This window comes from Primulina eburnea, chromosome 15 (genome assembly GCF_022965805.1).
Source record: "Primulina eburnea isolate SZY01 chromosome 15, ASM2296580v1, whole genome shotgun sequence".
NCBI classification, from domain to species: Eukaryota; Viridiplantae; Streptophyta; class Magnoliopsida; order Lamiales; family Gesneriaceae; genus Primulina; species Primulina eburnea.
Genome location: NC_133115.1, coordinates 8,786,604 through 8,858,692, shown reverse-complemented (window position 1 = coordinate 8,858,692; position 72,089 = coordinate 8,786,604). Strand labels below are relative to the sequence as shown.

The window sequence follows — 72,089 nt, the reverse complement described above, 5'->3', positions numbered from 1 at the left end:
ATCTCGAAGAGAGTAGAACACAAAAACAAAATAATGGTCACCTGTAACCTCAATATCGATTCTCCTTTCTGCCTGTATCACTCGGGGCATCTGTTGTCTGAATGCTTCTATATTGACTGCCTTTGTCGAGAGGACTTTTGCCACCAAACATTGTGCCAGCCGTTCCTCCCCAATTCGGATATATGTTTCTTCCAGATTAACAACATCAGACGGATCGTTGTGGGATAGTTTCATCTCGTTAACCAAGCGTGAGATTTCATCGGGATCCATCGTAATTAAATGATAAATATCAACGCACGATTCCAAGGAAGAACCCTGCGATGCAATCCTGCACGCGGCAGGTAACCAACCCTACAAGAATTCTAAAACCCTTTAGGGAAAATCCACGGAGGTCGTGCAATTTTAAATACCTACTTTGTATATTTACAACTTCATTTTGTTTTAAAATTTGAAAATACCATCATGTGTTTAACTGTTTGACTAAAAAAATGGTCTCATTATCTGTACCACCTATATTATATTATTAAACTTGAACATATAATATTGTTAGCTAACTTTGTTGATGTGTGCTTACTAGTAATTTTTTACATCTTTCTATCTTATTTCAATTTTTCTTCAATTTATCTCTAATTTATCTAAAAGTTCAGACTAAACAAAAGGTCTCATTATCGATCTATACTATTTATACTATATTATTAAACTTGAGCACTTCATACTAATTAACTTTATTATGTCGATATGACATCAATTTTCATTTTTTTTACAGTTTTACCATTCATAATATTTGTTAACTAACTTTGATAAAGTGTGTTTATTAGTAATTTTTGTAAATATCTCTATCTTTTTTCGATTTTTTTTCAACTTATGTAAGGCCCGAGCAAGTGATTACCGTAATCTGAAATGATTTGAGTATAATTACTGTAATCTGAGAATTATCTGAAATGATTTATTGTTTAATCAAGGTAATTATAGACGGAACGGATCGGACTGGGAAAGATGAGACAAGACACGAAATATATGTGCGAGGGTGTGCATTCGCGCACATGCGCGACGTGTAAGCACGCACATGCGCGGAATGTCCAGAACCTCTCGCGCATATGCGCGAGACAGGGCGCGCATATGCGCGAGGAGGGTGAAATGCCGAGGGAGAACTCCAGAGAGTTCGGCGTATATGCGCGACGGAAATGGCGCACATGCGCGTGATGGACAGAAGGCTCGGCACATATGCGCGACGATTTGCGCGCATATGCGCGAGCACTCCAGTAGCAAATTTCGGATAAAGCCTCCTGCGCATATGCGCGGGGCTTGGGCGTGCATATGCGCCAGTCATGCAAAACGTAAGGATGCCACTTGGTCTCTCGTATGCAGCATGGGTGTATATATATACACATAAACGTTAATGATCAGAAAGGAAATGGAAGGGAAAGCTTTGGGGAAAGGCTTTGTTCGTGATTTTCGAAATTAATTTACGAGAAATCCGTCCGTTCGATTTTGAATCCGAATACGGTATCGTGTTCCTATCGACGTAGGCTACAACTTGACGTAAGTTTTGCTACGTTTTGACATGTTTTGAAATTAGACTATTGTCAAAATTGAATAGGATTCGTATTTGATGTTCTTGTCTTGTTAGACATCATAGAATCGAAGTCAGATTGAGAAACGGACAGATTATGTAATCGTTATGATTTTTGGAATCGATTTGACTGAGAAATCAGATATGTATTGTTATTGAGATTATGACTGGTATCGATATTGATTAGGAATTCTGGTATTATATCTATGATGTTCGGACTGACGGAGTTATCGAGACTGTATTGTTATACCGTAGAAACATCAGTTAATTGATATTGATCAAATTCAGTAGTGATTTTGATTATATCGTGATATTGTCGATATGGATTAGATTGTATCTTGATTTGATATCGATCAGCGTATAATTCGATTTGAGTATTGATCAGAACAGGTATTGAATTGAGTTGTATATTGATATTATATCTGTTCGGTATTGTTATTACCAGATTGAGAATGGACCGAGATATAGTCGGGACTTCTTCTTCTTCTTCTTCTTCTGAGCGAGAAGATAAAGGTATAAATTAATGTTGAGTTGGGATTGCACAACTCGAGTGAGGTTTGACTCGAGTTTCCCTAAATCACATACTTTACTTTATTGCATTGATATTTGCATTGAGTTGATTGATATACTTGTTCTCTTGAATTATAGATGACAGGTGTTAGCCGAGTAATCTTGTGACAGAAGTGCCTGATAGTGGTGGTATCGCCACGGGCACATTGCACAATGTCTCAAGATATGATGTTAGCGATGGAGCTACAGTCCATGACGGTTAGGTCAAGACACCGGATGTTTGGTTATATCGAGTAAATAGAATTGGAATTTCTTCTATTACGGAATTCGATATAGGAACATCATATTAGGTTATATCGTAATTCGATGTAGGAACACCATACTTGGTTATATCGTAAATTGATATAGGAACACCATATTTGGTTATATCGAGTAATAGGATCAGAGTTCCTTCTATTACGGAATTCGATATAGGAACACCACATTTGGAAACCGGGATCCCTAGGCTAGGATTGAGTCTAGTCTAAAACGTAGAGTCACGAGTTTGAGTGACAGTTATAATGATTTGTATTGATGGGTGTTAATTTATGTTCCTGAAGATGGTTCATGACCCTTTATGTTCCTGATATCGGTACATGCTTAGAATAGAATTTATTCTTGATATTGATTTATGTTCCTGATTAGGGTACATGTTTAGAATATTATTTATTCTTGTTATTGATTCATATCATGATTTTGATTTATGACATGATTGTCTGTTATATGCTATTATATTGTTTATATGATTGCATGTATACATGATTTATACTTTGAATATAATTCTCACCGGAGTTATCCGACTGTTGTCTTGTTTGTATGTGTGCATGGCAACAGGTGGGCTAGGATCAGGGTCAAGAAGAGAACGAGGCTGGACTAGATAGCGTGGAGATCCGGGCTTGGAAGCAACTTAGGATTCAACACTGACTTGTAGTTGAACCTAGTCGGATTATTGTAGATCATGCAATAGTTGCATGTGATGTTTAATATGTAATTTGAATTTAATTACATTATGTTTCCGTTGTGTAATTTAGAAAAAAAAATTTTAGACCCTGTTTATTATAAATGATTAAATAATTCCTAAAGACGATTAAGGAATGAATTAGCGTCCGGGTCCCCACAACAGGTGGTATCAGAGCTGTAGGTCCTTGAACTATAGGTTCCTTGGCACTGAGATAGAAATGGGTGAGCGGGTTAGATTGAGTTTTCTTTCCTTTCCTGTGATTGCTAGCATGTGATTTAGTATAATGTTGATTTACATTTTGTATGCTAGCATGAAAGCATGTTTTATTGCTTTTAAATGTATGTTACCTGAATATCTGAATTGATTTGGTAATATATCTGATTTGGAAATGAATCAGAACCAATTCTTGATCAGAGGTAAGCTGATCAAAAAGGGACTGAGATTGATTTATCCCCTGTGATTACTGACTCTTGTGATCATCAGATATTCCTCCTAGAAGGATTCCAGAAAGGGGTAGTACTTCGTCTGATCAGATAGATGTATCAGAAACTTAGATGGAAATAAAGTTGGGAGAGTTCCAGTTACTGCAATCGCCGATTCTGAGTGGTATCGAGACGTCTAAAGGTTGTGAAAACTGGTTTGATGACATAGAAATATTGTTCGATTTACTTGATTGTACAGATGAACAGAGAGTTAAACCGGTGCCCCATCAGTTACAAGAGACTGCCAGGAGTTGGTGGATTACAACCAAAGGAATATTAGAACTACGTGGTCCTGTGATCACATGGGAAGTCTTTAAAGTCGAATTTTATCGAAGATTCTTCTCAGGATCGTACCGAGAGGACAAGAAAGTAGAATTTGAGAATTTGAGCCAAGGTCAACTGAATGTTGAAGGGTATGTTGATAAATCTCTACTCTACTGCGTTTTGCTTCGCATGTAGCTGGGAATGATGAAGCTGTAACGGCTCAGTTCATCAGAGGATTGAACTCGGAGATAGTTGCATTGATGAATATGCAGCGGCCGTACCATTTTGCTGATGCCTTGAGTAGAGCAAAGAGAGCGGAGACGAGTTTGATTAGACAACTAGGAAGGTTGTGTGCAATGCAACCCCAGACATAACAATCCCCTCTCCGATTTGATCGCGGTAGCACGAGTGGAAAGCATGATTTGGTGAAGACTCGAATGAAACAGTTTAAGAAGTTAGGGAGCGGACCGAGTGGTTCCTCTAGCTCCAGTGGTTCTAGCCCGAGTTATACTGGAGTTTATTGCAGGAATTGCGGTGGAAGACATTCCACGGAGCAATGCCGGGGAGTAACTGGTAGGTGCAATATCTGTAAACAGCAAGGACATTTTGCTAAAGCTTGTCCACAGAGAGGTCCCCGAAGATTTCAGGGAGCAGAATCATCTGGTGGTAGGGATCGAGGAACAGAACCAGGACACCCTTGATGATACAGTGACATGTACTGATCTTTTATGATTGTATTGCATATGTATTGATGTATACTAATGCATTCCTTATGATTATCCTTGATTAAGTTGCATTGATATATGTTGTACTTGTTGAGGTCTGTATTTACTGTAGTATTGATTCCTTACCTTTTGGGGGAAGAAATTGATATCAGTGATACTCTGTGACATATTGTATACTACAGTGAGTTGAAAATGAGATTGAATTAGACTAAATTGTACTTGTATTGTCTGATGATGACTGCGTGATTGATATTGATATATCGAACAAGTACAGAGCTATTATAGAGTCTTGACAGGAAATGGTAAGATTCGGACCTGAAATGGCCAAATAATGAATAATATACGATAAAGATTCTTGATTTTGAATTCCTTGATATTTGTATTGTTATGATTTGATGATTATCGAAAGGAATGGAGTAATTCCTTATGTATTCAGTTGATGATTGAAGTGAGCCTATCAAGGATTGATTTACTAGTAGCAGGAAGTTTGCTATAGTCTTGCAGATGAGATTTCAGGTTGGTCCTGTATCAGGGAGAGTGATTTCAGCCTTGATTTGATTCCAGGTATTGGTTTCATTTTAGAATTTCTTATAGACTGATACTGATTAAATTGAAAGAATGGAGATATCAGTTGAAAGATTTATTGCCTGAAGAGTTAGAGTTACATCTGATTATATGTTTTTCCGTAGAATACTTCAGTTCCGTTTATGGGTTGATAAATCCTATGCTCGGAAATGTTCTGATGATTTTATGCTCAGTTTATCTATGACATTTTGATATATTCGTAGCATATGATTGATTGAACTGAACAGTTGAAATGATATTGAATGTTCTGGGAACTGAGATTGTTGTATACAGAATTCCTCGGATATGAATTGGGATTGTAACAGATTGTATTCAGAGTCTGTGATATCTGAAGATAGTATACTGACTGATTGTAGCACAGTGAGACCGTGATCAATAGCTGAGAACGACATTGAATATGGCAGAATTTTCGAAATGTCGGAAATTGCGTTCTATGCAGTTCTTAGATCTGTATTGCGTATTAAGATTCTGAATCTGATCCGATATTGTTATCATTCTGAGTCCGTGTTTGATACCGATTGTTATGAACCGTTGAGCTTATATACAGTTCAGTCGAGTCAGAACTGATTTTGAAAATTAAAACAGTTCAAAAGTTTGATCAGATTGTTCAGAACTTGATTTTGATAGTTAGAACCGAATACCAGGTAGGTATTTTTCTTTAATTTATATTAGTAACTGATTTGTTTGTGTCAGATATTCGAATTGGAAATGACAGGTATTGTCAGATACACACGGTAGTAGATTCAGTATTATTCTGGTTACAGGAAATGTATGATAATTCAAATAGACAGTTTTGATATAATCAGATGAAATCAGTTATGTCAGAATTTATATTAAAATGTCTAAATCGCTGACAGATGAAGACAGAAAGATAGAAACTTTTAGATTAATAATCTTGATTATTGATTTCTAAATAGAAATGGGAGTACATTTCTATGAATTGTGCGATGACACTACTGCAATCTGTCCAAGATAGTGAATGTAATTGAATAATTGTTCACATCTGTACATGTTATATTATACAAGAAGAGGCACAGACATGACCAGATGATGGGAATTATGTCAGAAATGGAGATTAGATTGTATTACATGCCAAAGTTAATTATGTCAGACTGTGATTCTCGTTTGATTTTATACTTTTGGCTGAGTGTATAACATGATTTTTTATCTATGATTTATAGATTGACGGATAGTCGGAATGAACTATCCTGATACTGGAGGATATCCAGGAAATGTAGTGCTGGATTATAGCACTAGTTGACATGATTCATTGTCACTTGTGAACTATTGTACGATAATAGCTACTAAACGAGTATCGAAATAGCTTGAGTTGAAGTATAGTACAGTGAAAACTGCTATTTTCCTTCTTATAGGAATGATATTGCAGTAATGCCTGAGATTGGAATTGATAGGATCAAAGATCTGATAGAGAAAAATGAAACTGATTCAGAAGAAATGAGGATAGCTCAGAATACATAAACTATTAAGCCAATGTCGGACGATGAATGCTAGTAATTGAAACCGAAGATTGAGTATATCTCTGACCAGGATATTGATTGTTATGAGTTGTTGATTGGTATATACGGATGTGGTATAGCCATTGTTCTGAAATTAATTTAATCACGAGTGATTTCGTTGATATGAGATTATTGTCATTTCGGTATGTCTCCTTCTTATATCTGATTTGAGATATGATATGATTATCTGTATTACACGAGTGAATTGTAAGGCCCGAGCAAGTGATTACCGTAATCTGAAATGATTTGAGTATAATTACTGTAATCTGAGAATTATCTGAAATGATTTAATGTTTAATCGAGGTAATTATAGACGGAACGGATCGGACTAGGAAAGATGAGACAAGACGCGAAATATATGTGCGAGGGTGTGCATTCGTGCACATGCGCGACGTGTAAGCGCGCACATGCGCGGAATGTCCAGAACCTCTCGCGCATATGCGCGAGACAGGGCGCACATATGCGCGAGGAGGGTGAAATGCCGAGGGAGAACTCCAGAGAGTTCGGCGCATTTGCGCGACGGAAATGACGCACATGCGCGTGATGGACAGAAGGCTCGGCGCATATGCGCGACGATTTGCGCGCATATGCGCGAGCACTCCAGTAGCAAATTTCGGATAAAGCCTCCTGCGCATATGCGCGGGGCTTGGGCGCGCATATGCGCCAGTCATGCAAAATGTAAGGATGCCACTTGGTCTCTCGTATGCAGCATGGGTGTATATATATACATATAAACGTTAATGATCAGAAAGGAAATGGAAGGGAAAGCTTTGGGGAAAGGCTTTGTTCGTGATTTTCGAAATTAATTTACGAGAAATCTGTCCGTTCGATTTTGAATCCGAATACAGTATCGTGTTCCTATCGACGTAGGCTACAACTTGACGTAAGTTTTGCTACGTTTTGACATGTTTTGAAATTAAACTATTGTCAGAATTGAATAGGATTCGTATATGATGTTCTTGTCATGTTAGACATCATAGAATCGAAGTCAGATTGAGAAACGAACTGTTTATGTAATCGTTATGATTTTTGGAATCGATTTGACTGAGAATTCATATCAGATATGTATTGTTATTGAGATTATGACTGGTATCGATATTGATTAGGAATTCTGGTATTATATCTGTGATGTTCGGACTGACGGAGTTATCGAGACTGTATTGTTATACCGTAGAAACATCAGTTAACTGATATTGATCAGATTCAGTAGTGATTTCGATTATATCGTGATATTGTCGATATGGATTAGATTGTATCTTGATTTGATATCGATCAGCGTATAATTCGATTTGAGTATTGATCAGAACTGGTATTGAATTGAGTTGTATATTGATATTATATCTGTTCGGCATTATTATTACCAGATTGAGAATGGACCGAGATAGAGTCGGGACTTCTTCTTCTTCTTCTTCTGAGCGAGAAGATAAAGGTATAAATTAATGTTGAGTTGGGATTGCACAACTCGAGTGAGGTTTGACTCGAGTTTCCCTAAATCACATACTTTACTTTATTGCATTGATATTTGCATTGAGTTGATTGATATACTTGTTTTCTTGAATTATAGATGACAGTTGTTAGACGAGTAATCTTGTGACAGAAGTGCCTGATAGTGGTGGTATCGCCACGGGCACATTGCACGATGTCTCAAGATAGGATGTTAGCGATGGGGCTACAGTCCATGACGGTTAGGTCAGGACACCGGATGTTTGGTTATATCGAGTAAATAGAATTGGGATTTCTTCTATTACGGAATTCGATATAGGAACACCATATTTGGTTATATCGTAATTCGATATAGGAACACCATACTTGGTTATATCGAGTAATAGGATCAGAGTTCCTTCTATTACGGAATTCGATATAGGAACACCACATTTGGAAACCGGGATCCCTAAGCTAGGATTGAGTCTAGTCTAAAACGTAGAGTCACGAGTTTGAGTGACAGTTGTATTGATTTGTATTGATGGGTGTTAATTTATGTTCCTGAAGATGGTTCATGACCCTTTATGTTCCTGATATCGGTACATGCTTAGAATAGAATTTATTCTTGATATTGATTTATGTTCCTGATTAGGGTACATGTTTAGAATATGATTTATTCTTGTTATTTATTCATATCATGATTTTGATTTATGACATGATTGTCTGTTATATGCTATTATATTGTTTATATGATTGCATGTATACATGATTTATACTGGGAATATAATTCTCACCGGAGTTATCCGGCTGTTGTCTTGTTTGTATGTGTGCATGGCAACAGGTGGGCCAAGATCAGGGTCAAGAAGAGAACGAGGCTGGACTAGATAGCGTGGAGATCCGGGCTTGGAAGCAACTTAGGATTCAACACTGACTTGTAGTTGAACCTAGTCGGATTATTGTAGATCATGCAATAGTTGCATGTGATGTTTAATATGTAATTTGAATTTAATTACATTATGTTTCCGCTGTGTAATTTAGAAAAAAAAAAATTTAGACCTTGTTTATTATAAATGATTAAATAATTCCTAAAGACGATTAAGGAATGAATTAGCGTCCGGGTCCCCACAACTTATCTCTAATTTATCTAAAAGTTCACACAATTTCAGCAAATCCTATATAACTACTATTCTAAAAGTATTATATCACAAAAAATTATATATAAACTTATATATTTGTCCTAATTTTAGCAGTTTTACAAATATATCATTTTAGCATCTTATAATTTATAATGTATGAAGGTTTTATTTTATATTTCCGTAGTTGGAAAATATTAACCTTCATCCACACTTTATATAAACTAGGAAAAGAAACCTGCGTTGCACGTGAGAACACACCTCTATTGTTGATAAATATTTGATATTAAATGAGTTAAGAATATATTAGTAGTTTGCAACTAATTAATTATTTTCATCTATTTTATTTAGCCAAGTAGTAAAAATCAATGTAATATAATTTATACAACATGTATTATAAAGTGAAAACGTTATTTGTTCAAAAATTGTTGTGTATTTCAAACATAAACGAATTTATAATTGTTGCAAAATATATTAGTAATCAATCTTAAAAATAAAACATAGAATTGATGTCATAACAAAATTATTAAAATAAATATGAGATAAATAAAAAAAATATAATCCATAGTGTCGATCACATTATTTTACCACTATTTATTTAATTTAAGAAAAATAAAAGTATAATGTAGATAATACATTTAAAGCTTAAATCAAATAATTGTTATATATATATATATATATATATATAAACTATTTATCTCGAATTACAAAATTTCTCTTTTTATTTGTTACAATATATCATCTCGTATTATGTTTTTTTATAAACCAAAAAAACTATTTTTTCCTCGATTGAAAGTATTAACACTATATATATAATTAATAATATAATAATTAGAGCCTTATTAGAATTCTTCTTATTTTGTGTTTGAAAAATCCTTTTCATCTAGAATTCTTATCTTTGTGTTAAAAAGAATCCTTCTTATCTAGTTCTACCGAAATAGAAACTCAATTAATAGAGACAATATATTTTATTTAAAAATACTTAATAAATTGTTATAATCATGTTAAAATAAGTTTATTTTTGTTCAGAACCTTTATCGCTTATTTAAAAATGTAATTAAAATTGGAGCCGGTGAAATTTTATTATTATACAAATCACATTAGTAGTCCTACTTCAATTAGTAGTTCATTTATTAAGTTTTAAGTAGATATATTATAACTATGACGTATCAGACGCAGGCTTTGAAATTGTTCTGAGCTTGAAATCACGAATAAGACAGTTAGAAGGGAGTCAGGAGGGTGTCCTAGCGTAGCCCTTCCGACGCTCAAGTCAGAGACTGGGGATAAAAGTGGATAGCAGCTAAGGATGTTGCTGAAAAACAATATAGTGAATCCATCAACTGAACACTCAAACATGGTATTTATAGGAGAATACTTGGGCTCTTGATGGACCTGTCTTCTATTTGGGCTAGGGATGAGCCGGGGGTAGTTGAGGATCAAGGGCCCAGGTATTCTCTTATAAATACCATGTTTGAGTGTTCAGTTGATGGATTCACTATATTATTTTTCAACGGCATCTTTAGATGATCTCCACTTTTATCCTCAGTATCTGACTTGAGCGTCGGAGGGACTACGACAGGACACCCTCTTGGCCCCCTTCTAACGATCTTATTCTTGATTTCAGGCTCAGAGAAATTTCAAAGCATGCGTTTGGACTAGCTACATTTGCTGGAATCGAACCCTAAATTTCTCATTAGTATCAATATATATAGATATATTAAAGTTTAATGATTTACAACATACATATATATATATATATATATATATATATATATATATATATATATATATATATATTTATATATATATATATACTAAAGTTTAGTGATTTACAATAACTAAATTTGATATCATATAATATTTTTGATAAATATAATTTTTTATTTATCTCGAACTGAAAAATTGTATCTTTTTATTTAATACAAATTATCATTGTGTTTTTATAAACTAAAAATACTTTCTTTATCTTTTTATTTAATACAAATTATCATTGTGTTTTTATAAACTAAAAATACTTTCTTTCTTCTCGAATTACAAAATATTCTCTTTTTATTTAATACAAAATATCATCAAACCAATTTTAGTACAGATTGTGAAAGAACAGATTGTATTGAAGTGAGAAACAATGTGTTGCCTTCCAAGTATACCTTGGGCCGAGAATTTGTATGACGCCTCCGTCAAGTGTAAACCATCCCAACCAATGAATAAAGAAGGAGCTTCGCAACTTTTCGCGAAGTTGCGAAGATCCCCTTGTCTGTGTGAAGAGACGTTTTATACGCATCTTTCGTCTTGAATTATTAATCAAATATGCCAACCCACATTTTATGAATGTTTTGCCAAGAACCCTGATAAATATAGTCTGCCACATATTGCCGACAATATCAAGGTTGCATTTGTACTTCATGCTTGAATCACCTTTTTTCTGTTGGATGTTGGGCTTTTCCATGGTGTAGTAATTGAAATTTGGACAATGTAGTATATGAGCTATTAAAAAAGCCATATATTAAATGGATGGTGAAAAAATAGAATGATGGTTTTGTGGAAAATAAAGCTAAATTCATATTGATATATTTTACTGAGTGTAAAATTAGTCAGTCAAGAGACTTTCTCTTGCATATGCGTATGCACATGGGGTTAAAAATGTGTCACATATTATTCACCTCTTCCTTCCACGTGATTCTTCTTGTTTCTCCAATATATAGTACACTTTGTAAAAGAGTGGATATATTTTAATCTTTTAATTTTTATTTTTTACAATATAAATAAATGAAATTTAAAAAATTACTAATAAAAATAAATAAATGAAATTTAAAAAATTACTAAAAAAAAAGTAAAATATAATTAGAAATGGTGAATGTTTTAAAACATTTTAAAAATAAATATTAATGTTTACTCCTTTAAAATCTCCAAGGGAACCTTTTTTATTTTCTCTAAGCCAACTCCCTGCATTCAAAATTTATGATATAAAACAAATAACAGCAAAAAATGGCTTAAAATTCAAGTTCAAAATCAAAATACTCTTGAAGGAAACCAAGTAAGATAATGTTTATAGATTGTATGAAAAAAATAATATAATACATGATTACAGCCCTAAATCCCCAAATCAAAGAATCCTTCCCAAATCAGTGTACTTGCCATTACCGATTTGAAAGATCTTTCAGCCCGATTTTAAAGAACTCATCGCATAAGAAGTAAGCAAGTTGTCCTTGATTTATTTGTTGCATTTTTTGACACAAATTTTCATGTAACCTTTTTTTTCCTGGAAATAGTACATTGGTAGATTCGCTAAAGTGGTAGGCTGTAATGGCTCGAAAAAGTAAATTTTCAATTGAATTCACCCCGAATTACGGTAATGTTTTATTTTTACATGTAATGACTTTGTGGATATATTTTTCGAGATTAATCACATTTACAGGATGTCAATCTTATGTTCGTTAGGCTGGATGCGAGAACCCACTCTTATTACAATTAAATTGTACTACAATGGTTCAATGGAAACCAATCGCAATAGGAAAATGTACAAAGGTGGGAATACTGAATTCTTTGATTTTGTGGACATGGATAAGATAGGCTTGATTGAACTATGGGGTTATGCTAAGGAAGTAGGATGTCTGGACAAAGATAGGTTCAGATTTTGGCACAAAATCGGCAAATCTTTGACCGATGGTAGATATTTGGAAAGTGATGCTGATGTGGTTGATTTTAGGAACCATGTCCCCAAAAACTATGAATTCGAAATTTATATTGAACATAATGAACGTGTTTCAATAAATCAGATAGATGCATCCTGTCTTTTGGAGAAACCGAATGAAGTTGAACCGAATACAATGGTGAAGATGATGTAGAATTTAACGATAGTGAATATGATTTCGAAGAAGAAGAAAATTATAAGGGAAAGGGGAAAAATTTAGTAATTGATGGTGCTATTTCAAATGATTTGTTTGAGAGAATGCAAGGTGATGAAGGAGATGATGATTGTGCAGAAATTGATGAGTTAGAGAGTGCATTTGATTCTGAAGAGGAAGCTTCACAGAAATTCCAAATGTATGAACATTCGGAAAATCCTGATTTGAAGCTTGGAATGATATTTGATTCAAAAAAAGAGGCAAAGTTTGCAATAGAAAGTCATTGTATTAGACGAGGGATGGTAGTTAACTTTGTGAAGAATGACAAAAGTAGGCTTCGAGGTGTGTGCAAAAATGAAGGATGTAAATGGGTTATTCATGTGTCACCAATGAGTAAGGACAGTTGCTGGCAGATAAAGACTTTTGAATCCGAGCACAAAAACTGCTATTGGAATGTTAAGAAAAAAAACATCAAGTCAAGCTAGTTAGGTGAAACTTTCGTGAATAAATTGAAATCAAATCCCAAGTTAGGTACCAAAGAGTTTAGGGAAGATGTTAAATCTACTTTGAATGTGGCCCTCACATATAAACAAGCTTATTTGGGTCGGAAAAAAGCGTTGAAGCTAGTTGATGGTAGCATAGCGGAACAATTTAGCCGAATAAGAAATTATTGTGCTGAACTGAAAAGGTCCGACAAAGATGCTTCTGTCATTCTGAAACTGATTGATGAAGATGATGGGCCAAGATTTCAGAGGATGTATGTATGCTTTTCGGCCTGTAAACAAGGCTTTAAAGAGTCTTGTAGACCTGTAGTTGGAGTAGATGGATGTTTTTTGAAAACCAAAAGCGGTGGAAAGTTGTTGACGGCAGTTGGCCTAGATCCAAATAACAATATTTTTCCTATTGCTTATGCATTGGTGGAAGGAGAGACAAAGGATAGTTGGATGTGGTTTCTGCAGTTGTTGGATAACGATATTGGCTTTGAGAATCAAGATGGTTGGACCTTCATGTCTGATAAGCAAAAAGCTTGATTCCTACATTTGAGAATTTGTTTCCAAATGCTGAAAATAGATTTTGTGTTAGGCATCTGTACACCAACATGAAATATGATGGATTCAGAGGTGTGGCGATAAAAAATGCTCTTTGGGCTGCGGCTAGGGCGACAAGAGTCGAAGAGTTCAAAAGGCATATGGAAGACTTGAAGAAGATTAATCATGATGCTTACATATGGTTGGCAAAAAAACCTGAACAACACTGGTCCAAGGCTTACTTTAGCACAATTCCAAAATGTGATATACTTCTTAACAACATGTGTGAGTGTTTCAACAGCATGATTTTAGATGCAAGAGAAAAACCAATCATCTCAATGTTTGAAACAATAAGAAATTTGTTGATGGCCAGGTTTCAAACCAACAGAGAGAAGGCCGAGAAATGGGATGGTGTGATGTGTCCGAAAATAAAAGCTATCTTGGCAAAGAATAGCAAGGAAGCAGCTGCTCTTACTCCTTTAATGGCTGATGAGACACATTTTCATATCACAGGCTTACACCAGCAGCACTCTGTTGACCTGTGTAGGATGAGTTGTAGTTGTAGGAAATGGGATATGACTGGAATTCCATGTCCACATGATGTTTGTGCTATTTGGTGTAGGCAAGAGAACCCGGAAGCTTATGTACACCGTTTTTACAGTGTTTTGAAATACAAGCAATGTTACTCGCGATCCATCATGCCCATTAATGGACCAGCCCTGTGGCCTGAATGCCACGTAGTCCCTCCATTACCACCAATGTATAAAGACAAAGTTGGTAGGCCAGCAAAGTTGAGAAGGTGACAACCTGATGAAGTTCCAGCTTCTAGACAATCAAAGCTGAAAGGTGTGAAACGAAACAACAAATGTCGGACATGTGGTGGGTTTGGACACAATCAAAGGAGTTGCAACATATCTAAAGCAAGTGGTGAAGCCGAGACACAAGAGAACAATGAAATGGACAGAGGTGAAACCGAAACACCACAAAATTTCAACGAAATGGATATAGGTGATGTTGTGGGGTTACTTTTGTTTTATTTTAGATACTTATTTCAAGTTTTAGCATTATAATATTTATCATTTAATAGGTGACTTACAACCTGCACCACAAACATGCAATGAAGCCGAGCTTGGTGCGACTACACAAAGCGACGCACTGTCAGATGAAAACGAAAGATTCATATCCAACAAAAGCGCAGAACGTGCTGAGACATCATTCAAATGAAGGAAAAAACTGCAGGTTACAAACTACATGTTTTGTATTTTTGTTCGTTTAACTTGACCGAAATTTTTTTACAAGTTTCGGTGTAAAATGATTATTTACAGGTAATACGACAACGAGCAACTGGAGTAACAATTAGTGGCAGCTCCAACAATATCTCATCTGTTAATGTAAGTGCAAGTGAACCTGTTACATTTTTTTTTTGTGAGTTAGATATGTGTCAATTTTTTTTAATCTTCTTACCAGGTCCATAAAGTACTCAACAAACAAACGCATGTCATTGTGAAAGGCGGAAGGAACTTCGTATCTATGTCTAATTTGAGAGCTTCAGTGGATGACCGAAGGAAAAAAACACCAACATAACCAATCGGAACTGGTGGTTGAAGAAGTAAAAGTTGATGAAAGTAGTTGGTTGTGGACATGAGCACTCAAAACAAAAAAATAACATGTTATTGTTTTGTTGTATTTTAATGGTTGTGGACATATTAGTTATTTCTTGTTGGATTTTAATGGTTGTGGAATTGGATGTTGCGGTTATGAAAATTGTCTTCTTTTTCCCTGGAATTACTGGCTATTGTATCTTCCTGCATCTCCGTTGTAATGGTATGCCATCATTAATGGAGTTAGTGGTTGTGGTGTCTTTTTTTCCGAGCATCTTCTTTGTAATGATATGTCACTACTAAACTGTGCCACACTACCAAATAATGGTTCTTTTCATCTTGAAGGTTCCATTGAAATATACTTCCACTTTTATACATTGGACACAAGCAATGCAATCGGACAGAAGATGAAAATGATCAATTGGACACAATTGTGCAATCAAACACAAGACGAATATTAAACTCTAGATACGAAGTGCAACATAATCCAGAGAACACAATTGTGCAATCACACACAGGTGGTTGCAATCATAATTCAAATCACATAATCCAGAGAACAGATTTAGTTTTACAACAAGTGCAGCATAATTGTTCCATTTAAAAGCAACATAATTGTTCCATTTAGAAGCAATGACTACTCTATTTATCTTCACCAAGGTGTAGAGACTCTATTATTTCTTTGAGCTCCGTAGATAACTCTTCCATTTTCAGTGCATTTTGGCGACTTTGTCGTTCAAATTCCATTTTAGCCGCTACTAAGTGGGCTACTCTTTCATACTCTTTTGGGTTTTTACTCGAACTTCCATCAGATGTCGAACTTGAACATTTGCCTCGCTACAATTATAAGAAGCAGCTCCAACAGATTGTTTCTTCATATAATCATCGTATGATTTCAATGCCGCTTCTCTAGTGCAATAGGATTTGTGAGAAGCTCCACTGTATTTATTCACTTGCACTTGAGCCTCCTCCCAATTGTCGTAAACACCGGGTTTTCGTCCAACATATACAACATATGTTTTTCCCTACAATAAACAAGAATTTTAAAATTTCGAAAAAATATTCATAGGATAACGCATGATAAGTTACAAAATACACACTAAAATAGTAATCATGCTACTAATAATCTGCTGAAAAATTTCAAAAAAAATCGAAAATTAAATATACATATGTAGGATAATTAAATAAAAATACACCAAATAAAATAAATCCAAGTATTTTAATTATGATACCATGTTGTGCCTGACAAATTCGAAAAATAGTGCTAACCCACCTACGAAAATTCTACTCCAAAATGTTGAGATAGAGTACATACATATATATTCCATTAACGATTAAAGATCAATAAATATCCACTTCAAAATGACATAAAAGATCACAAAATAATACTGGTACGAACACAATAATCGAGAACCTACAGCAAAAACATGGAAAATAATGAAAAGCCATCACCATTGCAGATGTTGCAGAATTTTCTTCCAGTTGGCCGTGGCTTTCGAATTATGATTCTTTGTTTTGGGGATTTAGGGCTGTCGTGGGGATGAATAATAAACTTATTTGGGGAGAAATCGACTGCCATAAAAAGAAAAAATTCACGTGAGAGGCACATGCTGTGGGTCAACGTTAATATTAACGTTTGCATAATGGCAAGGACCAATTTGGGCAGATTTTAAATACATGAAGGATTAAATAAGAAGGACGAAAATGGGTATTATCCCACATATGGGGGAGCGGAAGAATTTTAATGGATTTGACAAGTTCACAATTTCTGAACAATTGATTCTTTAAGGAGTTATTCTTGACAACCCTTTACAACACATGAGACTAGTAATTTTAAGTGTTTTGCAAATAATATAGCAATTTGGTATACGAGTGTGTCCCGAAAAAATGCTTACAAGATAGTATAGAACCAAGAAAATAGAAAGGACCACATTTTGACTGCTTCTACTCTTTTCAGGCTGGGCATTGCTGGCAAAAAACTCTTGCATAGCTTCCATGGCTATGTCAATCTGAAGTAATATATAGAGATAAAACATGTTTAAACACCATAATCATGACTTGTCCTACATAAAATAGAATATTCACTCTTGACATTCTGAAAAATAAACAGAAAAGAATACAATAAAGTTTCAAAAAGCAAATAACATGGAAGAAATCAATGAGTCTAAAGGTAAATTTTTTCAACTCCCATTTGTCAATATTAGTAATATAGTGTGGCTCAACAAAGATTAGTTCACTTCAGTAATAACCAGAGCCAATACGACCGGCATACTTCAGAAAGAATAATTTAGCAGAAATTTTTATATGGCATAATTTTTCTATATCATTATACCCTTAATGCTATACTTCTTCCGATTAATTCGCAACATGTATATATGTTATTCCAAAGGTTAAAGTAATCTAATTCCCACATTGAAAATAAAAAAAAAATACACAAATACGTGAGAAATAGATAACATCATTTATGTAGGAAGTTATTTCAAGGATGTAGGACAATTCAAATAGTGAGCTTTATCTTATTTGCCCAATTTTTTGTTCGAAAATGGATTTTGATTCTCTTCGACACCAACTGGAAATTGGTTTGAAAAATTGTGAAAAACAGAACTAAAGATAAATCCTTCAAGTCCGACATGCTTAAGCTTTGTCTTTTCACCCACATTTGTTGAAATGCAATCTCTTTCATTTCCACTCTTTCCCATTGATCGTGGCCGTCTTTTGGACAGAAAATTCAGATTTTTATGACATACAATATCAAAATAGTATGATTCTAACAAATAAGTTAATGAAATTATGAACCTTGACGAAGAACTTCTTTATATACAACTTTTTTTGTTCTTGTATCATCAATATTGTGATTGAATTTGGCTTTATCGAGACTTTTGTAGTAAACATTGAAGTGCCTCTAGATAATGCAATGTATAATTGGCCATGTGAAAACACATGTTGTGGTAGGTATATACCAACAATTGGTATAGTTTAACCTTGCGCCTTATTAATTATCATTGCAAAGCACAAAGGAATCGGAAACTGTTTTCTTTTTAATTGGAAAGGATATCCCTCATTTTCATCAGGAGACAAGGGTATTCTTGGAATAAAAACATGTTTTACAGCATGATGTCTAACGGTTATTTCTACATGGATGACATTGTCTTCAAATTTCTTACAAACCATTCGGGTTCCATTACACAGGCCTTCAGATGGATCTAAATTTCTCAATAGCATAATTGTACAATTTTTTTTTCAAAACCAAACTACGAAGAGGCATTCCATTTGAAGTCAAGGTATTTAAAAATTCTTGGGAATAAAAATTTTGAGTATAGTCAACAGCTTAATCAAAGCTTGCATATGTTTTACCTTCACCTGGGAAAAAATTGAATAATTTTCTCATTCAACTTGTCAACATATTCATTTTTTGAAGTAAGTATTGCTCGACTTGTCATATATGTTGATTTAGCATTTTCTGTTAGATTCGGGAATATGTGATTTATTAGCATTTCTTCATAAGACTCCTCATCATTTTTGTTATACTTGATAATCATATCATCGGGAATTTCGATATTGCCTTCAGTATCGGTAGGTTCAATCCCACTGTCTGCTTGTAGCAAAAAATCACTAAAAACAAGGTCATATTTTGATCTCATATTTTTAGTTAGAGTCAAATTTTGCATTTGTTTATACAAATAAGAATTTACTAAACTTGCATTAATTGTTTCTTGAATTGTGGCTTTTGGAACTACTAGCAAAACTTGCATGAAATCTCCTCCAAGAGCAACCACCTTTCCACCAAATGGTTTTTGGATTCCCATTATATCTTGTAAACTTTTATCAACTGTTTCAATTGATATCCGCTTCGCCATCGGTGCTTCATCCCATATAATTAATGTGTTACAAGTAACAGTTTTGCAAGTCCACTTTGTTTTGATATTGTACAATAGCTTTCTTCATGCAAATTAATTGGGATTTTAAATCGGGAATGAGCTGTTTGACCACCAGGTAATATTGAAGCTGCAACTCCCGAAGTTGTTGTAGCAAGGGCAATCATATTTCTTTGTCTAACATTTGCTAGCAAAGCACGATATAAATATGTTTTCCCAGTTCCACCAGGTCCATTGACAAAAAAAGGCCACTTCCAATGGAATCTAAGCACTCGAGAATGGTTGAGAATGCTTTTTGTTGCCCTGCATTTAATTTGGATTGAGCTAACAAGTCGTCAGGTGAGATTTCAATAGACATTTCCTCCAGAGTTTTTGTACAAATATTATCATTGTACTCATCTATTTCAATAGTTATTCTTGGCAAATGAAAAACATGAATACTTTTTCTCATACTTTCAAAAATAAAATTCAAGTTTTGCAATGTCTTTGATAACAAAAATTCCTTGTCGCCATCATTTTCTTTCCTAAAATCTTTGGACATCACATCAAAGTAAGTGTTCCATAATTTTCTTACATCGGATGGCTCACAATATACTAAGATTGTTGCAAAAAGTCTTCTCAAAGCATATGGAATTTGGAAGCTCATAGCCTCATTCAAGCAACCCCTTTCTCTATGCTGCTTCTCTGAATGTGAAACAAATCTTTCCATTAACCGTTAACAAATAGTTAAAAGTAGTAGGTCCTCTTACATGATTGAGCAATAATCTTAAATAATACATTCTTCCTTCTATAGGATTTGCACCATTTATATGTCCAATAACCTTTACTTTTTTCATTTCATACCAACACTTGTTTCTTTTGTCCCGTACATAATATTCTGGGAATTCGGCATACAAAAAAGATCTTTCTTTAGAATTTATTGAGCACATATGAAAAAATTCAGTTAGCATCGCCTTTGAGGTCAATTCGTGTTGCATGAAATTTTCCAAATTTTGATTCCTCCAAAATGTGATGCATTGTTTGTTAGGTAAGTGTAATGCCAAACTTATTACAACCGGGGATATCTCGTTTAAATCAAATTCAAATATTCTCCATAGTGCTTCTTGTGCTGAGACTCATCTTGCATCTTGAAAGTTCTTAATCTCATCCACAATAGTATCACTATTGCTGGAGGCAATATGCACAACAACTTTATCACGTCCTTTATATATGTATTTGTAAAGATATTTGACAGCCGTCAATTCAGAGCATACTTCGACATTAACATGACAATCATATCTTAACAGAAAGTAAGAATTGTGAGAAAATCAGAAAAGTGTGTGTTTCATATCAATTGTTTAGAACAAAAACCGTTTTACTCCACCATTTCTTCCCACGTGCCTTTTGTCCATTAATTTTCATGATGTATCACATCCTAGATTAAAAATGTGAGAAATTGTCAAATTTGTCATGTAAGATACCATTTGTTTAATTTTCATCTTTGTAAGTTACCATTTGTTTAATTTTCATCATTTAAATTATGATCAAAGCCAAGAGTAACCCCCTACCCCCTGTATTTGGTCATATTCTATGTCATAACTTTGATGTGACAGTATAAAATGATAATTTGACACAACTATTGATATGTCTGTTGTCACATCATACCTAAAACCAACAAAAAATGTATAATAATAAAACCTATATTTGACAATTTAAATAACAAAATAGAAAACACGAAAACTCATCGTATCAAATCGGTACTTTCCTTTAAAAAGCATATAAAGTTTACAAAACAATGGACTTTTTGGCATATCAAAAATAAGAGGGACCAATGGAAACGATTTCGATCCCATTCCATAAAGACAAGAAATATAATCTGTTGGAAACTTAATTCCGGTGTTTCACAAAAGATAAACCAACTGAACTAAGCAACTGAATCCAGCTAACTGATCGACGCAACTGAAATATAACTGCAAGCTGCTCTTTCAGCTGAACATATCTTCATTCATTCTCGTCAACTGACTCTTTACCAGCTGATCCCTCAGCTGTACACGTCATCAGTTGAAAACGACAACCGAAAAATAGTACAACTACCTGCAACTAGTAGTGGAACGCCGCATTTCAGAATGAGCAGTGTACGAGTCAGACACAACTTTTGGGCTATAACCAATACCACATCTTTTGCCCTTGTTCATACTTACAGTTGGCTGTTCAACCAGTTTACTTAGCTCAGCTTGTTCTTGTACCATAACTTATTTGACAAAGTGAATATATTTCCCTTTATCCATATTCAGTTTTGGTCGAGTATCTTTGGGAGACATTTCATCTTGGTTACTAAACCCTAAACCAGTTTTATTAGTAACTTATTTCTGTGAGTTCTGTATATCAGTCAATGCAACAGATGATTTGTTCCAAGCCTGAATAAGCTCAGTTTACTTTGAATTTTCAAGCATTAAATTTTGAATCATTAATTGATCCTTGCTTCTTTCAGTATTGAGTTCAGCAATCTCCTTTTTCAAACTCAACATGTCAACTGATTCATCAGTTTTATTTTTATTGTCAATAGGATCATTTTGCTTTGCTCTGGCCTTTTCAAATAATAAGGCAAGCTTATGATACTCACTGACCATGTCATGCAATGTTGAAATAAGTTCTTCTCTTGTAAAATCAGTTGAGCTAAAGTAAAATACCTATTGACTGCTGGACTTGATCGAGCAAAACTTGCACAGTGAATAGTCCCAAAATTTATTTTATAATTGAAAGCTCGATTTAAATATCGCAAGTGCACGATAGTCAAGTTATAATAAACGTAAGTGAATACGAGTATCGATCCACAAAGACTGCGTTACACTCTTTTTATTTTCAGGTAAAATCTCTTTAGCAACGATAAATTGAGTTGATGATTGAACTAATGTAAATTAAACAATTCAAATAATTAAAATGCAAAGAAAATGTGTTCAAAAGAGCAATGATTAATTTGGATTAAAATAAAATGAGAAACGAATCTGTTGGGAATTTTCAGTTCACCTACCACTCGTGTTTAAATAATTACACTCGACTTTTACTCGTGCATTCGACGGAATTCCCTAGACTAATTAATATACTCTGTCGAGCTATATTAATACTAATCATAAACATGCAGTAATCAAGTATCCTCAATTATTTAACAGTTCAAGATTGCATTACGTTCTATGGAGTCCACTAGCTTTCATCCGGGTGAATTATCGCTATCGACACGTATCCAATTCCGTATATCTACTAAAATTGTAAATCCGTGGTCTATACTATTCGATCCTATTGTTAATTATTCTATCGAAATCATTAACAACATGAAATAATCAAAGGAAGTTAGCTAGGCTTCGATTGAAACAAAAAAGAACAATAGCATAAACAAATCACTAATAAAGCCGTCGATAAATAATGTCAAACAACGAGTACGGGGTAGGATCCCCTCAAATCCCAACAAATCTAAAGTTTAGCTACTAAAATTCATAATAAAAACCAACAACAATCTAAGAATTAAAAACTGAATAATGAAAATACTAAAGATGACGACGGATGACGGCCACAACGCGTGGAAATCTCGAGGTCTTCGAATCTCCTTTGCTCCTAGCCTTTTCTCCAAGAAAAAATGATGAAAATAATGATATCCACCTCCAAAACGGCGCCCTCTCGTGTATTAGGTCTATGGTGTAGGATAGAGTCCATAAAAAGTGAAACAAATCTTTTCAAATCTCGTGCCTCGCTAGGGCGGTCAAAAGTGTCCGCCCTAGCGAGAGGTTCTCGCAGAAAATTCCTCGGCCATGTCCCTGGGTTCGCTGGGGCGGTCAAAAGCGAGACTCTTTCGCAACAACTCCTCGGCTAGACCAACATGCTCGCTGGGGCGGTCAATTGTGACCGCCCTAGCGAGTCCTTCTCGATGTTTTGGCACATATTCTCCCACTTTTTGGTTCAATTCCTACAAAATAACCGCCAACTACACGAGATCAGTCATATGCTAAATAATGCTAGAAAAATGCTAAATTAAACTAAAAAAAACAAATATGATGCATGAATGCGACTCAAAACCAACACTAAAAACACGTAAAAACGAGTCCTATCAACCCCCTCATACTAACCTTTTGCTCGCCCTCGAGTAAAATAGGTTAAAGCACGAGATACTAAACAAACTCAACAACCACAAAATTACTCAAAAAAGAAATAACTAACACGAGTAAATGTCAATGGTGAGTTAACACCGTTTATGTTCATGCCTCAGTTTACTTTCCCACTACCAATCAAGTCAAATCGCAACCGAATACTCATTCTCATCTACACATAAATCTCGACACTAATTTGAACGTGTTTGTGTGTCATGATGGGTCTAGTCATTCGTACTTCAAATGGATCAATTATCAAATCATGCGAGTTACTCAATTAACACTTCAATACCAGTCTCACTAGCATGCATCCCCGTGTCCATTTATCACTAGCCATAAATTGAACTTTATTCAACTTCTAAGTGCAGATAAGGGTGTCGAAAAGAAGGAAAATAAGCTCAAGTGGCTAAAAGTTGGGAGTACACCGATCATTTTCATTGTGCAATCGTCAAGACTTTTCGTCTGACTTTCCTCGTCTCCTTACATCTCCAACTTTTAGCCTAGGAATAGAATTTCATTCATTTTATTTCGGCTCCCCCTCACCTTACATCTCCTTATTTCTTCTCTTTTTTTTTTTTTTAAATGCACAATTTTCACACATGTACTCCCTAGGCTAAGAATATAATACTTTGGATTACAGCTGGTTAGGAGTATGACATTTTAATTCAGTGCATTGGAAATGAGGTAAATGTAAAGTTCAAGGCAAATTAAATTTTCTCATTCAAGGTCCCAATTAGCGACTTAATTTCACGGGTTTACATGCTAAATCAACTCATAACTGGTGCCTTTCAAGTTAACCACACAAAACTTTCAAATTTCACCATTATTCCTACAAAATTCTAGTCCCCACACATGTGTGCTCAAAAAGTTCAAATTTTGTACCAAAATTCATGCTTTAACAATCAAGAGTACCATTCACGAAGTGACCCAATCAATACTTTTGTAAACTATCAATTCAAATCATCATTGGCTCATAAACTATGTTTTCTCACCATAAACGACACCAAACAAAAGAAATGCAACGAAACTAAGCCAATTAACTAAACAACCAAAACAATCTACCCCCCCTCATACTAGAGTTGTGCAATGCCCTCAGTGCACAAAACGAAACAAACACTAAAAACCAAAAAAACTAATGAATGCAAATGCAATGACAGAATAAATAAAAAGAAAGGGGAAACAGTAAACTCCCCTGGTCAGAAATCATCCTCCTCGTCATGCTCAGGCGGTGCAACTCCCTCGTCAGCTGCTGGGGGTATAGGATAATGGTACTGAAACTGGAAGGGTGGCGGGTATGCGGGTGCAGGTGGCCGTCCGGACGTGTCGATGCCCAAATGAGTGGAGATCCCCTGCACCAAGTACTCGATGTTCTGAATATGAGCTTGATTAACGGCCTGATACTCAGTCTGATAAGTGGCCCAAGCGCCCAATTCATTGATGCGATCTCGAATGGCACGGCGGCGTGGCTGCGGAGGTGGTGGTGCATGTCCTAAGGCCGGAGGTGGTTGAGCTGCTCTCCCATAATCGAAAAATACCTCCTCGGGCAGCTCAGCCTGTCTTTTCTCCCTCTTGGATCGATAAAGAGCCTCATCAATGGCTCTCATCGGCGGTAGCCACTCATCATCATCGGCAAATATCACCCCCGCTCGGGCACATAGCTCAGTCACGATCGTCGGAAAGTAAAACGCCAAATTGCTGCTGTTTATACACATGTTGAGCTGTCCAAAGATGAGCCTGCCCACATCAATCACCATCCCAGTATATATGGCATACAGAACAACCGCCCGCTCTCGCTGCACATCACTCGTATGACCGACCGGCATCAATCTCTTAGATAAAAACGCATACCACAATGCCGCGTCCACTTTCAAAAAATTTTCAAGAAAAATCGTATACGTCCCCGGTTGTTTCCACGTGGTGCCCGGATAACAGAGTGTGCGAATAATCAAATCATAATCTGGGTTAAGCACCCACGCCCGAAACGCCGAATCATCAACCGAATGTAAACCCAACATGTCATTGATCGTATGGGAATCATACGGGACTAGATGTCCCCTCACAAATGCCTTATGCTCATTCCCCTCCGGAGCGTTGGCATAGAATTCACGCACAACCGGAACCACTGCTGCGTTCGGTTGTGCCACAAAGGCAGTCCACCCTCTTCCTGCTACTAGGAACTCCGGAAATTGACCGATAATACACGGGCTAAATCCTCGCTCAGGGATTGGTTTCCTATGTAGTCTAGCATTTTCATATCTCTCCCTAGCATTATCATTCACAAACATAGACGGAGTAGACCGAGAATTAGAGGCACCACGAGTTACCTTAGATCTTTTGGGTGCCATGTGGGGAGTGGAGTGCACAAAATATCCAACCGCCGGAAAATTGTTGAAGGTCGCCGGAGAAACTCACCGGAATTTGTGGAAGATGACCGGAGCAGAAAATCTTGTAATCTAAGTGCTTCCTTGTGGAAAGTATGGACCAAGATGGAGTCTTTGCCCCTTTCCTCTCAAATAATCGGCGCCCCCTCCATCTAAGAAAGGAGAAGGGGAAAGGTTTTTATATCTGCGCGACTCGCTAGGGCGGTCAAAAGTGTCCGCCCTAGCGAGAGGTTTTCGGTGACAGACTATTTGAAAAATATGAGGGCTCGCTGGGGCGGTCAAAAGTGTCCGCCCTAGCGAGTGGTTCTCGCCGAAAACTTATTTGAAAAATATGAGTGCTCGCTGGGGCGGTCACTTTCGACCGCCCTAGCGAGTGGTTCTCGCCAGTAAAACCAATTTAAAAAAAATTCGCTCGCTGGGGCGGTCAAAAGTGACCGCCCTAGCGAGGCGTTTTCGGTGGCTATGTTTTTGAAAAAAGACGAGGGCTCGCTGGGGCGGTCGGTTTTGACCGCCCTAGCGAGACACTCTCGAAAAAAAGAAATAAATAAAAAAATAAAAACAATGAATGCCATGCCATGCAACTACCTAAATGCAAATGATGCGATTAAGGAATAAAGGAAAAAGATAAACTCAACATAGGGAGTAGAAGTAGTTCTCAATTTACAGTCTAGAACTCGACTTTTCACCCATGTCCTCAATGACTGTCATGGTGCCGAGTGACCCCAATTTGTGGCTCAATTGTGCCACCGATATAGTGCTTCAATCGTTGAGCGTTCACAGTGAACGTCCCTTCCTTGCCATCATGCAACACCACTGCACCTGATGGGAACACCTTGGCTATAGTGAAAGGTCCTGACCACCTTGACTTTAGCTTGCCCGGAAAGAGTCGTAAGCGAGAATTGTATAACAACACCGCTTCACCCACTTTGAATTCCCTTCTTATGATGCGTTTATCATGAGCTCGTTTGGTGCGTTCCTTGTAAGATAGTGCCAGATCATAAGCGTGTCCTCGAAACTCATCCAACTGATTCAACTGCAGACATCGTTTCTCACCTGCAAGAGCAAAATCAAAGTTTAGTGCTTTGGTCGCCCAATATGCTCTATGCTCTAATTCTACTGGTAGATGACATGCTTTACCAAAAAGTAACCTATATGGTGTAGTGCCTATAGGTGTTTTAAAAGCAGTACGATAAGCCCACAAAGCATCATCTAACCGAATGGACCAGTCCTTCCTATTCACATTGACCGTCTTCTCTAGAATCCTCTTAATCTCTCGATTGGACACTTCAACTTGTCCACTAGTTTGGGGATGGTATGGAGTGGAAACCTTGTGGGTGACACCATATTTGCCCAACAGTTTATCAAAAATTTTGTTGCAAAAATAGGTGCCACCATCACTTATGATTGCACATGGTGCACCAAATCGATTAAAAATATGTTTCTTCAAAAATTTTAACACCACTTGTGCATCATTAGTGGCACAAGCCTCCGCCTCCACCCATTTCGATACATACTCCACGGCCACCAAAATAAATTTCTTTGTAAAAGATGCAGGAAAAGGACCCATAAAATCAATCCCCCACACATCAAATATCTCACACTCAACAATATTATTTAAGCGCATCTCATGACGGTTGGAAATATTACCTGTGCGTTGGCATCTATCACAATTGAGAATATACAAACGAGCATCCTTAAAAAGAGTTGGCCAATAGAAGCCACATTCAAGTACCTTAGATACCGTCCGTATGGGTCCAAAGTGACCACCTACCTCACGGTCATGACAATGGTTCAGAATTTGATTGGTTTCCTCCTCTGCCACACATCTTCGTATCATGGAATCTGCACATATCTTAAACAAAAATGGTTCCTCCCAAAAATAATATTTCACGTCTGAAAAGATTTTCTTTCTTTGGTGAAACAATAGATTAGGTGGAGGTGTGCCAGTGACAAGAAAATTTGCAAAATTGGCATACCAAGGGCACGCATTTACCTCAAGCAATTGTTCATCAGGAAACCAGTCATCTATATCGACATCAACCCCCTTAATTCTAACATGCTCAAGCCTAGACAGATGATCAGCAACTACATTTTCCACACCCTTTTTATCTCGAATCTCGAGATCAAATTCTTGCAATAATAAAATCCACCTAATTAACCTAGGTTTCGCATCTTTCTTAGCAAGCAAGTATTTGAGGGCAGAATGGTCTGTATACACAATTACTTTAGACAGAACAAGGTATGAATGAAATTTGTCGAACGCAAATACTATAGCAAGTAACTCCTTTTCAGTAGTAGCGTAATTCAATTGAGCATCATTTAGAGTCTTACTTGCATAGTAGATGCTGTCACCAAGCTTTTCTTGAGTATCTCGAACGCATGCAGACAAGTAGAATCAAAATTAAATTCAGCATCTTTCATCAACAGGGAGGATAAAGGTTTAGCAATTTTGGAAAAATCTTTAATGAAACGCCTATAAAAACCAGCATGCCCTAGGAAACTTCTAACTCCTTTTATTGATGAAGGTGGGGGTAAGTTTTTGATTACTTCCACCTCGGCTTTGTCAACCTCAATTCCATTCTCCGATACCTTGTGTCCTAACACAATCCCCTCTTGAACCATAAAATGACACTTCTCCCAATTCAACACCAAATTGCTCTCCTCGCATCTAACTAACACCAAGTTCAAATTTTCTAAAAATTCATTAAATGAGGAGCCAAAAATAGAGAAGTCATCCATAAAGATTTCAAGGAAATTTTCAGTCATGTCATGAAAGATAGCGGTCATGCATCTTTGAAATGTTGCAGGTGCATTGCACAAACCAAAGGGCATACGCCAAAACGCAAAAGTACCATAAGGGCAAGTGAAAGTAGTTTTCTCTTGGTCCTCAAGTGCAATTGTGATTTGATTGTACCCCGAATATCCATCTAAAAAGCAATAAAATTCATGACCTGCTAGTCGTTCAATCATTTGATCGATAAATGGCAAAGGGAAGTGATCTTTACGGGTTGCATCATTCAACTTTCTATAATCTATGCACACACGCCAACCCGTATTAGTTCGAGTGGGAATCAACTCATTTTTTTCATTAGTAATAACAGTAATCCCACCCTTTTTAGGCACACATTGTACAAGACTTACCCACGCACTATCAGAGATAGGATAGATAATACCTGCATCCAAAAGTTTGATTGTTTCAGCTTTTACTACCTCTTGCATCTTTGGATTGAGTCTCCTTTGTGGTTGTGCTAGAGGTGAGTATTTATCTTCCATGAGAATTTTGTGCATGCAGATCGAAGGACTTATCCCTTTTATGTCTGAAACCTTCCAAGAGAATGCTCCTTTATGCTCCTTAAGGACTCCCAAGAGCTTACTCTCCATATCATCTGTCAAAGAAGAGGAAATAATAACAGGCAATTTATTATCTTCTCCTAAATATACGTGCTTGAGATGTGGAGGTAGTGGTTTGAGCTCCAAAGTAGGTGGCTCCTCTAGGTTAACTTTTGAGGCATTAAATATTTTCTCTCTCCCAATTCCTCTAGTCTAAGCCTAACTTGCTTTCTCCAAGGTGGAATGGCATTCAAGTGAGCTACCATCTCCATCTCTTCCTCGTCTAGCTCGTCCTCCTGCTTTTCAGTAGTGAGAGTGACCTCTAATGGTTCCTTCAATCCGTCCTGCACAAAATCACAAATGAGAGAATCTAAGACATCAATGCGAAAACAACTATCATTGTGCATTGTGTGTTTGAGAGTATTAAAGACATCAAAAACAATTTCTTCTTCTCCAACTCTCAGTCTCAATTTCCCTTCTTCAACATCAATCAGTGCTTTCCCTATAGCCAGAAACGGTCTCCCTAGAATCAAAGGCATCTCTACATCTTCCTCCATGTCAAGTATCACAAAATCTGCAGGAAAATTAAACTTATCCACTTTCACCAAAACATCTTCGATAATCCCACGTGGATATTTGACAGATCTGTCAGCCAGCTGCAACGACATCCTAGTTGGCTTGGGTTCACCTAATCTCAGTCTCCTAAACACAGACAAAGGCATCAGATTAATACTTGCACCAAGATCACATAGAGCTTTATGAAAATTAATGTCACCAATAATGCAAGGTATAGAGAAACTCCTTGGATCTTTTTGCTTAGGAGGCATCTTGTTTTGAACTAAAGCGGAGCAATTTTCAGTCAAATTCACAGTCATGTGATCTTCTAGCCTCCGCTTATTTGCTAAGATATCTTTCAAGAATTTTGCATAATTTGGCATATTCAATAAAGCATCAGCAAAAGGAATGTTAATATGCAATTTTTTAAACATCTCAAGAAATTTACCAAATTGTGCATCTAATTTAGCTTTCTTCATTGCTGCAGGAAAAGGTGGGGGGATAACAATTTTATTTTGTGCAATAGGTGTAGGTGTAGAGTTAGAAGACTTACCTCCTCGAGTTTCCACCTCATCCTCACCGTGCTTGGTCTTTTCCTCATTAGACTCGAGTGCTTTCCCACTACGCAATTCCACAGCCTTCACATGTTCTCTTGGGTTAACTTCTGTGTTGCTTGGCAAAGCTCCTTGCTCCCTATTAGCAATCAACTTAGCCAATTGTCCAATTTGATTCTCTAATCCCTTTATGGATGCATCTTGGTTCTGAAATCTCGTCTCGGTGGCAGAAATAAATTTAGTCATCATTTGCTCTAAATTGGATTTCTCCTCCCGAGGCGGTTCTGGCTTGAATCCTTGGTGCATCCCATATGGTGGAACTCTTTGTTGGCGATTTTGGTTGTTTTGACCTCCCCATGAAAAGTTTGGGTGATTCTTCCATCCCAAATTATATGTATTCGAATAAGGGTCATTTCTAGGACGGTTCTGGAATCCCACTTGTTTTACCGGTGCTCCCTCAGGCACATAGAATGGATTGCCATCTTGGCAATCCTGCACGTCATGCTCACCCCCACACTTGTCACAAAAAATTTCTTGCAGACGCATAGCCGACCCACTCATGCTCATCCCATCAATCTTTTTATTCAACGCCTCTAACTGTGCTGAAACCGCAGACAAATCATTAACTTGATGAACTCCAGCACCTCGTCTCTGCCTATCAGACTGAGGATGATAGCTACTCGCAGCCATCTCCTCCAATAACTCATACCCTTCCTCAGCCGTTTTCCTCAGTAAATTACCACATGCCGCAGCATCTATCATGGTACGGTTAGGAGTAATCAGACCGTAGTAGAAAGTTTGAACAACTAACCCAAGCGGCAGCTCATGGTGTGGACATCTCCTCAACAAGTCCTTGTAGCGCTCCCATGCCTCGTAAAGTGACTCGTTCTCATATTGAGCAAAAGTAGTAATGTCGGCTCTAAGCTTCATAGTCTTCGACGGAGGAAAGTACTTGATCAGGAATGCCTTTGCCATATCCTCCCATGTAGTGATAGACCCTACAGGCAAACAGTTTAACCACGACTTAGCTTTATCTCTCAGTGAAAATGAAAATAAGCGCAAACGAACAGCATCATCAGACACGCCATTAAACTTAAAAGTATCACAAATTTCAAGAAAGTCAGCTATATGAGAATTAGGGTCGTCAAGTGCACTTCCCCCAAATTGAACAGTGTTCTGAATCATCTGGATGATAGCTGGCTTGATCTCAAACTGATTAGCTCGGATGACTGGTCTTACGATGCTTGGACGTGCTCCATCAAGAGACGGCTGTGCATAATCCAACATTGGTATGCGACGTGGTATCTCAACTTGTCTATTGTCACGATGTTCCTCTCCACGTTCTTGCTCGTGTCTTTCCATCTGTTCTTTGAGTCTTTGTTGTTGTCTTCGACGTCTAGCTGTGCGTTCAATCTCGGGGTCAAAAGGATCAAGCTTTATCTCGAGTGATCTTCGCATGCAACACAAGTCAAATCTGCAACACAATGCGAGTATCAAATAGCAATAAAATCAATAATACTAAAGAATTTAAATGAAAATAAAAAATCGTGAATCAACAGTCCCCGGCAACGGTGTAATGCCCGAGGATTTGATTATCGTAATTTGCTATGAGATTAGTGAATTAAATAGATATAACTGTAAACGGACCACTACGAGACCAGATTGGATAAAGAATATAAATTTCACCAATTTCGGGCAGAACTAGTGGCGCCCGAGCGGTAGAAAGTGACCGCCCGAGCGCCAATGCTCAAGGGGAGTACGTTCGGGCAGAAGGTGTGGCGCCCGGGCGGTAATTAATGACCGCCCGAGCGCCAGAATCTCGCATGGCGGGCAAAACCTTCCGCGCCCGGGCGGTAGATTTTTACCGCCCGAACGCCGAGCTCGCGCCCGGGCGGTAAGTTTCGACCGCCCGAGCGCCAGCGAAGATTGGCAAGAGCAAGCCACGTTTCATGGCATGCAAGTGGGATAATATATAAACGTTTTTCCCTCAAAATATGATAAGAATCAGAAGGGAAAAAGCTCCGTGAAGCTTTTGGAATCCTTACGTGGGTTTCTTGCAATCCGTTCGTTAGATTTGAAATCCGACTTCGGTACCGTGTTCCTATCGTTGTAGGCTACGCGTGGACGTAAGTTTTACTATGTTTTGGCATGGCTTGAAATTATGATGTTGTAGGAATCAGATATGATTCATATATGTTGTTTCTGACATATTAGACATCGTATAATTACAACCGGATTTAAGAACGGACACCGGATAGAATTGTTATGAATTTTAGAGTTGAATTGACTGGGTTTTGATACCAAATTTATACCATTATCAGTTATGAATTGGGGGAATTGATGTAATTGTTTAATATAGAGATTGTGCAGTTGAAATGATACTGAGATCAAGTAGTGACTTGGATAGGTGTTGATTAGATAAGAGATTGATAGATTTTGTATCAACATTTCCATTTCAGATTCGTATTGTCAACCGTGACAGCAACTGTGCGACGGAAGGTATAGTACATGTTTTGTTTGGGGAATCACGACTCAAATGAGATCACATTTGAGTTTCCCAACCAAAATCACATACTTGTTTTATTGTTCATACCTTGATATGATTATGATTGTTATAGATTTGTTTATAGAACTTGTATTCAAATCTTGCTATGCTTTGTTTACAGATCGTGTAGCATTGCATTATGCTTGTTTACAGATTGTGTATTCATGCATTAAGATAGGGCAGTCTGGAGATCAGGCAGACTACTAGATGTTCGGCGATATCTCAGCTTAGGGGAAGATCACCGCCCCTATTGTAGACGCGGATACAGATCAGGCCGAAGTCTAGGAATAAGACGTACAGCACCTCGATTGGTAGGGTAGGTGACAGCCAGTGACGTCTTATTCACAACGGGATCCCTAGAGTTCTAGTCGAGTCGAGTCTGGACATGATTAGATTCACATTGTATGATTTTATATGAATGACATTCATATCAGCATGTTTCATGTTTGATTGTTTATATGCATGTTACATGTTTATACTGGGATTTGTTCTCACCGGTTTTCCGGCTGTTGTTATGTCTGTATGTGTGCATAACAACAGGTGGGGCAGGATCTGGGTCGAGACAGAGATGATCAGGATAGCGTGGTGATCTCGGGCGCAGCAGAGGACTAGTGGTTCTTTTGTTAGACTTGTACTACCGTTTGTTTATAGATGGTATTGAACACTAGTTGTAAGAACAAGACTTGTACTTCATGTTTATATTGTATGTTAAGCTAAGAATTATGTTTGTTTAGTTACATTTGATTTAATGTAAAAAGCAAAAAATTTGACCCACGTTTTTAATAACGATCCATTTAATCCCAAGAAAAAGAATTAGAGCCCGGGTCCCCACAACAGGTGGTATCAGAGCAGAGAGTTCCTTTAGACTGAGATAGGATAGAATGAGCGGGGTAGATCGAGTCTTCTTCCTTGCTTATGATGTGCTAGCATGATTATTGCTTTCCTATTACATGTTGTTTGTGTTTGATTTCTTTCAGCATGTGATAAACTGAATCAGAACTGATTCTAGATCAGAGGTAACTGACTAGAGGATGGCTGAGACAGTTGTATATATTGTATACTAATCCTTTGGATTATTAGATATGCCACCTAGAAGAGCAGCCGTACCTCTACGACCAGCAGCGCCAGAACAGGGGAGCACATCCGGAGATCCTATGGATGTTACAGCGACCCCTATGGAGATGTTGCTGAAGCGATTCCAATCCTTTCGACCTCCCACCTTAAAAGGTACCGAGAATGCCATCGAGTGCGAAAGTTGGCTTGAGGATATTGAAATGCTATTCGACTCTTTGGAGTACAGTGACGAGAAGAGAATAAAGCTCATTGGCCATCAATTGCAAGATATAGCCAAGAATTGGTGGTTGAACATTAGGAGAGCTTTAGAGCAGCGGGGTACCGAGATTACTTGGAAGGAATTCAAGACGGAGTTCTATCTGCGTTTCTTTCCCATATCCTACCGTAAAGATAAAGGCGCTGAATTTGCCAACCTGAGGCAAGGGCCACTGAACATTGAGGAATACGTTGCTAAATTTTCTTCCTTGCTTCGTTTTGCACCTCATGTTTCAGGAAATGATGAGGCCATGGCAGATCAGTTTATAAATGGCCTGAATCCAGATATCTTTACGTTGTTCAATACTGGGAGACCCGATAATTTCTCGGATGCATTGAATCGAGCCAAAGGTGCAGAAGCAGGATTGTTGAGGCAGCGGAATGCTCCTTATGTTGCACCGAGTCCGAGACTGCCACTACCTCCATCCCAAGTTCCTCCTCCTCGATTCGAAAGCGGTGGTAGTAGTAGTGGACGCAAAGAACAGCTGAAGGCGAAGGGGAAACAATTTAAGCGACCTGGGAGCAGTTCGTCCAGCTCCAGCGGATCTAGACAGACTGGTTTTGATCAAAGTTCAAGGACTTCAGGTGTCTACTGTAATTCTTGTGGAGGTAGGCATGCGACTGAACAGTGCCAGGGAGTTACAGGCCGATGCAACATTTGTAGGCAACCGGGGCATTTTGCCAAAGTCTGTCCACAGAGAGGCGTACAGCAAGGCCAGAGTGGAATAGCATCCGGTTTCGTACCTCAGTTTGAGCGGCAGGCATCATCGGTCCACTCTTTTCAACCTCCACCAGCACAGACCCAACCCAGAGCTCGAGGTAGTCAGACGGTGAGTCAACCTCCGAGGCAACAGGCCCAAGTGTTTGCATTGACCGAAGAGCAAGCACAAGATGCACCAGATGATGTTATAGCAGGCAACTGCTCTCTTTATGGTTATCCTGCTTATATCTTGATAGATACAGGTGCATCGCATACATTCATTTCAGAGCGATTTGCATTGTTGCATTCTTTGCCTGTTGAGTCTTTGCTAGATGTTGTGTCTATTAATTCTCCGTTGGGAAGTGGATTGATATCTGTAACTACGGTGAAACATTGCATTCTACAGTTTGAGGGGCATGAGATTGACCTAGATTGTATAGTGTTGGGTCTAGCTGATTTTGATTGTATAGTCGGTATTGATATGCTAACGAAGTACAGAGCCATTGTAGATTGTTTCCATAAGATTGTCAGATTCAGACCCGAGATGACAGACGAGTGGAAATTCTACGGGAAGGGTTCCAGATCTCGGATTCCCTTGATTTCGGCTCTTACTATGAACAGATTATTACAGAAAGGAGCGGATGGTTTCTTTATTTATGCTGTAGATATGCAGAAGTCGAGCCCGGCGTTGGCAGATATACCAGTAGTGCGGGAATTTCCAGATATTTTTCCAGATGAGATCCCAGGATTACCTCCGGTTCGTGAGGTAGAATTTAGTATTGATCTTACACCAGGTACCGTCCCTATTTCGAGAGCTCCGTATAGGATGGCACCCATCGAACTAAAAGAATTGAAAGCACAATTAGAAGATCTTCTAGCCAAGGGATATATCAGACCTAGTGTATCTCCTTGGGGCGCTCCGGTGCTGTTTGTGCGGAAGAAAGATGGTTCGATGCGATTGTGTATAGACTACCGGCAACTGAATAAGGCAACGATCAAGAATAAATATCCTTTTCCTAGGATTGATGATTTATTTGATCAGTTGCAGGGATCTTCTGTGTATTCTAAGATTGATTTGCGATCCGGGTATCATCAGCTCAGAGTTCGAGATATAGACATACCAAAGACAGCATTTCGAACTAGGTATGGACATTACGAATTTATTGTCATGCCTTTTGGTTTAACCAATGCTCCTGCGGTATTTATGGGCTTGATGAACCAAGTGTTTCAGAGATATTTGGATGAATTTGTCATTGTTTTCATCGATGATATTTTGGTGTATTCGAAGAATAGAAATGAGCATGCAGAGCATCTCAGAATTGTTTTGCAGACGTTGAGAAACGAGCGACTGTATGCAAAATTGTCAAAGTGTGAGTTTTGGTTGAATCGAGTTGTCTTTTTGGGACACATTATATCTGGAGATGGTATTTCTGTAGATCCGAGTAAAGTTGAAGCTGTGATCAGTTGGTCGAGGCCGACTTCTGTACCAGAAATACGCAGTTTCATGGGCCTAGCCGGATACTATAGAAGATTTATCAAGGATTTCTCCAGTATTGCAAAGCCAATAACTCAATTGACGCAAAAGAATGCACCATTTGTTTGGTCAGAGGAGTGCGAGTCTAGCTTCCTAGAACTGAAGAAAAGGCTGACTAGTGCTCCAGTACTGACGATACCTTCAGGTACGAGATCATGTGTTGTACGTGAATAACCGTCTAGTTGTGCCAGATGTTGCAGAGTTGAGACAGCAGATTCTGACAGAGGCACATTGTAGTCGGTTTAGCATTCATCCGGGTGGCAGGAAGATGTACAACGACTTGAAGACACAGTTCTGGTGGAAGCAAATGAAGTCGGACATTGCCGAATTTGTGTCTAAGTGTTTGAACTGCCAACGGGTGAAAGCCGAGAGGAAGAAGCCTGGTGGGTTACTTCAGAGTTTATCTATTCCAGAATGGAAATGGGACCACATTTCCATGGATTTCGTGACGAAGTTACCTCGATCATCCAGAGGCTGCGATGCGATTTGGGTCATTATTGACAGACTGACCAAATCTGCATGTTTCATCCCATACAGAATGACGTATAGACAGGATCAGATGGAGGAGATTTATATTCGAGAGGTAGTCAGATTGCATGGAGTGCCGAAGTCTATCGTATCAGATCGTGATCCACGATTCACTTCACACTTCTGGCACAGTTTCAGCAGGCCTTAGGTACGACATTACACCTGAGTACTGCTTATCATCCTCAGACAGACGGACAGTCAGAACGGACTATCCAGACATTAGAGGATATGTTGAGAGCCGTTGTGCTAGATTTTGGCATTAGTTGGCAAGATTCCCTACCTCTTTGCGAATTCTCTTACAATAATAGCTATCAGACGAGAATCGAGATGGCACCATTTGAAGCTTTGTATGGCAAGAAGTGCAGATCTCCGCTATACTGGGATGACGTTTCAGACGTACCAGAACTTGGGCCAGATACGATTCATGACATGACAGAGAAGGTAAAACTCATTCAGAAGAGGATGAAGACAGCACAAGATCAACAAGCAAAGTATGCCAATATCAGACGTAGACCGTTAGTATTTGAGGCGGGAGATAGAGTATATTTGAAGATTTCTCCATTCAGAGGCGTTGTTCGATTTGGCAAACGCGGGAAACTATCTCCTCGATATATTGGTCCTTACGAGATTCTTGAGAAAATTGGCGATCGAGCTTATCGACTTGCACTTCCTCCTTCTCTATCCGGGATACATGACGTGTTTCAGGTATCGATGTTACGAAGATATATGCCAGACATTTCTCATGTCATTCAACCTGACGAAGCGGAACTTGATCAGACTTTGAGCTACGTGGAACAACCGATACAGATCCTTGATCGGAAAGAAAAGATGCTCAGAACGAAGAATATTCCACTTGTGAAAGTTCAATGGAGTCGTCATGGCATCGAAGAAGCGACATGGGAGACAGAAGCAAATATGCGACAAAAATACCCCGAGATATTCCAATGATGTAAGTATTAATCTAACTTTGATGTCATTACTTTGATGCTTACAATGATAGAATGATGTATGAGTTCGAAGACAAACTCTTATCTAAGAGGGGGAGAAATGTAATGCCCGAGGATTTGATTATCGTAATTTGCTATGAGATTAGTGAATTAAATAGATATAACTGTAAACGGACCACTATGAGACCAGATTGGATAAAGAATATAAATTTCACCAATTTCGGGCAGAACTAGTGGCGCCCGAGCGGTAGAAAGTGACCGCCCGAGCGCCAATGCTCAAGGGGAGTACGTTCGGGCAGAAGGTGTGGCGCTCGGGCGGTAATTAATGACCGCCCGAGCGCCAGAATCTCGCATGGCGGGCAGAACCTTCCGCGCCCGGGCGGTAAGTTTCGACCGCCCGAGCGCCAGCGAAGATTGGCAAGAGCAAGCCACGTTTCATGGCATGCAAGTGGGATAATATATAAACGTTTTTCCCTCAAAATATGATAAGAATCAGAAGGGAAAAAGCTCCGTGAAGCTTTTGGAATCCTTACGTGGGTTTATTGCAATCCGTTCGTTAGATTTGAAATCCGACTTCGGTACCGTGTTCCTATCGTTGTAGGCTACGCGTGGACGTAAGTTTTACTATGTTTTGGCATGGCTTGAAATTATGATGTTGTAGGAATCAGATATGATTCATATATGTTGTTTCTGACATATTAGACATCGTATAATTACAACCGGATTTAAGAACGGACACCGGATAGAATTGTTATGAATTTTAGAGTTGAATTGACTGGGTTTTGATACCAAATTTATACCATTATCAGTTATGAATTGGGGAATTGATGTAATTGTTTAATATAGAGATTGTGCAGTTGAAATGATACTGAGATCAAGTAGTGACTTGGATAGGTGTTGATTAGATAAGAGATTGATAGATTTTGTATCAACATTTCCATTTCAGATTCGTATTGTCAACCGTGACAGCAACTGTGCGACGAAGGTATAGTACATGTTTTGTTTGGGGAATCACGACTCAAATGAGATCACATTTGAGTTTCCCAACCAAAATCACATACTTGTTTATTGTTCATACCTTGATATGATTATGATTGTTATAGATTTGTTTATAGAACTTGTATTCAAATCTTGCTATGCTTTGTTTACAGATCGTGTAGCATTGCATTATGCTTGTTTACAGATTGTGTATTCATGCATTAAGATAGGGCAGTCTGGAGATCAGGCAGACTACTAGATGTTCGGCGATATCTCAGCTTAGGGGAAGATCACCGCCCCTATTGTAGACGCGGATACAGATCAGGCCGAAGTCTAGGAATAAGACGTACAGCACCTCGATTGGTAGGGTAGGTGACAGCCAGTGACGTCTTATTCACAACGGGATCCCTAGAGTTCTAGTCGAGTCGAGTCTGGACATGATTAGATTCACATTGTATGATTTTATATGAATGACATTCATATCAGCATGTTTCATGTTTGATTGTTTATATGCATGTTACATGTTTATACTGGGATTTGTTCTCACCGGTTTTCCGGCTGTTGTTATGTCTGTATGTGTGCATAACAACAGGTGGGGCAGGATCTGGGTCGAGACAGAGATGATCAGGATAGCGTGGTGATCTCGGGCGCAGCAGAGGACTAGTGGTTCTTTTGTTAGACTTGTACTACCGTTTGTTTATAGATGGTATTGAACACTAGTTGTAAGAACAAGACTTGTACTTCATGTTTATATTGTATGTTAAGCTAAGAATTATGTTTGTTTAGTTACATTTGATTTAATGTAAAAAGCAAAAAATTTGACCCACGTTTTTAATAACGATCCATTTAATCCCAAGAAAAAGAATTAGAGCCCGGGTCCCCACAAACGGCGCCAAAAACTTGATCGAGCAAAACTTGATCGATCCACAAGGACTGCGTTACACTCTTTTTATTTTCAGGTAAAATCTCTTTAGCAACGATAAATTGAGTTGATGATTGAACTAATGTAAATTAAACAATTCAAATAATTAAAATGCAAAGAAAATGTGTTCAAAAGAGCAATGATTAATTTGGATTAAAATCAAATGAGAAACGAATCTGTTGGGAATTTTCAGTTCACCTACCACTCGTGTTTAAATAATTACACTCGACTCTTACTCGTGCATTCGACGGAATTCCCTAGACTAATTAATATACTCTGTCGAGCTATATTAATACTAATCATAAACATGCAGTAATCAAGTATCCTCAATTATTTAACAGTTCAAGATTGCATTACGTTCTATGGAGTCCACTAGCTTTCATCCGGGTGAATTATCGCTATCGACACGTATCCAATTCCGTATATCTACTAAAATTGTAAATCCGTGGTCTATACTATTCGATTCTATTGTTAATTATTCTATCGAAATCATTAACAACATGAAATAATCAAAGGAAGTTAGCTAGGCTTCGATTGAAACAAAAAAGAACAATAGCATAAACAAATCACTAATAAAACCGTCGATAAATAATGTTAAACAACGAGTACGGGGTAGGATCCCCTCAAATCCCAACAAATCTAGAGTTTAGCTACTAAAATTCATAATAAAAACCAACAACAATCTAAGAATTAAAAACTGAATAATGAAAATACTAAAGATGACGATGGATGACGGCCACAACGCGTGGAAATCTCGAGGTCTTCGAATCTCCTTTGCTCCTAGCCTTTTCTCCAAGAAAAAATGATGAAAATAATGATATCCACCTCCAAAACGGCGCCCCTCTCGTGTATTAGGTCTATGGTGTAGGATAGAGTCCATAAAAAGTGAAACAAATCTTTTCAAATCTCGTGCCTCGCTAGGGCGGTCAAAAGTGTCCGCCCTAGCGAGAGGTTCTCGCAGAAAATTCCTCGGCCATGTCCCTGGGTTCGCTGGGGCAGTCACTTTTGACCGCCCTAGCGAGACTCTTTCGCAACAACTCCTCAGCTAGACCAACATGCTCGCTGGGGCGGTCAATTGTGACCGCCCTAGCGAGTCCTTCTCGATGTTTTGGCACATATTCTCCCACTTTTTGGTTCAATTCCTACAAAATAACCACCAACTACACGAGATCAGTCATATGCTAAATAATGCTAGAAAAATGCTAAATTAAACTAAAACAAACAAATATGATGCATGAATGCGACTCAAAACCAACACTAAAAACACGTAAAAACGAGTCCTATCAGGACTCCAGTTCTGTGTCACCAGCCATCAGACATTTCACTTCCTCTTCATTGTCACTAGAACTCCATGAAGTTTCTGGTTCTGACTTCTCGCTGTCAGTGTCTGCCCACTTTGATTTGCTCTCTTCAGCCAAGAGCACTTCATGCTTCTTCCTGGAGAACTTCTTATCATCTTTGGATCTCTTTTTGTGCTCATATGGTTTCTTTCTTCTTTCAGTTGAGCCTTGACTGTCTTTCTTTGGTATGGTACAGTCAGCAATAAAGTGACCTGGTTTTCCACAGTTGTAGCAAGCGTTTGACTCTTCTTTGGAATTGCTTCTTTGATATTTATTTTGAAAGTTTCCTTGATTTTTCCTCATAAATCTTCCAAACTTTTTGATGAACAATGACATGGCATCATTGCTTAGTTGATCAGAAGATTTTTCAACTGAACCAGTTGGTTCTGTTCTAACAGCAGCTAAGGCAGTCGTGGCTGCTGGAGTAGAAAATTCTCCTTCTCGAGTTTGCAGCTCAAACTCGTAGGCTTTCAAATCAGCAAATAGATCATGAAACTCAACTTTGTTCAGATCCTTGGATTCCCTCATTTCCATGGTCTTCACGTCCCACTCCTTGGGAAGACCTCCGATTATCTTCAATGCAACTTCTTTGTTTGTGTACACTTTTCCAAGTGCATTTAATTCATTGATGATGCAGCTGGTTCTTTCATCATAATCATGCATCTTTTCACCAACTCTCATTTTGATATTGTCAAACTTCTGAACAGCAATAAAAAGTTTGTTTTCTTTGGTTTGTTCGTTCCCTTCGCAAAGCTGGATCAGCTTCTCCCAAATCTCTTTGGTTGTCTTGCACATTTTGATTTTGCTGAAAGTTACTTTATCCAACGTCTTGTATAGTATGTCCTTTGCCACATTATCCAAGTTGGCTTTTCTTTTATCCTTTGTAGTCCATTCTTCTCTGGGCTTTTCTATACGATGAGATGCCCCATCAGTAATGGCAACAGCTGTGTTGGATTTCAAAATCTTCATGGGTCCGTCAGTTATAATGTACCACATATCATCATCTTGTGCAGCTAGGTGAGCCTGCATCCTGATCTTCCAATCATCGTAGTCTTCTCTAGAGAATATAGGAATCTTGTTGAATGAAGACATAATGAACAATTTGAGTATAGATATTCTGAGACGAGATACAACTGCTCTGATACCACTTGAAAGGATCGGTTAAACGAATAAAGAGTGTTTAGAAAAGGGGGTTGAATAAACACTCTTTATTCGTTTAACCGATCCTTTCATAATCATCTGATCTTGATACGCTCATCTCAGAATATTTCTACATATATACTGCAGGAGGTTCAGCGCATCAAATACAACATGTGGGTGGCCAAGATTCGCGTCGCACGATTATTCTCTATGTCAATTGCTGGCTTGTCAGTGAAACACCTCTGCCTTGTGGATGCTGAGGTCAATGTCCTTGGCATTGCTGAAGCTCTACGAGAACTCATACTAGTCAAGTGACCGACCAAGTGTTACCAGAATCTACTCCATTTAGAGACATCAACATATTTATGAAAAATTTACAAAAGCTTGACAGCTATACATGTATGGAGCAATGATTCATAAGTACCTGAGGATAGCTCCGTCTCCATGTTAGATAGTGATAAGGGTGTGACTATTAGATAACTAAATCGATTTACTAAATCGAATTATTCGAAGTTTTTTTTCGAAAAATCGAACCGAACCAAAAAAATTCGGTCATTGTGATCGGTAACATAATCAACCAAACTCTTTTATCTTTTTTTAAAAAAAAACATAATAGAAAAATTGAATTAAATAAATCTTAATTTTATTTAAAATATATATTTTTATTTATAATTCTATTGTCCTAATAAAATTTTATAATAAATTTGTAATAGTTATATCTTTATAATATTATTATAAAATTTAATGATATAATTTTTTTATGGACGTTCGGCATTTTTGGTTAACCGAAGTTTTATATTAAAAATTGAAACTGAACCGAACAAACGATAGTATATAAAACTAAAACCGAACTTCCGAATAAATAAAATCGATTTTTCAAATTAATTCAATTTGGTTGGTTATTTTGGTTGAAATCGATATCTCACTAACCCTAGACTATATCGATGTATGTTCTTTACTTGTTGATGTATGCTCTTTTGATTTAGAAATAACTTTATTGTTTTTCTTCATTTTCTGAATTACCTATCTAGAAAAATTCAATTATCCCAAAAATTCCCAACAAAGAAGATTTTCCAAACCTCATAATTATTCAAAAACTCTGTTATTCTTGCTAAAAAAAATCGTAACACAAGCACAAGAATAATTATAATAATTCTCAAATATTTTAATTAATTGATTATTTTTCTCAAAATTATGGAACAGATTTATAAGGAAAAAATTTAAACTCGGAAATTTATATACATCGTAAGTTAATATTATCGCAATTCAGATAATCAAATCTAAATATTCGACAAAATTTTAGTGTTGTCAAATTTTACCTCAAATCACATAAGTTCAGGATTTACGAAACTTACCAATATACGAGAATAACATGGCGCTGAAAAGAACTAGTTTTTTTTTTCGACAAACAAAATAGGTGGGCTCAAGCCTCTGCTTCTATATATAGAAAATAATAATGATTCTGAAATGTGTTAGTAGTGAACACGGCCATATATAGTTGTGTTCAAACTGTAAAGCAGAAATCAAGTTCTTGTCGGCAAGTCATATGGTCAAAAGCAAAAGTTGGCAGACACAATCATTTTGTCAAAAAAAGATCGGCAAGACATTTGTCAAATTTGGCTGCAAATTTGGCCGAAGGGTTTTGCATTCAGATATGAGAAATCATCTATAAATAGGTGATTTCTCTCAACATTAAAATGCATCTCATTCACAAGTTTCTTCTTTGTGTTTTGTTATCTCTCCTATTAGATCTATAATATTTGTGAGGTATTTGTTCTCCTATACTAAGAGAGTGTGTGCTCTCTTTGGAAACACATTGATTGGTTGTACACCGTAAAATATTATAGTGGAATTCTTATCATCTTACTCGTGATTTTTACCCTAATAATTTTAGGGGTTTTCAACGTAAATCTCGGTGTCCAGTTTATTCTTTATTTTCATTTTTATTATCTCAAATTTCCGCACGTGAGACCAACAAGTGGTATCAGAGTCTTGGTTTAAAATTTCTTAAAATTCTGAGTATGCTCTGTGGTAGTAACCCAGACTGATCTTCCACATCAGAAAAGATTTTTTTTGAGATTTTTTATTTAAGGCGGGATTATTTTGTCCAGTCTACTGAATTGTTGTAGTCATAATGACGGGCAAGTACGAGATATCAAAGTTCAATAGAAGCATTTGTATGCTGTGAAAAATAAAGATACAAGCAGTTTTAAGAAAGGAGAATTGTTTGGCGGCTATTAGAGATAGACCGATGGAAATTATGGATGATGGAAAGTGGAATGAGATGAATGATAATGTCGTTGCCAATTTACAGTTGGCTATAGCAGACAAAGTATTGTCAAGTATATCTGAGATAAAAACAGCAAAAGTTATCTTGGATACTCTGACAAAGATGTACAAGTTCAAATCGTTAAACAACGTGATTTTCCTAAACAGAAGGCTTTATACTCTTCGGATAGTAGAATCCTCGTCGATGACCGACCATATCAACACACTAAATACTCTATTTGCCCAATTCACTTTCATGGGGCATAAAATAGGGAAAATTGAACGTACAGAGCTTCTACTTCAAAGTCTACCAGATTCATATGATCAACTTATCATCAACATTACCAACAATATTCTTACAGGCTTTCTAAAATTCCACGATGTCTTAACTGCGTTTCTCGGAGAAGAAAGCCGGCGCAAGAATAAGAAAGATAGGTTGGTAACATCGAAGCAGGCAAAAGCTTTACTGATGATAAGAGGAAATGGCACTTCAAGAAAGAGTGTACGAGTATCGAGGTAGATGGCACTTCAAAGACAATTCAAAGACGAGGTAGATCAAAAACAAAAAGTAAGAAGAAAAATATTTACTCTTTTAAATATGACGGTAAATGGCACTTTAAGAAAGAGTGTACGAGTATCGAGAAAAGTTCTCAAGGAAATGTGGCCAGTACTTCAGGTGGTGGTGAAATATTATTCAGCGAAGCAGCAACTGTTGCAGAAGGCATGCACAAATTTTGTGACACATGGATTATGTATTCAGGAGCAACATGGCACATGACGTCTCGAAGAGAATGGTATGACATGTGAAGGGACTGATGAAAAATATTTTTTCCTTGAGGCAATTGGATGACATCGGGTGTAAAACCTGTATCGAGAACGAGATCATGAAAATTATGAAGGGTGCGCTTGTGATTATGAAGGCGGAAAAAGTTGCTGCAAATCTGTATGTACTTTTGGGAGAAACACACAAAGAGGCAGAACTAGCTATTGCATCAATTGGTTCAGGAGAAGAATTAACAATGTTATGAAATAGAAAGCTCGGGCATATGTCAGAACGAGGGTTGAAAATTCTCTCAGAACGGAAGCTGGTGTCGGGGTTTCAAAAGTGTCACTTAACCTTTTGTGAGCACTGTGTTACCAGTAAACAACACAGATTAAAGTTTGGCGCTTCTACTGCCAGGAGCAAAAGCATATTGGAACTGATTCATTCAGATTGTTACATGTATCCAATTAAGAAGAAATCAGATGTTTTCCAGATATTCAAAGATTTCAAAGCGTGGGTTGAACTTGATTCTGAAAATAAAATCAAGTGTATGAGAACTGACAATGAAGAAAAATATACCAGTGACCAATTTGATGCATATTGTCAACATGAATGCATCAAAAGGCAATTTACGACGGCTTACACAACTCAAAAGAATGGAGTGGCAAAGCAAATGAACTGAACCTTGTTGGATAGTGAAACGTCTGCTATTTGTTTTCTTAAAATGTGATAGAATTTTTTTTAAAAAAAAACCTCATTTAGCATCGGCCGAACCATAGAATATTTTTGACATCATTTTAAAGATAAACATCCAACTGCCATTTAAATCCAAAGGAAAATATTTTAAAGCATAAAATCGTCAAACATTTTACCAACCTAAAAACATTATTTGAAAAGTATAGCTCATGCTATAACCTCTCAAAAATCTCTCATATCATAAATAAAAGACGTAAAATTATCTTTAACGTTACTTAAAATCATAAATCATAACTAGTGCGGAAAACTAGTGTCGGTCATCGGGTTATGTGCACCTTCAGTCCAGCAAAATCAACCATCAAGACCTCCATTATCATATTCATAATCAATATCACCTGCATCAATCACACCTAGTGAGTCTAAAGACTCAACACGTCATATTCTTGATAACGAGTAATACGTAATACAGTTAACATATAACAGTGAAAAATACTTGTACTTAAAATATCGTTTTCATGAAGATGAATAAACATACATTTTCGTAAACATTTTCATGATGCATAAAACTTTTAAATAAAAACATTTTCATAATCTTATGCATAAACATTTTCATATAAACATAAACATATTCATATTCATGTCCATATTCATATCAACATATTCATGTCCTCATGTTCATATTCATATTAACATATTCATATTCATGTTCGTGTATGTTGAATTCAGATTTTTGATTGTATCTTGTATTCTTAAACGTATTGGGCGATGGATCCATCTACATGTAACCACAGTACTGGGCGGCGGGGGACACATGCAACACTCTCACCGGTCAACTGTGCCCTGGCCTTACGTATTAACATATTCGTGTCATTGGAAATACGATCGTCGGGGCTCCATCGGGGGCCTTTTCCCATAAATGAGCTCCCTCTGGGGTCTTCTCTCCTCACGACATCTCCAATCATATCATCGTATTCGTATCAACGGAAACACAATCGTCGGGCTCATACTGGGACCATAACCCTCACGATATTTCCAACATGTAGTAGTCACAATCCCTTCACGTCCTTCAACATGCTATCATCACTTAATAAAAACATGCATAATATCATTTTTATTTTGAAACCAAGCATGCAACATATCTTTTAAATGTCCATATTTAAATCATAAAAATTATAGACATTTAAAAATCATAACTTAACATATTAAAAATCATAAACATCCATGAACATTTTTAACATAAACATTTAAAATAAACATTTAAATCATAAACATTTAAAATAAACGTTTTAGCATATTAAATCATAAAACATTAAACATATTAACATCTTAAAAATCCATATATATTTAAAATTGACATATTAAAATATAAACATCCATAATCATTGAAAATAATCATATTAGCATATAAAAAAACATTTAGAGCACCGTCATGAAGTTTACTAATTTTTAGGTGTAAAATGACCGTTTTACCCCTAGACGTAAAATTTCCCGTTTTTGACATTTTGTCTTAACTCCATTGACTCTCATGTCTCAAATAATTATTTAAGCCTACATGAATTTTCTCGTATTTTTATTTAGCTTAAATCGAAGACTTTTAAATTAATCTTTAAATAAGACGTATTAATGCGTTTTAATCCCGAATTAAACCAAACCTTAATATAAAATTTCCAAATTAAAATCTTAGACTTATAATAATTATTTAAGCTTAAAACTAATTTTTCATAATTTTATGAAGCATAAAACTAGGTGTTTCAATTAACTCGTTAATTAGCGTTTCGTGCGGCGATTAAATCTCGAATAAATCCAAAACTCGTTATTTTGATCCCAAATTTTACACATATCTTTTTTATGATTTATTCTACCCTTCCAAGTCATGAGCCATACCAGTGGGCCCATGGATTCAATTTTTGTTCTTTAATTTTCGTTTTTGACACATAACCGAATCACCCGAGCCAACTCCTAATTTACTCGAGTCACGCCCGAGCCACCTTGAGCCAAAACCTAACCAACCCACCTAGGGACCCTCCTGAACAAGCCCAGCCCGAAACACCAGCCCTGTACCGCTCAAAAACCCCCTGGAACTCGCCCATGTTTCTGCACGTTTGTGTGTGTGTGACTCTTGCAAATCTAGGACTCCTAACCCAACTAGGACTCTCCCAGCCGGGCCACCACCGAGCCCACCTGTCCCTAACCTTCACTGGACCACGCCCAAATCAAGCCCAGACCAACCCAAGCCCCTGGATGCGAGCAGCAACCCACTGAAGCTTGACAGCAACCTCCCGCATACTTGGTGCCAAGAGCTTCTACCTCTCGTTTTTTTGTGTTTGGCTCGAGCCCCATCGAGCCACCCTGAACCAACTCATGACCAGCCCATCTAGGGACCCTCCTGCACCCTTAGAACCCATAGGACTCAGCCCCAAGCTTGAAAACCGAAGCCCCACTTCAGCACAAGCATGACCGAGAAACCCACCTAGACTAAGACTCCATGTTTTCTTGCTTAGCCACTTGACCACCGAACCAGGCCTTGAACCAACCCCTTGTGCACCTTCTTAGGCCTAAGGACCTAACCTAGCCCAGCCCAGACCCCCTGGCCGAGTCCACAAGCCCTGCACTAGCTGCTGAACCTGTGCTGTTCTCTCCTTGAAGCTCACGGATTGGAGTCCTAGCTTGCTAGGACTCCTTCCCAGCCTCTTGTCTCGAGTCCTAGCATGGCTAGGACTCTTCCCTTGACCCCTCACGGACCTTAGCCAAGCCCTGGTCCCAACCGAACCCAAGCCAAGCCAACAATCCCATAGAACCGAGCCCCTTGATCTCTCAACATCAAATTTTCTGTTCCAGCTTGTTCCTGTATGTGTGTGCAGCCTGTTTGTGCGTTTTTTAGGCCCTAAAACTCGTGTAAAACATGCTCTATATCATCTTAATTCATGGCAGCTCCTTAGGTGAATGAAATTCATGGTTCTTAGATCAACATGGATGTTTTAAAAACCCATAAAAGAGGCATAAACGAAAATCTTCAAAGGTGTTACTTGTTTTCATGTAATTTCAAACATAATTAAATAATATGCTGTGATGATGAGTGGTGATGCCCCCAAGAGAACCCGGGCCCGGGTATGGACCCTGACCCGGAAGGTTCTCGAACTCGGGCAAGATCAGAACGGGGAAAAGATATTGAAGTACAATTACCTTCAGTGACCTGGTGGGAAGGACGCCCGGGGAGTAATCAGCTAATATCCGGGGTAAAAACTTCCCGGCTCAAGAAACACCTCAGAGGCACTCGGGTGGAAAACACCCGAGAAAAAGACGCATTCTCTCCTTGATCACCACGTCTTCCTGACATCGCGGAGCCTATTTTACCACATTCCATGACCAGGTCAACTCTTAGTACGTGTCCCACTACTTGACAACGTGGCCCATGACCCCGAATCATGGACCACCATCCGAATTCGGCGGGTAAGTCATCTACCTGCCTCATCTATAAAGACCCCCCGTAAGTACTACAGAGGAGGTAACTCTTTTTGGAATACTCACAAGCACTCACAAATATTCTTACTCCCTCTAAGTTTTCCTTTGCGTACATTACTGACTTGAGCGTCGGAGTGGATACGCCGGAACAACTTCCGGCGCTTCCCTAACGTTCTGTGTTTTCAGGGTTATTACTCAAATCATCCCGGGCACTGTCCTCCAGGTGACAGGGAACTCAACCACCCCGGACCATCAGTAACTTGCAAGAACATCCGCACATATATCCAAACACTTGACTTGGCAAATCGCCCACCCGGCTATTACCCGATTTGCCCGGTTGACATCATTGGCGCCGTCTGTGGGAAACTGTAACTAAAGACGTAGATATGGTTACCACTCGTAAAACTACGGGGAACCACTCTGGTCCCCAAAATCCGGAAGGAGGTCAAGAAAATTCATTGCCCAGTCACCTCCCAGAGGAGTTGGCTCAGTTGATAGCTGCTGCGGTCCAAAAAGCTCTTGCCGAAAGGGGCCTACCTGAATCCAGTCACTCAAAGGAAAATGAGGCAATGGGAGAGTCTCCTCTTGAAAAAGAGAGAGACCGAGAAGAGAATTCCCAGGCGTTTTCCAAAGCTCCTACCTTTGCTATGATCCAGGAGCTAGAAGATTTAAAGAAGAAAGTGAAAGAGCTGGAAGCTAAAGCAGGGTCATCTCAGGTTTCAGCCCCGGATGCCTCCCAGGGATGCCCTTTCTCCCTGGAAATTGTGAGTGAGCCCCTCCCAGCCCATTTCAAAGCTACCAAAATACGGGAGTATGATGGAAACTCAGACCCTGACGAGCATCTCACCCGGTTTGAGAATGTGGCCATGTTACATTGCTACTCTAACAAAATCAAGTGCAAGGTGTTCCTCACCACTTTAGTAGACTCTGCCCAGAGGTGGTTCGAAAAGTTGAAACTCCGGAGCATACAATCTTTTGCAGGTTTCAGAGACACTTTCTTGCACCACTTTAGCAGCAGCAAGAGGTATAAGAAGACCGCCTTTAGCTTGTTCGAGATAAAGCAATCCGGTGATGAATCTCTTCGGGCGTACATTCTCCGGTTCAATAAAGCATCCCTGGAGGTGCCGGCTTGTGCTCCTGAAACCAAAACTACAGCGTTCACTCAGGGACTCAAGGAGGGAGATTTTTTCAGGTCTTTGGTGAAGAAGCAGCCCGGGAATTTTGAAGATCTGCTGTCCCGGGCAGAGAAGTATATAAATATGGAGGAAGCACAGCGGCAGAAAAGGGAATCTACCCGCAAAGAAAGGGGTGACCGGGTGGTAAAAACTGATGACCACACCCGAGGAAATAATCTTGGGCGTTTTTCTCGATACACCCCAATGAAGCCACACCGGGGTGAAGGAATCCATATTTGCGACAATGAGAAGAAAGCCAGGTCATACCAGTCGCCCCCAAACCTGTCCTATATCACGAAAATATGCTCCTATCACGGAGAATGTGCCCACAACACGAGCGAATGCCGGAAAATGAAGCGGGCCCCTTCCCAGTCGGGCCCTGGTGCTTCGGAGCAGGTAGCGAAGAAATCCCGGGGACCACCATGGGTGAACAGGGATGCAGGGTATGGGCCGGGGAACAAAGGCCCGATCAGACAGGAGAGGAAGGGTGATACCGGTCAAGTATCTCCAAGCAAGGAAAATAAGGACGGAGGAAGGTCACCGACCCTCGGGGTGATTAAAATGATTTCGGGAGGATCGACAGATGGAGACTCCAACCGAGCCAGGAAGGCACATTCCCGGCATGAGAGTTTCGGAGTGGAAAATACAGTAAGGAGTGAGGGACCGGTCATCAGTTTCGGCCCTCGGGATCTTCAGGGAGTCAGTCTCCCACACAACGATGCCCTAGTCATCCAAGCGAAGGTGGCAAATTATGACATTCGCCGGGTCTTCGTCGATTCAGGGAGCTCAGTGAACGTTATTTTCCTGGAGGCCCTGGATCAGATGAACCTGGAAGACTACCGTTTGCAGCCAGTAGAAACGGCGTTATTCGGATTTGCTGGTCACACTGTTTATCCCCGGGGGGAAATCACCTTGCCCCTCACCATAGGAGCTGAAGACCTTCGAAAGACGGTGATGACGGTTTTCACGGTGGTAAATGCCCCCACATCTTATAATATCATCTTGGGCAGGCCTGCTATGAATGCCTTGCGGGCCGTGGCCTCGGCTTACCACCAGAAGCTAAAATTCCCAGTGGGGAATAGAATCGGAGAAGTAAAGGGGGACCAGCCGTCCTCCCGCAAGTGCTACGCGGAAACCGTCAAAGTTGAAAATAAAAGAACCCGACGAAGTGGAGAGAATAGGAGACCAGGGAAGGAGGAGGTGCACTTTACCCAACAGGTATACATGGTGGAGGGAGAGGAGCAGGAGGAAGTAAGCATCTTACCCGGGCAGCCCTTGAAAACAACAAGGATAGCCCGGGATCTTGAGCCAGTAACCCGGGCTCAATTACTACAGTGCCTAACAAAGAATGCGGATATCTTCGCATGGTCCTCATCAGAATTGATAGGGATCTCCCCTCACGTGGCTGAGCACAGGTTAAATATCATCCCGGGCTCCCGGGCAATAAAGCAGAGGAAGAGGCACTTTGGTCTCGAAAAAGACAAAATAATTGCGGAACAGGTGGGAGAATTATTGGAAGCCGGGCAGATCAGAGAGGTCCAGTTCCCCACCTGGTTATCCAACGTGGTCTTGGTTCCAAAATCATCCGGTAAGTGGCGAATGTGCGTTGATTTCAGGGACTTGAATAAAGCGTGCCCAAAAGACTGCTACCCCTTGCCCCGGATTGATCAACTTGTAGTAGCCCGAATTCCAAATTGGGTAATTAACGGAGTAATGGTGATTAAGAAGGTTTAATGTGTAATTTTGACCGAGTCATGATCGGACGGACCGAAGATGGTTCGGAAGCACCGAAGAGGTCGGAAGGTCCGAAGTGAGTTCGGTGGATCCGATCATTAGGTGTCAAGAGTTGATCGACACGTGGGAGTTCGGACGTTCCGAAGTGTAGGTTCGGTGGATCCGATCATGAGGTGTCAAGAGCAGCTGGACACGTGCATGTTCGGACGGTCCGAAGTGTATGATCGGAGGATCCGATCATGAGCTGTCAAGAGCCAATGGACACGTAGCGTTCGGACGTTCCGAAGTGTTGTTCGGAGGATCCGAACATGGCCTATAAATAGTGGTCGGATTTCCTCATTTTGACTCGCCAATTCAGAGAATTCCATAGCATTTCAGTCGTTTCTGACAGGTTCTAGTCTTGTTCCGAGATTTGGGCACTAGCGGGGAGCTGCTGGTCTTGTAGCAGAGCTGTGCTCTAGTTGGGAGCTAGCGGCATCAGCGGGCTAGCGACGGACGAAGGTTTGGAATTTTATCAGTATTTATCTCAGGATTATCTAGTTAAGTCTGGTAGATAAGTTTAGTGATGGTTTTCACTTGATGAATAGGCTTGGATTAGACCTGTTGTCTGGTTGTTCCAGTGGATTAGGATTGCTGTGATAGAGGTACGAAAGTACTATCCGAGATATCCTGGTTGAGTATACATTCTTATATGTGTTGCATGATTATGTGGTGCATTGATATATGTCATATGATGCATGCTATTATGTCACGTTTATTACTGCACGTTGCATTTCATGTTGAGCCGTATCTTCTTCGAGATAGCCTTTACTGTTGAGCTGTATCTCTTTCGAGATAAGCTATATCTTGGGGCCGCTCAGCCCTGTCTTGTGGACGCATGGACACCGAGAGTACACAGTGGCCGACGGGTCGGGAGGGCTTCGGTGGTCCGGGACATTTTAGGTCCACGTCTGTCTTGTAGTGGATGCAGTGACCCAGAGGTGTACCGCGCGGCACTATCCACTTGGCGCCTCTAGACTGAGCATTGTTGAGATCCTTTTGTGACTCCTGTTTCTTGACTACCCCGGTATCATGATCATAGCATGTGCATTTCATATAGGTCTGTATACTCATACTTTTGTACTGGGCGTTCTTATCGCTCACGTCCTCGGTTTTGTTTATTCTTGGACACCCCATTCCCACGGGGCAGGCCTCAGGTTGGACAGCTCAGGAGGAGCAGGAGGAGGACGTTGAGTAGCTGGTTGGTTTAGTTTATCGGTATTGTTTTGATTCGATATGGTTGTATTGGATATTTTATTTGGAGTTATTCTAGACTTCGATTGGGTTGTATAACCATTATTTTGTTGGTATTTTCCGCTGTTATCTCTGATTATTGTTAATTAGGTTAATTGCATGCTTAGTTCTTGATTAGTAGGTGATTCTGGAACGGGTCACTACACAACTGGTGGATTCGACATCGGGGTATGAATTGCTGTGCTTCATGGATGCCTATCAGGGGTACCATCAGATCCCCTTGGCCCGGGAAGATCAGGAGAAGGTTAGCTTCATTACCTCGGGAGGAACCTTTTGCTATGTGGTCATGCCCTTTGGATTAAAAAATGCCGGGGCCACATATCAAAGATTGATGGACAGGATATTCACCAAGCAAGCCGGGCGAAATGTAGAGGTTTACGTGGACGATATCTTGGTGAAATCTCGGACACACAATGAGCTCATCCCAGACCTCGAAGAGACTTTCTCTACTCTCCGAGAGTATGGGGTGAGGTTAAACCCGGCCAAATGCACGTTTGGGGTTAAGAGCGGCAAGTTCCTCGGGTTCATGGTCACCGAGAGAGGAATCGAGGTCAATCCGGATAAAGTCAAGTCTATTACTGAAATGGCATCCCCAAAGTCAGTCAAGGATGTGCAGAGGCTCACAGGGAAAATCGCCGCCTTATCACGTTTCATTTCTCGATCTGCACACCGGAGCTACCCCTTTTTTCAAGCTCTAAGGAAAGCCAAAGAGTTTGGTTGGGATGAAAAATGTGAGAAGGCTTTCGAAGAATTGAAGAATCATCTCGCCGGACTTCCTGTCCTTGAGAAGCCTGGACCCGGGGAGAAACTTTGGGTGTACCTTTCGGCCACTGAGCATGCTGTTAGCTCTGTACTGATCCGAGAGGAAGGTACCGATCAAAGGCCGGTCTACTATGTGAGTCACGCGCTCAAGGGGCCCGAGACCAGATATACGGAGGTAGAGAAGGTGGCCCTAGCTCTGGTGATCACAGCACGGAAACTCCGCCCATACTTCTTGTCCCATCCTATCACTGTGCTGACTAACACCCCTCTCGGGAGAATCATGACTCAGCCCGAGATCTCGGGAAGGCTAGTAAAGTGGACTGTAGAATTGGGAGAATATGACATCGAGTACCAGCCCAGGAAGGCAATTAAGGCCCAGGCCTTGTCAGATTTTATCACCGAGATGATTGTTCCCGAGGCTGGCGGAATTTGGAGAATATTTGCAGACGGGGCCTCCTGTAAAGATGGCAGTGGAGTGGGAGTACTATTGATATCACCCACCGAGGAAAAAATACAGTTGGCAGTGAGGTTGGACTTCCGGGCCTCCAATAATGAAGCAGAATACGAGGCCGTTATCATCGGGATAAAAGCGGCCCGGGATGTTGGAGCTACCCGGGTCATTATTTATACGGATTCGCAGTTGGTAGCCCAACAAGTAAAAGGAGCATATGAGGCCCGGGAGGATAAGTTTATAAAATATCTGACTATCATCAGAGAATCATCGGCACATTTCACAGATTGGAGCATAGAACAGATTCCCCGAGAGAAAAATACTGAAGCCGATGCCCTGGCAAAAATGGCGGCTTCACTCGCTGATTATCGGGAGCCGGGTATATCTTACCACACTAGCCTGGTATCCTCAGTGGATACCGGGCCTCCTCCAGCTCAGGAAGATAGTTGGGCCGCCCCCATCTTGGATTACATCTCCCGATCCTATCTACCTGAGGATGCCCAGGAGGCCAGTCAAATCAAGAAGAGAGCGGCTCGTTTTGTTGTGATCAATGACATCCTATACCGGCGATCTTTCCAGGGTCCCCTTCTCAAGTGCATCTCCGGGGACGAGTCCATTTATGTTCTAAGGGAGATCCATGAGGGCTGCTGCGGAGATCATCTTGGAGCAACTTCCCTGGCTAGGAAGGCTTTGCTCGCTGGATTCTGGTGGCCTACAATGCATCAAGATGCCGCCCGGGTAGTCCGCTCATGTGAGGGATGTCAAAGGCATAGCAACATTAATCATCACCCAACTGCCCTGATGAAACCTATCCGGGCCTCTTGCCCTTTTGATCAGTGGGGCCTGGATATTGTGGGATCCTTCCCTGTGGCTCGAGCTCAAAAAAAATTCTTGCTCGTAGGGATTGACTACTTCTCTAAATGGGTGGAAGCAGAACCCCTGGCCAAAATCACGGAGGGAGAGGTTCTTAAGTTCCTGTGGAAAAATATTGTCTGCAGATTCGGGATCCCCCGGAAACTTATATCTGACAACGGAAGGCAGTTCCAGGGGAATAAAGTCAGAGCTTGGTGCGAGGAGATGAAGATTACTCAGGCTTTTACCTCAGTTGCTTACCCGCAAGCCAATGGGCAGACTGAGGTAACCAACCGCACTATTGTCCAGGCACTCAGAGCCCGATTATACGGTGTTGGAAAAGACTGGGTAGAAGAGTTGCCCAGTGTTCTTTGGGCATACCGGACTACACCTCGAACAGCTACCGGGGAAACACCATTCAGCTTGGTATATGGCTCTGAAGCAGTGCTCCCAGCCGAGATCGGGCAAACCTCAACCTGGGTACACACATATCCGGAAGACAATGATAATGCCCGAGCTAGTGAACTCGATCTCATTGAAGAAAGGAGAGAAAGAGCAGCAATCAAAATGGAGGCTTATCGACGTAGGGTGATGAAAGCCTATAACCAAAGGGTCCGACACCGAGAGTTCCAGATAGGAGACATGGTCCTCAAGAAATCAAACCCGGCTGGAGATGTCGGCAAGCTTAAGGCCCGATGGGAAGGTCCTTATAAGGTGGTACGCAGAGTTAGCTCAAGCACCTACTATCTCGAAGATGGGCAAGGCCGTTATCTCAAAAGGCCCTGGAATGCTTTCCATCTTAAGAAATATTTTCCTTAAAAAGTTTTTGTAAATCCCTTGTAAATACTTGGCAATAAAAAGCAAGCTTCAGAAAAGATTATTGTTAAAAGCCCTGTAGGTCCTGAACCCCGGCATACATTAAGGGCCCGGGTGGTACCATGCCCCGGTTTCCCTTCAGTTTATTATCAAGGGCACGGGTGGTTCCATGCCCCGTTTTCCCTTCAGTTTATTATTAAGGGCCCGGGTGGTTCCATGCCCCGTTTTCCCTTCAGTTTATTATTAAGGGCCCGGGTGGTACCATGCCCCGGTTTCCCTTCAGTTTATTATTAAGGGCCCGGGTGGTAGCATGGCCCGGTTTCCCTTCAGTTTATTATCAAGGGCACGGGTGGTTCCATGCCCCGTTTTCCCTTCAGTTTATTATCAAGGGCACGGGTGGTTCCATGCCCCGTTTTCCCTTCAGTTTATTATTAAGGGCCCGGGTGGTTCCATGCCCCGTTTTCCCTTCAGTTTATTATTAAGGGCCCGGGTGGTACCATGCCCCGGTTTCCCTTCAGTTTATTATTAAGGGCCCGGGTGGTAGCATGCCCCGGTTTCCCTTCAGTTTATTATCAAGGGCACGGGTGGTTCCATGCCCCGTTTTCCCTTCAGTTTATTATTAAGGGCCCGGGTGGTACCATGCCCCGTTTTCCCTTCAGTTTATTATTAAGGGCCCGGGTGGTAGCATGCCCCGGTTTCCCTTCAGTTTATTATCAAGGGCACGGGTGGTTCCATGCCCCGTTTTCCCTTCAGTTTATTATTAAGGGCCCGGGTGGTAGCATGCCCCGGTTTCCCTTCAGTTTATTATCAAGGGCACGGGTGGTTCCATGCCCCGTTTTCCCTTCAGTTTATTATTAAGGGCCCGGGTGGTACCATGCCCCGGTTTCCCTTCAGTTTATTATTAAGGGCCCGGGTGGTACCATGCCCCGGTTTCCCTTCAGTTTATTATTAAGGGCCCGGGTGGTACCATGCCCCGGTTTCCCTCTAGTTTATTATCAAGGGCACGGGTGGTTCCATGCCCCGTTATCCCTTCAGTTTATTATTAAGGGCCCGGGTGGTTCCACGCCCCGGTTTCCCTTCAGTTTTATTATTAAGGACCCGGGTGGTACCATGCCCCGGTTTCGCGTCAATGTATTATTAAGCTGGGAGGCCCGATTATCTTCCAACACTTGACGAATTCTTCTTATCTATAAAGCAAAGACTCAGGAGAAATTTCATTAAGGAAAAGTATTACAACTACCAGAGGAAAGAAGCGCAAAAAACTTTAAGGAGCAGTCTCTGGCTCCGAGTCCTCTTCCACCTCAGATTCCTCCTCAGCCGGGAGCTCCGCACCATCCTCGGGCAAGGAGCTAACAGCCCGGGCTAAATCCAGTATGCCTTTCTTTCCCAAAGGCAGAAGGCCGGCATCCCTCACTTGTGCTTTGCATTTATTAAAGCCCGCCTTGAAATAGGGAAAGGCTTTATTTACAACCAGTTGCTTAAATTCTGCAGTAGCGAGGAAAGCAGCTCGCCACTCCTCTTCTAAAGTGGCCCGAGCTTTGAGATCCGCTTCTCGGGCCGAAAGAGTAGCTTCCAGCTCATCCACCCTTTGAGTGGCCAGCACGAAATTATCCAGGGCAGCCCGTGCATCTAAATCCAACTTTTCAACCCTGGCCTCTGCCTTCTCCAATTGAGTTTTCAGCGAGACGATTTCTGCCCGAGCCTCCCCGAGCTGACCCTGCAAGCAGCCTATCGTGGTGCTCTGGCCAAGGAGGGCATCCGCATGGAGCTCTTGGAGTTGAACTATGCGGGCCTGGGCCTCATCATGGAGAGCTTTGGCGGAGGCTGCCCGGGCCTCAGTGCTTTTTTGATAAGCACCCATCTTCTCAAAGGCCGCTCTAGCCATTTGCCCGCTCTGGGAATAAACCAAAGAATGCATAAGAAAGAAAGTATACAGATGAAGCAAAGAAGCAGGAGTGATGGAAAGAAAACACTTACAGCTAGTAGGAGATTGAAACTCTCCATCATCAGATCCCCGGCCTTCGAAGCCAGAAGCATGGTCTCATCGGCAGGAGTTGCCATTCGCTTCAGCGTGTGGAAGCCTATCGACGAGCTTCCGGCCGAGAAAATGGTCTCGGGCATTGCAGGAGGGGAAACAGTTGCAGTAGGGGTCAAAGGGGACCTGATGGGAGACGTTGGCGGAGCAGGCCTGGGCCCTTGTGCCACTCGGGTGGCCACTCGGGGCTCAACACGGACCTGTTCTTGAGGAGCCTTCCTCTTTAAAGTGGCCCGGAGAGCCAAGCCCGAGGACTCCTCCTCGATTAAAATGACCCCTTGCTTCTTGGGCTCGGTGGCTTGGGCCGTCTGGACGCTAGGAGAGGTACCAGCCTGCCCGACCTCAGCAGTAGCTAGGTTCCCTTTTTCGACAGGCACCTGGGATGCCGGCTCCTCCTCGACCTGGTCTCCAGTAACCACCTGGGATGAAGACCCCCGCTGTTCGCATACCTTCTTGGCAGCAGCGGCAGCCTTCCGGGCAGCCTTCCTAGCCGCTTTTTCCTCAGCCAACTTTTGGGCAAAGGCTTCTTTCATCTCAGCGTCTGCAGGAAACAAAACAGCTTGTTAGATTATGTGATCTACCAAGGGAAAGGAAGCACAATAAGGGTTAACGAAAGGAACCTACCGGGGCGGAAGGCATCGAACTCTTCGATGATGCGATCGGTAGACTCCTCCACCCCGGGGCTCAGACCGTAAGTCACCAATAAATTTTCACCAAGGAGGGCAGAGGAGCTATACACCTTGCCGCCTACCACCTCCTCACACTGGGTGTAAGAGTCAAGTGTGCGGTAATTCTCAGGAAGGCCCAGCTGATCAGGAAGGGTAGAAATAAACCCAACCGGGCATTCAGGGTGGTTAACAGGACGAATGTAAAAGAACCGGCGTTTCCAGTCCTTGACGGAAGAAGGAATATCTCCGAAAAGTTTATGATGAGACCGGGTCTTGAATGAAAAGGCGTAATCGCCAATGTAGCAGATAAAGAAAAAATTAAAAAGGCAAGGTTCAAGAGGGATGTCGGGGTGCATGGAGAGGAGGGTGAAAAAACAGGTCATCATCCTAATGGCATTAGGGTGAAATTGGTTGAGGGGAATGCCAAGAAGGGAAGATATCCCAATGAAAAAAGGGTGAAGGGGAAACCTGAGGCCATTGATGACCTGGTCTCGAAAGAAGGTAAGATACCCTTCTGGTGGCTTGTCAGCCCGATCACTGGGACCAGGGATGACAATAGCATGGTCAACAGGGATGGAGCCAAGGATGCGGATCTCCTCGGCGGATTTGGCTCGGAGAGAGCTCACCATGGTAGAAAACCATGGCAAGGGGCCAGAATCAGTAGCCCGGGCAGGAGAAGGAATAGCCCGGGCTAAAGGTTTCGAAGAAGTTACCTTCTTCTTTTTCTTCTGGGGACGGGAGGGCCCAGCTCCGCGAGAAGTTTTAGATTTTTTGAGGGGAGGAAAAGGAAGAGTTGAATTTTGAGGACGAAAAGTAGAAACGGGGGAGGCAGAAATCGGGGGACTATCGCGCAGGGCCTCCGACTCAAATTCCGAGGAGCCCTGATAGATATTACCCGAAGTAGAAGAAGTACGGGAGGAAGACATAATGGAAAAAGGGGAACTTACGCGGTGTTTGGAAGAGAAGTGGTGGTTTGATCGCTGGGGATTGATCGGCAGTATGACAGAGTTGCAGACGCGGAGGCTTAGTGAAAATTGGCGAAAGTAATGACGGGTTGGGGAAGGAGATATATATAGGAGCAGAAAAACGACCTGGGCCGTAGATCTAGCCATGATCCAAAGGTCCGCGTCGGTTCAGAAAAACACACCCGGATCACGGATCTCCGCCGTTGATCTGGGGGGATATGAATATTCAGATTCGCATCGTAAGTCGCACCTAGCAGGTGAAAGGACGTGTAATTATGAAGGTGTCAGACTTATCGGGTCCTCGGGAGACGGAACGTTGCCGACCGTTAGAAAGGAAAAAGGAACACGTGTCATCATGACATCCTACATGTCCCTCAAAAAAGATAACGGGCATGTTACCTCGAACCCGGGAGGTTTGAAGCCCCGGCAAGTCATTTTAAGCCCGGGAGGTTTGAAGCCCCGGCGAGTTATTTTAAGCCCGGGAGGTTTGAAGCCCCGGCGAGTTATTTTAAGTCCGGGAGGTTTGAAGCCCCGGCAAGTTATTTTAAGCCCGGGAGGTTTGAAGCCCCGGCAAGTTATTTTAGACCCGGAAAGTTTTGAAGTTATTTTGAGCCCGGGAGGTTTGAGGCCCCGGCAAGTTATCGTTAGTCCGAAAGGTTTTAAACCCCGGTTTTTTACTTTAAAATCCATAAACTTGAAGGAAGAGCACAAGCGAAGTGCGCAAAATAAAATTTTATTAATAAAATCGGTGAAATATCGCAGTAGCCAGCCTAGAGCCTACATGATCCTCCCAGTCCGACATCCAGCTATGAAGCTCAGGGAGGGGAAGGTTGGCAAAGGACTCGGTAGCGGCAAGCTTGCGCAGCTGTTTCCACTCCTTCCGCAGCATCGCCTGAAGCAGAACTTGATCAGTGGCTAGCTCGGTCACGTGCGTCACATAAAATATCCGTTTGTATCTCCTGGCCAATGCTCTCTGTGGCCTGGTAAAGGCCAGACCGTCTTGGAAGGATTGCACAAGATTATGAATCTTATGCCAAGTGGACATAACTTTCGCCAGAATAAACTCCTCGATGGTCCTCTTCAACGACTCTAAATGAACGCGCGTAGAGGGTGGCAAGTGACCATACGGACTGCTGTTAACAGTAGTTTCACTTGAACTCGGCATGATCGAAACAATCGCTCTCACTTCGCCTTCATCTACTTATTTATAGGCAGAAGGTCGGTAGTCTGGAGGAAACCGAAAAGTTTCCAACCATGTGAAACGACTACGCATTTATGGAGGAGAGATTAATCGCGACCGTTGGTTTAAGCATGCGTGTTGGATCAGGAAACGCCTGAAAAATTGTTCCAGGTAGTCAAAGGGACGCGAACAAATATCAATGTCACAGCGTCATTATTACCTTGGGAAATGGGGCGTCCCTCGGCGGAACTTTAGTATCAAAGATCGAAATTTGTGTAGGGGACACCATACCGAGGGGCGGGAAGTCTTAGGGTATCGGCACTCATCCAAGCCCGGGGAACACGAGTCCCCGGCATTTCATGGAGCCCGGGAAGCCCGAGGCTCCCGCAGGTGATTCACAGCCCGGGGAACGCAAGGCCCCAGCATTGGGGTTAATCGCCCGGGAGATATCAAGTCCAGAAGTTTTTAGTAAATTATTTCAGATGGTTTTGCCCCGTTCATGATGTGTCACTGGATTTACAGTGGTTATAAGCCGAGTGGTGATAGAGAAAAAGGAACTAAAATAAATTCTTATTCAACCATATACATTGGCGCATACTACATCGTCATATTTCTCTTCTATTACAATTATTCGTATCTTCAACCAAGCCGACAGCGGGGGAGTGGAGCCTTGCATGAAGCTGGAAGAGCCGAGAATGTTCTTCAGGAGCTTCAATTCCTTCCGAAGCATCAGCTGATATACATGACCATCCGTGAAGATGTCCACCCACTCAGCTAAGTGTAGTTGTTTGCGCACTTTCCTTAGTTTGGATGCCAGGGCAGGAGTGGTGGCTTCCCCGGAATCGTAAAGAAGTTTCAGTTCTTGAAGCTCTTCCCAATAGCCAAGAACTTCGTTCAGTACTTCATCTTCTATGATGGACTTTTGAACTTCCAGATTGGGCTCCCTAAGGGCTTCGGTCATCCCGGGAGTTCTCGAGCTGCTAGCATCGGCCATATTTATGGAAGTAATTAGCAAGGGATAGGGGATACCAGATATATATAGGAAAGAGGAATATATCCCGATCGTTGATTCTCGAATATATCTACGGCTAGGGTGAATATTGGAAGTTGCGCAGGGCAGGCGAAAAGACAGGCGTCAATATCGAGATATTGTAACAGCCCTCGAAACGCGGAACGTTGAAAATAAATTTGAATTTTAGGGCTTACGACGACATCAGCAAGGGTATCCACATCTGCAGAGTCATAGAAGACTCCTGTATCACCAGGAGAACATCTTTTATTAATCGGGACAGCGAGATAGACTCTAGCCCGACTTTTTTAGGAGGGAGTGGTGATGCCCCCAAGAGAACCCGGGCCCGGGTATGGACCCTGACCCGGAAGGTTCTCGAACTCGGGCAAGATCAGAACGGGGAAAAGATATTGAAGTACAATTACCTTCAGTGACCTGGTGGGAAGGACGCCCGGGGAGTAATCAGCTAATATCCGGGGTAAAAACTTCCCGGCTCAAGAAACACCTCAGAGGCACTCGAGTGGAAAACACCCGAGAAAAAGACGCATTCTCTCCTTGATCACCACGTCTTCCTGACATCGCGGAGCCTATTTTACCACATTCCATGACCAGGTCAATTCTTAGTACGTGTCCCACTACTTGACAACGTGGCCCATGACCCCGAATCATGGACCACCATCCGAATTCGGCGGGTAAGTCATCTACCTGCCTCATCTATAAAGACCCCCCGTAAGTACTACAGAGGAGGTAACTCTTTTTGGAATACTCACAAGCACTCACAAATATTCTTACTCCCTCTAAGTTTTCCTTTGCGTACATTACTGACTTGAGCGTCGGAGTGGATACGCCGGAACAACTTCCGGCGCTTCCCTAACGTTCTGTGTTTTCAAGGTTATTACTCAAATCATCCCGGGCACTGTCCTCCAGGTAACAGGGAACTCAACCACCCCGGACCATCAGTAACTTGCAAGAACATCCGCACATATATCCAAACACTTGACTTGGCAAATCGCCCACCCGGCTATTACCCGATTTGCCCGGTTGACATCAATGAGTAAAAGGAGAATATGGCGAGCCTTTGCGTATTTAACGCACGATTTTACGTTACAAATCAAAGAACGGCGGAGAGAAGACGATGGCTTGAAACCCTTAGCAACTTTTGAACTTTTCTTCAAATTAGTGATGGTGTGTGCTATGTGATATTGCTGGTGGGGAGAGGAGTTTTGAATGCTCAAGGGAGGTGGACGTGAGTATGTAGGGTTAAGGGTGGGGTTTAACATATTTTATTGTCTAGTTTATCACTAATTAGGCTTAGGCTCATTAAGTAGGTAATTTAAACCCATTAGTGCTTAATTAAAATTTTAAAAATAGTTTTGCTTAAATAAGTTTGTGAATTTATTAGCGAGGTCGCCAAAACATTCGTATTTTTGTTGAAAATCCAACACCGATAAAATTTACGTCCCGGCGTATAAATTCACCTCAAAACCCCTTATTTTCAAAAATAATAAAAAAAAATCACCCAAATTTTAAATAATTAAAAACAATCATTTAATAAAAAAAATTTCTATTTTTCAGTCATTGGTCTCCGTTCCTCGATCGCAACTCGAATAACCTTGAAAATACAATTTTATGCATAATGACAATTAAATCATAACTACATAAAATCATGCATGACACATAATTAATTAATACAATTAAAATATTTAATTAAAATACAGGAGAATTTAATAAATCGTATGCATTTGGTTTGCGTGAACCTTTATATTTTCGGGGCGTTACAGGTAGAACAAGAGCTATGTTGAGGATTGCGGGTCTAGACAAGTCATTTTTGGCAAAAACAGTCAAAACCGCTTGTTATATTATCAATCGTTCTTTTTCAGTAGCGATTGATCTGAAGATTCCGATGGAGATGTGGACCGGGAAGCCGACAGATTATTCTCATTTGCATACATTTGGAAGTCCCGTGTACGTTCTGTACAATGAGCAAGAAAATCGAAGTTGGATTCAAAATCCAGAAAATGTATCTTCTTGGGTTATGCTGATGGAGTAAAAGGGTTTCACTTGTGGGATCCTACTGTTCACAAGTTTTGTCATCAGGAGGGATGTTATCTTCGAGGAAGATAAAGTAAAGGGAGACAAAAGCACATTGAATTCAGAAACTACTATATTTAAGGTGGAGAATATGACAGACGAAGGTCAAATTTCTTGTGAAGCAGTACCAGAGCACGAAGAACAAGAACAAAAACATGTTGAGCCTGAGATTTCCAATGTGAGGAAGTCAACTCGAGACAGAAGACCACCAGGTTGGCTTTCACATTATGTCACTGAAAGAAATATTGCATATTGTCTATTATCAGAGGATGGTGAGCCATCGAGTTTCCACGAGACTACTCAAAGCTCGAATGTATCTTGTGGATGATAGCAATGCAAGAAGAGTTGGAGGCATTAGAAATAAATAAAACTTGGGATATTGTTACACTACCACGAGGTAGGAAAGCCATTGGAAACAGATGGGTCTATAAGATCAAGCATGATGAAAAAAACCAAGTGGAACGGTATCGTTCAAAATTGGTTGTAAAAGGATATGCTCATAAAGAAAGCATTGACTTCAATGAGACATTTTCTCATGTGGTTCGACTTACAACAGTCAGAGTAGTTGTGGCATTATGTGCAGTGTTTGACCTACATATAGAATAGCTAGATGTGAAAACATCATTTCTTCATGGAGATCTTGAAGAAGAAATTTATATGCTCCAGCTAGAATGTAACGTCCCGAAAAATTTGAAGTTCCATGTAAACCACACGCATGCAAGTTTTCAATTTATTGTGTACTTTAATTAAATTATTTTAATACATTAAATGCACGGTTTTAACATGAATATATATATATATATATATATACTTAATTTCTTGATTAGTTAAAGCTTCACGTATTTGAGTTTTAAGTTGCATTTCGCGCTCGATCGAGGAACGGAGACCGAGGATATTCAGAAAATCATTGTTATGAAAGGATTAATTTTTATTAATCAATATGGAGTGTTTTTAAAGGTATTTTTAAAAAATGGGCTTTATTGGATATTTTTTACCCGCATAATTATATTTTTAACCGGTACGCACAATTTAGCGAGTCGTAGGACTTTTTGGGGGCTCGGATAATATTTTCAAAAACGTACAAACGAAATATTTTTCGGGAACGTTTTTTTATGCTAGTCGGGCTTGATTTAGTGTTTAATGGGCCCAACACTTCTTTTATATCCTTTGATCTTTATTTTTGGCCCATTAGTACATAATTATCTATTTTAAAAACTCACTAAACTAAGCCTAAACCTAACCCTCCAAAATCAGCCGCCCACCCCCACCATTCAGCATTTTCTCTCACGTCTTCTTCAGCAAAAAAATTCGAGCATGCTCGGCCATTGAGAATTTCTTCAAGAAAGCTTCCTCCCGCCTCCCCGTTTCACTTCCCACGCGCGTATTTTCAAGCTTTGGATCATCTAAACACCAAGGCACGCTTGTATTTCGTTTTTCTCATCATTCACGCCATAGTATTGCTGAAATATATGTAAATGCATGTCCATCCTTTGATCTAATGCGTGGTTACGTTTTGTTCAAGTTTTGTCACGAAAATTGCACCTTTATGTTGCATACTCATGTTTCATTGATTTGTGCAAGGGGCTGTCGATTTTTCAGAGTTTCTAAGGGGTGTATATGCTGTAAGACGAGGTGACACGGTGCTGGAGGTTTAAGGGTGCATGGTATAGGAGAGGGCCGATTGGTTGTCTAGGCGGCTAGAACTTTCCTTGGCGTTCGGTGAGGGTTCGGGATGGCACGGCTGGGGAAGGGCTGAACCATGCTAAGGTGCGATCCAAGAGGGTCCAACCGAGGCTAGGGGTGGTCCATAACCAGCTGGTCACGGCTAGGAAGTAAGTGGCCAAGTTAGGAGCCGGTTGTGTTCGGGTAAGGCAGGGCCGTACTTGTTCTTGAGGAATTTGCTGCGCTTCATGGCTCGCATGGGGCTGTGGCCGTGGGTTCAGTAGGTCCAGAGGGACCCTAGGGTGGTCTAGGAAAGGTTGATGTGTGGCTGGCCTCGTTAGGTGCAAGCTAGGATTGAAATTATGGAGGGTAGCGCAACTAGTGTTTTCCAATGGGACTTTGCTGAAAATTCCAGCAGCTTGTGGCTCGTTTTCATGGGTCTTAGTGGGCTGGAAAAATGTGGTTTATGGGCTGGTAGGATGTATTTTAGGCATGGTTTAAATTTGGGAAATTTTGGTTGAGTTTCGGGTCGATTCGGGTTAAAACCGGGACCCCGGTCCAAGTTTTAAAACGAATTGATTAAGTTTTGAAACGGGCTCGAGTTTACGTCTAATAAATACTTTTAAAAATATTTTGGGACATGTTAAGGAGTTTGGTAAGCTTCAGGTCAATTTTAGAGGTCCAGGGTTGAAACGATAATTTTTGGGTTTCCAGGGGCAAAATGGTCATTTTGCACCCGGGGTGAGATTTTGGTCTTGGCAGCGCCCTGAGCACAAAATTATGATATTTTAAATTTTTATGTATAATGTTTACGATTTTTACGAAATTATGATAAATACGATGCATGCTTGGTTTAAAGGAAAAATTATGTATATGCATGTTTTTATTTAAGTGATGAATATGATGACACGTTTTGAAGGAAGTGATTTAGTTGTGACTAATACGATGACATGATGACATGTAAGGCCCGGGCTCAGTGGGCGGGTAATGCCGTCGCTGATGACCCTCGCCGCCGGGTACCGCGGTTACACGTAGATGGATCCATCGACTGACATGATGACATGATGATGCGAAAGTCACAGCTAATGAATGGACTTCAAATTAAGATTTTAACACGTATATGCTGATACGATGATACATGCTATTACCATGTTTTGACAGGTCAAAGTTACGCATACGATATGATAACATGATGAGACATGTTTTGACACGTTACCATTTTACACGACATGCTTATGTTCACGTTTTTAAGTCATGAAATGTATGTTCATTATGTTATTTTTCACTGCTGTGTGCTATGTATATGTACTCGTTATCTCTGGTACAGGTGTGTTGAGTCTTTAGACTCACTAGGCGTCTGTGATGCAGGTGAGTATTTTGATCAAGAGACTCGAGGTGATGATGACTGAATGGGCGGAGCTGGTGGCGCACGTTAACCCGAGGACCTTGTATTCTTCCGCGATAATATGATTTTATCGGAACACGTTTAAACAGTTTTTAGTTGATTGATGAATTTATTATGTTGAGGGTTTTTGACAAATTTTTATATGCTGGACGTTTTATATTTTTAAATGGTAAATTGTTTAGGTTGGTTACTCTTTTAATAAATTTTAACTGTTATTTTATTCAGCAGTGGGATGATTTTTTTTCTAAAAATGTATGTTTTCGAATTTTATAGTTTTATATGGGCATGGTTTCGGCCATAGCATAAAAAAAAAATGTTCAGTAGAATTTTAAAATGAGCAAGACGTTTCACAGAAGGTTTTGCGAAAAAAAGCAAAGAGAACTTTGTTTTGATGTTGAACAAATATTTGTACTGTCTCAAATAGGCGCCAAGGTGTTGGTACAAGATATTTGATTCCAATATCATGAGCCTTGGATACAACAGATTGAGTGCAGACCCTTGTACATATTTCAAGAGGTCTGATGATGATTATATTATTTTGCTGTTGTATGTGGACGACATGTTGGTAGCAGGCCCCAACAAAGATCAGGTCCAAGGATTGAAGGCACAGTTGGCTAGGGAATTTGATATGAAGGACTTGGGACCAGCAAACAAGATTCGAGGGATGCCAGTTCACCGAGACAAAAGTAACAGAAAGATTTGGCTTTCCTAGAAAAGTTATATGAAGAAAATCTTGCAACGCTTCAACATGCAAGATAGTAACCCAATATCGACTCATCTTCCTGTTAACTTCAAGTTATCCTCTGAGATGTATCCTAGCAGTGAAGCAGAGATGATGGAGATGTCTCGAGTACCATATGCATCGGCGGTAGGAAGTTTTATGTTCACCATGATATATACAAGATTGGACATTGCTCACGCAGTAGGAGCAGTTAGTCGGTATATGGCGAATCCTGGACGAGAGCATTGGAATATTGTTAAGAGGATCCTTAGATACATTAAGGGTACCTCGAATGCTACATTATGTTATGGTGGATTGGATTTTACACTCAGGGGCTATGTCGACTCAGATTATACAGGTGATCCAGATAAGAGAAAATATACTACTGGTTATGTGTTTACACTTACATGGGGAGCTATAAGCTGGTTTTCAAAACTGCAGACAGTTGTGGCGTTATCTACAACAGAGGCAGAATACATGGCAGCTACTCAAGCTTGCAAGGATGTAATATGGATTAAAAGGTTATTGGAGGAGATCGGACAAAAATAAGATAATGTTCCTTTTTTTCTTGACAGTCAGAGTGTCTTACACATCGCAAGGAATCCAGCCTTTCATTCCAGGACGAGACACATTGGAGTCCAATTTCACTTTGTGCGGGAAGTCGTAGAAGAACGAAGTGTGGATATGCAGAAGATTCATACAAAAGATAACATAGATGATTTTCTGACAAAGCCAGTTAAGACTGATAAGTTTGAGTGATGTAGATCCTCAAGTGACCTAGCAGAAACGTAAGCATTAGGTAATGGCAATATTGAAAGGATGTGTGGAGATATGTTTGATTCTCAATTAAATATCCAAGTGGGAGAAATTTCGACAAGTCATTTGGTCAAAAGAAAAAGTTGTCAGACACAATCATTTTGTCAAAAAAAGTTGGCAAGACATTTGTCAATTTTGTCTGCAAATTTGGCCGAAGGTTTTTGCATTCATATATGAGAAATCATCTGTAAATAGGTGATTTATCTCAACGTTAAAATGCATCTCATTCACAAGTTTCTTCTTGAGTTTTCTTATTTCTCCTACTAGTTCTATAATATTTATGAGGTGTTTGTTGTTCTGTATTAAGAGAGTGTGTGTTCTCTTTGGAAACACGATGAGTGGTTGGTTGTATACAATAAAATATTATAGTGGAATTCTTTTCATCTTGCTCGTGATTTTTACCATAATAATTTTTAGGGGTTTTCCACGTAAATATCGGTGTCCAGTTTATTCTTAATTTTCATATTTATTATCTCAAATTGAAGCACGTGGGACCAACAGTTCTAACTGTTCGATTCGAGTTAGATGTAAAAAAATCAGAAATGAAATCGCAACCGTGTAAATATAGATCAACATGAACCAAATCCATAAACGTTGAATGCTCAATGTTTGATGAATAAGCGGACAACGTAGCTTATAGATTATAAAAGTAGTTGTTTAATTAAGATTGCATTCTTTTCACTTCTTGTTTTCCCAGACAAATACTAAAACTCAAACATGAGACACACTCAACTTTGTAAGACGGTTGTCTTACATAACTCGGACCCATGAAAAATATTAATTTTTATGTCAAAAGTATTACTTTTCAGTCTAATACGAATCAGGTCGACTCGTTTCATAGATATATATTAGTGGGACCGTCTCACGAGAGACCTATTAAAAAAATGCCAATTTTATTCCATGTAGTTTACATGTTTTCTAGTTTAGTCGATATTTCTTATCACATGCTAAAATGTTCACTGAACTTATTGAATTTGACCTGATAAAATATTCGACATTACTGAAACCTTAAATATTAAATTTGCCCTTAGATTGATGGATTTCAAATTCTTTAACATACTTGAATAGAAAAAATTCCCGTAGATTTCAAATTCATCTCATAACAATTAATACAATTTCGATAATAACTTTGGTGGATTTTCCATAAATGGATCGGTCTTCCCTGGGTTAAAAATAATTTCCAAAAGGTGACACACAAGCCGAAGCATGAAAAGCCCACTTTTGTTGGATCTGGATGTGGATTTTGGTGATGGATCGAACAAAGGAGCTAATGGGCCAGCAGTTGTTAATTAGTTACATAGCCCAATATTTATTGTGGGCCGTCCATTAAACTTTCTAGACTACAAGACTTGGTCCATTTAACATCAATTTCCCATAATAATTTAGATTCAGTTCCATGTCAAAATTGTAGACTAAATCGTCCCTTGTAATTCTAGCTCATGTCTGGACTGATTAGCTCCCCCATAACAATGAGCCGATAAACATCCTTGCCGTATCCATGGAGCACCTTCTCGACCTCCCTAGGTTTCCCGATCGTCGACCCTTGTTATCCGTCGAAAAATCTATATCGAACTAAAAATCCACGTGTTCAAAAAATTTAATGAGCCGACACAAAAGATGGAGTTTGACTTTTTGACTAAAACTGGGTGAGGGCATATGCTTAATTCTCCTATTATGTACGAGTTAAATGTATATTTTTCAGTATATTACTACATATCTTATTCTGAATATATAGATAAAAATTGTGTTCTTCCTCACAAGAAGCTATGAAAACATATATCATTGATACCGTACGAGGATGGGATGATGTTATATGCTCCTAATCCACATGAGGTCAATGATATATGTCTTCATAGCTTCTTGTGAGGAAGAATACAATTTTTATCACTTATTTGAATTATTATTGTTATTAGTTTAAAAATTATTTCATCAAATTATTTCTTACATTCACGTGTGTGCGCACATAGAACTCCCATGATGTAGGGTCTCGCCCATGCTATTTATACTGCATTCAAAATTGAATAACAATAACAATAGTAGTATTAATTACTATAATAATTATGACTATAAGAAATGTGCAAGATATAAAACATTGAAAATAAACAAGTTAGTTACCAGAGTAGCTCCATGTGCAGCATATGACTTCGAGCCTGCAATATGCTTAGTCGTTCTAGTCCCTTGGACAGCAGGCTCGTTGTTTCTGTTGTCCTTAGTCTTAAGATCATCATGTTCATTGATATGTTTACAACTCGAGCTGCTGGACTTATCCGCGAAACATTTTTTTTTTATTTGACTTTCTCAAATGTTTGCAAAAGTCTTTTGTAATATATTACCATCTCATTTAGTGCTTTGATTAGATCGTCTCATATGAGTTAATCAAAAGTAAAGTCGAATGCCTCATCAAGGTTGAATTCCAGGTCTTTATCATCCATTAGACACTTAACTGATTCTTTATCATTATTGGTGTGCTGTCATTACGCCACCAAACTTAAATTCTTACTTTCTAAGTAAAATGAGTGTAATGGTTAGTAGGGTCGAATCCACAGGGAACGGGAGATGATTTCTTTCGAGGAAAAATAAATAACAGAAGGGTTTTGTTGTATAAGAACAAAATAAAATATTAAAACTAAAATTAGAAAGCAATACAAATAATAAATCTTAACTAGAAATAAATTTTCAAACTCTGATTTAAGAGATTTTCACTGTTCAATTGTGCCACTGTTCATCGGCTAACATATTATTTATTCATGAATTTACAAATAATTAACATTAGAATTATAGAGATAGCTGCTAAAATCTTTGTGTTT

At 39.8% G+C, this 72,089-nt stretch overlaps 3 protein-coding genes, 1 long non-coding RNA gene and 1 other non-coding gene across 6 annotated transcripts in view; 3 read left to right on the top strand and 2 right to left on the bottom strand.

Annotated features, from left to right (window-relative positions):
• The window catches only part of LOC140815437 (uncharacterized), a 549-nt gene extending 279 nt beyond the window's left edge, over window positions 1-270 (bottom strand). Inside the window, exon 1 of the mRNA XM_073174548.1 lies at window positions 1-270. This exon is cut by the window's left edge and continues 279 nt beyond it. Within this exon, the coding sequence (XP_073030649.1) occupies window positions 1-270 (270 nt within the window).
• Window positions 271-12,483: 12,213 nt separating this feature from the next.
• Window positions 12,484-15,857, top strand: LOC140815379 (uncharacterized). Of its 2 annotated transcripts, none has more exons than XR_012114367.1 (3): window positions 12,484-12,560; window positions 15,410-15,475; window positions 15,552-15,857. It is a non-coding gene; the product is annotated as an uncharacterized lncRNA (long non-coding RNA). The 2 variants fall into 2 exon arrangements; XR_012114366.1 differs by lacking the exon at window positions 12,484-12,560 and adding an exon at window positions 14,785-15,337.
• A 10,893-nt stretch (window positions 15,858-26,750) lies between these two features.
• Window positions 26,751-48,525, bottom strand: LOC140815435 (uncharacterized). The gene is made up of 2 exons (XM_073174547.1): window positions 48,378-48,525; window positions 26,751-27,109 (listed from the first exon to the last, which is right to left on the bottom strand). Exons 1-2 carry the CDS (start codon window positions 48,523-48,525, stop codon window positions 26,751-26,753), a joined length of 507 nt encoding a protein of 168 aa, XP_073030648.1.
• On the top strand, window positions 31,316-31,422 carry LOC140815771 (small nucleolar RNA R71). The gene has a single exon (XR_012114417.1). It is a non-coding gene; the product is annotated as a small nucleolar RNA R71 (small nucleolar RNA).
• Window positions 48,526-50,033: 1,508 nt separating the features above from the next.
• On the top strand, window positions 50,034-56,733 carry LOC140815434 (uncharacterized). The gene is made up of 2 exons (XM_073174546.1): window positions 50,034-52,073; window positions 54,052-56,733. The coding sequence occupies exons 1-2, from the start codon at window positions 50,034-50,036 to the stop codon at window positions 56,731-56,733; spliced, it is 4,722 nt and encodes a 1,573-aa protein (XP_073030647.1).
• Window positions 56,734-72,089: the final 15,356 nt, after the last annotated feature.

Coding starts and splice junctions, on each gene's coding strand:
- LOC140815435 (XM_073174547.1), bottom strand. CDS start 48,525: ATGGGGCTCGAGCCAAACACAAAAAAACGAGAGGTAGAAGCTCTTGGC. Junction 27,110..48,377: donor TTGGGCGTGGTCCAGTGAAG/GTTAGGGACAGG, acceptor TTGCTCTTGCAG/GTGAGAAACGATGTCTGCAG.
- LOC140815434 (XM_073174546.1), top strand. CDS start 50,034: ATGGTTACCACTCGTAAAACTACGGGGAACCACTCTGGTCCCCAAAAT. Junction 52,074..54,051: donor AGGGAGAGGAGCAGGAGGAA/GTAAGCATCTTA, acceptor GATGCCTATCAG/GGGTACCATCAGATCCCCTT.